The 67,864-nt window shown below is 34.9% G+C and overlaps 10 protein-coding genes, 1 long non-coding RNA gene and 1 other non-coding gene across 19 annotated transcripts in view; 7 read left to right on the top strand and 5 right to left on the bottom strand.

Annotated features, from left to right (window-relative positions):
• The window catches only part of LOC112101065, a 671-nt gene extending 50 nt beyond the window's left edge, over window positions 1-621 (bottom strand). Inside the window, exons 1-3 of the long non-coding RNA XR_002907124.1 lie at window positions 603-621; window positions 447-523; window positions 1-344 (exon numbers count right to left, since the gene is read on the bottom strand). The exon at window positions 1-344 is cut by the window's left edge and continues 50 nt beyond it. This is a non-coding gene — a long non-coding RNA (uncharacterized LOC112101065). The remainder of the gene's footprint in view (window positions 345-446; window positions 524-602) is intronic.
• Window positions 622-3,111: 2,490 nt separating this feature from the next.
• Window positions 3,112-5,694, bottom strand: LOC112100739 (uncharacterized protein At2g34160-like). The gene is made up of 5 exons (XM_024190077.1): window positions 5,319-5,694; window positions 4,359-4,407; window positions 3,765-3,827; window positions 3,615-3,679; window positions 3,112-3,503 (listed from the first exon to the last, which is right to left on the bottom strand). Exons 1-5 carry the CDS (start codon window positions 5,589-5,591, stop codon window positions 3,408-3,410), a joined length of 546 nt encoding a protein of 181 aa, XP_024045845.1. The 5' UTR covers window positions 5,592-5,694; the 3' UTR covers window positions 3,112-3,407.
• A 3,777-nt stretch (window positions 5,695-9,471) lies between these two features.
• On the top strand, window positions 9,472-13,693 carry LOC18032299 (protein WVD2-like 3). 2 transcript variants are annotated; one of them, XM_006420063.2, is made up of 7 exons: window positions 9,472-9,530; window positions 11,472-12,012; window positions 12,238-12,320; window positions 12,447-12,540; window positions 12,633-12,704; window positions 12,879-12,989; window positions 13,207-13,693. In XM_006420063.2, exons 2-7 carry the CDS (start codon window positions 11,476-11,478, stop codon window positions 13,504-13,506), a joined length of 1,197 nt encoding a protein of 398 aa, XP_006420126.1. In that variant the 5' UTR covers window positions 9,472-9,530; window positions 11,472-11,475; the 3' UTR covers window positions 13,507-13,693. The 2 variants fall into 2 exon arrangements, with proteins under 2 accessions (XP_006420126.1, XP_024037738.1); XM_024181970.1 differs by having other exon boundaries at window positions 11,472-12,060.
• Window positions 13,694-19,782: 6,089 nt separating this feature from the next.
• LOC18031872 (stAR-related lipid transfer protein 7, mitochondrial) lies at window positions 19,783-23,329 on the top strand. The gene is made up of 6 exons (XM_006420061.2): window positions 19,783-20,347; window positions 20,907-21,072; window positions 21,529-21,705; window positions 21,813-21,896; window positions 22,313-22,394; window positions 22,503-23,329. Exons 1-6 carry the CDS (start codon window positions 19,986-19,988, stop codon window positions 22,934-22,936), a joined length of 1,305 nt encoding a protein of 434 aa, XP_006420124.1. The 5' UTR covers window positions 19,783-19,985; the 3' UTR covers window positions 22,937-23,329.
• Window positions 23,330-25,290: 1,961 nt separating this feature from the next.
• LOC18032595 lies at window positions 25,291-32,087 on the top strand. 3 transcript variants are annotated; one of them, XM_024178897.1, is made up of 7 exons: window positions 25,291-25,530; window positions 26,969-27,459; window positions 27,583-27,750; window positions 28,106-30,407; window positions 31,031-31,146; window positions 31,280-31,395; window positions 31,734-32,087. In XM_024178897.1, exons 2-7 carry the CDS (start codon window positions 26,988-26,990, stop codon window positions 31,839-31,841), a joined length of 3,282 nt encoding a protein of 1,093 aa, XP_024034665.1. In that variant the 5' UTR covers window positions 25,291-25,530; window positions 26,969-26,987; the 3' UTR covers window positions 31,842-32,087. The 3 variants fall into 3 exon arrangements, with proteins under 3 accessions (XP_024034665.1, XP_024034662.1, XP_006420122.1); XM_024178894.1 differs by having other exon boundaries at window positions 25,291-25,705; XM_006420059.2 differs by lacking the exon at window positions 25,291-25,530 and adding an exon at window positions 26,750-26,892.
• A 1,995-nt stretch (window positions 32,088-34,082) lies between these two features.
• LOC112096792 (protein FAR1-RELATED SEQUENCE 5-like) lies at window positions 34,083-36,860 on the top strand. Its single transcript, XM_024180557.1, has 3 exons — window positions 34,083-34,116; window positions 35,050-36,269; window positions 36,384-36,860. Exons 1-3 carry the CDS (start codon window positions 34,083-34,085, stop codon window positions 36,858-36,860), a joined length of 1,731 nt encoding a protein of 576 aa, XP_024036325.1.
• A 5,113-nt stretch (window positions 36,861-41,973) lies between these two features.
• Window positions 41,974-46,789, top strand: LOC18032204. 3 transcript variants are annotated; one of them, XM_006420055.2, is made up of 9 exons: window positions 41,974-42,169; window positions 42,328-42,519; window positions 42,666-42,889; window positions 43,012-43,073; window positions 44,833-45,048; window positions 45,669-45,798; window positions 45,877-46,214; window positions 46,298-46,442; window positions 46,540-46,789. In XM_006420055.2, the coding sequence occupies exons 3-9, from the start codon at window positions 42,674-42,676 to the stop codon at window positions 46,771-46,773; spliced, it is 1,341 nt and encodes a 446-aa protein (XP_006420118.1). In that variant the 5' UTR covers window positions 41,974-42,169; window positions 42,328-42,519; window positions 42,666-42,673; the 3' UTR covers window positions 46,774-46,789. The 3 variants fall into 3 exon arrangements, with proteins under 3 accessions (XP_006420118.1, XP_006420119.1, XP_024037068.1); XM_006420056.2 differs by having other exon boundaries at window positions 41,974-42,239; XM_024181300.1 differs by lacking the exon at window positions 41,974-42,169 and having other exon boundaries at window positions 42,441-42,515.
• An 88-nt stretch (window positions 46,790-46,877) lies between these two features.
• Window positions 46,878-47,892, bottom strand: LOC18032532 (histone H1). The gene is made up of 2 exons (XM_006420057.2): window positions 47,615-47,892; window positions 46,878-47,525 (listed from the first exon to the last, which is right to left on the bottom strand). Exons 1-2 carry the CDS (start codon window positions 47,711-47,713, stop codon window positions 47,025-47,027), a joined length of 600 nt encoding a protein of 199 aa, XP_006420120.1. The 5' UTR covers window positions 47,714-47,892; the 3' UTR covers window positions 46,878-47,024.
• A 3,798-nt stretch (window positions 47,893-51,690) lies between these two features.
• Window positions 51,691-53,924, top strand: LOC18032701 (40S ribosomal protein S15-4). Its single transcript, XM_006420054.2, has 4 exons — window positions 51,691-51,802; window positions 51,895-52,052; window positions 52,150-52,207; window positions 53,452-53,924. The coding sequence occupies exons 1-4, from the start codon at window positions 51,800-51,802 to the stop codon at window positions 53,698-53,700; spliced, it is 468 nt and encodes a 155-aa protein (XP_006420117.1). The 5' UTR covers window positions 51,691-51,799; the 3' UTR covers window positions 53,701-53,924.
• Window positions 53,925-56,235: 2,311 nt separating this feature from the next.
• LOC18032647 (transcription factor bHLH92) lies at window positions 56,236-57,416 on the bottom strand. Of its 2 annotated transcripts, none has more exons than XM_006420053.2 (3): window positions 57,011-57,410; window positions 56,528-56,806; window positions 56,236-56,438 (listed from the first exon to the last, which is right to left on the bottom strand). In XM_006420053.2, exons 1-3 carry the CDS (start codon window positions 57,344-57,346, stop codon window positions 56,349-56,351), a joined length of 705 nt encoding a protein of 234 aa, XP_006420116.1. In that variant the 5' UTR covers window positions 57,347-57,410; the 3' UTR covers window positions 56,236-56,348. The 2 variants fall into 2 exon arrangements, with proteins under 2 accessions (XP_006420116.1, XP_024035062.1); XM_024179294.1 differs by having other exon boundaries at window positions 56,364-56,453; window positions 57,011-57,416.
• A 1,111-nt stretch (window positions 57,417-58,527) lies between these two features.
• LOC18031855 (CRM-domain containing factor CFM3A, chloroplastic/mitochondrial) lies at window positions 58,528-64,023 on the bottom strand. 2 transcript variants are annotated; one of them, XM_024179288.1, is made up of 10 exons: window positions 62,864-64,023; window positions 62,205-62,385; window positions 61,839-62,120; window positions 61,630-61,760; window positions 60,812-61,162; window positions 60,255-60,411; window positions 59,877-60,169; window positions 59,360-59,419; window positions 59,146-59,235; window positions 58,528-59,050 (listed from the first exon to the last, which is right to left on the bottom strand). In XM_024179288.1, exons 1-10 carry the CDS (start codon window positions 63,809-63,811, stop codon window positions 58,823-58,825), a joined length of 2,721 nt encoding a protein of 906 aa, XP_024035056.1. In that variant the 5' UTR covers window positions 63,812-64,023; the 3' UTR covers window positions 58,528-58,822. The 2 variants fall into 2 exon arrangements, with proteins under 2 accessions (XP_024035056.1, XP_006420115.1); XM_006420052.2 differs by having other exon boundaries at window positions 61,839-62,385; window positions 62,864-63,811.
• Window positions 64,024-66,042: 2,019 nt separating this feature from the next.
• LOC112095521 lies at window positions 66,043-66,180 on the top strand. The gene has a single exon (XR_002903897.1). It is a non-coding gene; the product is annotated as a small nucleolar RNA Z247 (small nucleolar RNA).
• Window positions 66,181-67,864: the final 1,684 nt, after the last annotated feature.

The raw sequence follows: 67,864 nt of genomic DNA, 5'->3' as shown, positions 1-67,864 counted from the left end.
CAGTACCATAAGTTTGATCAAAACGACATTCAGAATTTTAAAGTGAACAAAGGAAGACACATTGGTGCCAGACACAATCGGATCTGCTCCCACCAAACCGGCTCTCCTCCAACTCTGTTGCACGGTCACGCTAGCAGCAGCTTGAAAGTAGCACTCTGATAATCTTCATCGGATTATCTCTCTACCGAAACCTTCTTAAAGTCTGGAAAATAATTATTACATTTTGGGGCCATAGAAATGAAGCTCCTATGTCTTCAGGCCGCCTTATCAGCAGCCTTCTTTGGTGCTGTAGAAACAGCAGTGATCTTGTTGAGTTTCTCAGCCATTACCGTCGCAGTTCGAATCTAAGAAGCAGTGAAAGATGAAACTGTTAATAGTGAAATTGATCAGCTAAATCTGCAACAAGTAAAACGAACGAGAACTCAACAAAATGCAAGCAATCTAACCTCAGCTTTCTTAACAAAGTGAACTTCACTTTCCTCCTTTATTTGTACTATAAATATCTCTTTCTCTGTAGCATTTCCTAATCATGTAGTTAAAAGTAATTTAGGAATAATTGAGGATGTTTAATAAGCTTACAAAGGCTATGACCATTTGTTTACCTTTATTATTTACCAATCCATTTCCTTTCAGAATGATAGAAATTGTGTTAACAGCAGCAATAGCTGCATCAAGTAAAGCCAGTCGTCAGCAATAATTACACTAACAAGACGTGTCATTCTAACTAATACTTTCTCATTGATGACTTGAGATTCAAGTTAACAGAAAATAACTCTGAATTTTCTAGAATATTAGACCTCATTGATCTCAATTACCTATTTGAAAGTTCATTACTAAAATTCTATTGATCAAATTAACAGTATTTATGAATCAGCTCATCATCAAATACAGCGGGATGCAATATATATAACCATCAAACTCATGCCATTCGTATTTGCAAGGTTAGAATGTTTTTATTCTGGCAACGGTTGTATTTAGAATTATTTCGAAAGAAATGTTTAAGTATAAATGACCAGCAAGCAGGTGTAAAAGGTCTGCAATTTTCCAGATGAGCAGTCATTCGGAAAATCACCAGTTAGACACACTTTGAAACAAAAAGTGAAAAAAGGAATAAAGGTTGGGAAAATAGGAAGGAAATAAACGAAAGAATAATAACAATAAGGAAAATGATGAAGAAAATTCACCGAAGCCAAAGTCAGAGAGCTCAGCATCATTATAGTCCTTTAAATACATCTGCAATACGCTGACAAGATTAAAGAAACCCCATTAAGGAAAAATCCATAATCTGATTCTGATGCACAATGAAAGCATAATAAAATCAGTTTAAGGAATCCAGATTAATGAAAGGTGACAAGTCATGAATCAGTGCATAATATCCATTATGAAGTTGCTACAGGAATATCACCTCAGATTAGGCATAGATGAAGAATAGTACTAGAGATACAAAATCTATATACAAACAATTGTATACAAGTTAATGAAAGCTATTGAGTCAAAGAACCAATAAATCTCCCCCTTTTAATGAAACAATCATGAATAACTAAATCAAGATTACAACTAGAAGTCCAGAACCTACCAAGAAACAAAGACCATGAGATTTTAAGCAAATTCAAGTTTTATATAATTTGAAAACATAATTTATTGACACCCAAATTATCTAATAAAGCAAAACAAGATCGCATCATATATATCAGAAACAAGTTTAAACCCCATGAAAAAATAACACATTAAGCTTCATTTGCTCATTTTCCTTTCTTCAAAATCTTGGCAACCAAACAAACACATCAACTATATTTGACCTAAGAAAGTTTTTTGAACAGGAGATTTAAAGTGTATACCTTAGCAAGACTCCAGTAGAAAGTGAAAGTTTTCTTGAGGATGAAGGGTTGAATTAGATTGCTCATCGTTATCTCCTTCCTCTTCCTCCCCCTCTTCTTCTTCTTCGGAATTCGTTTCTTATTGTTCTATAAACATCTTTAATTACTCGACCAAGAAACAATGCAAATGCCACTAGCAAAATTAATTCTTGTATCATCTTCAGAAACCAACTTCTGCTTTCTTGCTGTTGCCCTCCTTGTTTCTGGATTCAACAATAATCTCTGGCCTCTGCAGCAACCTCAGTTGCCTTCACAATGCTTGGAAATGGCTGGAAATTTTTTTATGAGATTCTTGGAGGAGGAGTCAGTTGTGACCGGAGGTCGGTGCTATATAGAGGCGTTGATCCAATGAGAGATGGACGTGTGGCTGTGTTTCATTTGGATCAGTTTCTTGGTAGTTACTTTTAGCGGGAAGATTTTAATGGTCCGTTAGAGCAACTGGCCCCAGCGTACAAGTTCGTTATAAGATTTTAACTCTTTATTGTGTAACTAACAGGAAACTCAAATGATAATAATAAAAGAAAGCCCACTTTATTGTGCCACATTATTTGTATCTTTGAAATGTTAGATTTCATCCTTTAATCATATATATATTTCCATCCAATTTTCATTTTCGGGTACAGCCATAGGCAGAGAAACATGCCTCTAATCCCTGTACTGATCATTTGTTTGTAATTTTTGTAACCAGCTACTTATATATAGTGTACATTCTTCTTTTCTCGTGCCATTGCACTCGCTTTATGCATTTCATTTCGGATATGACTTGATAGAGAGATCCATTCATTAAATTGATGAGTGAATATCAAAATAAGTGATACTTAATTGAAATTATTCATCTTGGAAAATTCAAGCTTCTCTTGACATGGAATGATAAATATTAAACAGCATAGTGATAACTGTTGGCAAACAGATAAGAAATCTTCTCTCAACTTGCAATCTGTCACAAACTTCTTGAACATGTCTGCATAGGCAGAGCTAATATTGATATCACTGAAAAAAGCTTTTGCAAAACAAACAGCCTTTTTTCATTTTCCTTCTAGCATACTAACAAAACATATGTTTTTTTGATGCCATCACTTGCAGCTAAAGATGCAATTTGAATATTTATATTTACAAAATCAACTGACCTAAAGTGGAGGTGATTTTTGTGCTGAGACAGAGAGGAAGAGGGGAAAAATGAATTTGTATTTCTGTCAACCCAGCAGCAAATTGAAACGTTACAACATTTAACATGGACAGAAGCACGTTGCTAAAACATTTTATTCTCAGGTGCACTAGAAATGGAAAAACAAAAAAAAAGGAAGAAAGGACATATACGGGAAGATGCCCAGGTATCACTAGATCTGCCCTTACAAAACAAGTCTTTACTCCAACCTTATTACATGGTCATGTTAGCAGCAGCTCCAACATCAACTGGAAAAACAACTACTACCTCTAATCTCAAAAATATTTCCATTGACAAATGTAAGACTAAGGAGAAAACATATGCAACAGCAAACTGTGGAAATTAAGCTCTTATCTAACTGCCCTTCAGGCCTTCATATCAGTATCAGAAGTCTCCTTTGGGGCAGTGGTGGCAACAACGGCTTTCTCAAGTTTTTCAGCCTTTCCCAGCACAATTTGAATCTGAGAGACAGTGTAAAAGTTAGATAAGAAGAAACTGTTTCTGGTAAAAGGTAACTAAAAATTGTGAGTAGTAAAACGACAAAGGCCAGCTGCCAATGCAAATAATCCAACCTTAGCTTTCTGAAAGAAGCGGCCTTCATCGTCCTTCTTGGAGTTCACAGTAGAAATCTTTACCTCTGTTGCATTTTTCAGAAGATATGTCATTCTAATTAATTCGCTAGCAATAAAAGATGTTAACATAAAATGGCTTTAACCTCTTACCTATATTACTTGCCAGTCCATCACGTTTCAGAGCCTCGGCAATAGTGACAACAGTAGGAATAGCTGCATTAAGCAATTGTAGAAGTTAGCACATATTGTTATACAATATATTCCAAGGTGAGGGATATAATAGCAATGAACTGTCTTTTGGGTGTGCTCTAATAGCATGAGTCTGCATTTCAAGTTTAAGGAGGATACATTTATTATCTTGTACAGAAGTTGCTGACAGATAAGGCTTCTTGTGCTAACCTCACTGATCTTAATTTTTCATTCGAAAATCAGTCATAATCTCCAAAATGAAAAATGCAATCAATCGAACTAGTTTATTTCTAGTTATTACTTACACTCTAGTGAAATCAAATCATCATTGCATGGTGTAGGTCATAATCACCAAAATCATACTAGTATTTGAAAGAACAATTTCTTTTTCTGCCCACAAGCTATGGTTTGAAAATATAATTCAAAAGACCAATGAGATAAATTATCCACTAGATACAATTTGAAGTAGAAATTGAAAATCATGTGCACCAAAAGAAGAAGAATAACAGAAAAGGAAATAAGCAAAACTGAGCAGATGGATATAAGAAGTTGTACCCATTCCCAAGGCAGTGAGCTCAATGTCATTGTACTGCTTTATGTACCTCTGCAATGGCATTAAAAAGATTACGAAAAACCTCAGAAAGAAAATGCTACATCAGATGAATAGTATCATGAAATTTAAAGAATATGGATTAATGGGTTCACAAAAGATTCATGTAATCAATCAATGCCTCTAATATCCACCATTTTCATTTAGCTGAATCAGAAGCTATGCTAAATCAGGTTTTAAAATCCGACTCCAAACCATTAACGCACCAGATTATCTTTGCTAGTTCCGAATAAAACTCTTAACCATGAAATAAAATCCAGAGTTAAGAAACTGTTGATACCAAATACGATTTATCACGAGGATTTCGAACCATTGAGTAAGGCCATATATTTGAAGTAGAGTATCACAGCAAATTAAACAGCAATTAAGGAAAAGATTATGCACTAAACTTCCCTCTTATGAACCCAACCAACTCAAGATTTTAAGCCATTAATGAACAAGAACTTTTAATTGAACAGATTCGAAGTCCAATATCACTTGAATCGGCAACATACAAAGAAAAATATTCAAAAGAAACCATAAAGCAAGATTCAGTGAGAATAAATTCTAAGATCCAGCAAAGAAACAATGAAGGAAGTATAAGACCAATAAGGCTCCATAGAATCCAGGAAATCAAATGTATGATATAAGTTAAAAGGAAAATAAAATAAAATCAAAATCAAAATTGAACCAACAAATCTAGAGGGAGACAAAAATAACAGATCCAATAAGAAACCCCAATTCGTTTCCCTTCAATTATCTGGGCAACCAAACAGACCATTATCATTCTGTGAACCAAAATTGATAAGCAACAAAAAAGAATCAAACCCATTACAGAACACATGCAAGAAACCAACAAAACAAAGAAACTAATCCCTAATATTCAACAAGATAACCAAATAACTAGGACAAGTAAAAAGTTTTACCTTAGCAAGATCGAGGTAGAAAACAAAGGGTTTCTTTGTGTGAGACACAAGAATTCGGTTGCTGTCCTTCTTCTTCTTCGTCTTCTTAATCACAGACGAAGACTCGGCACCAGCAGCACCAGTAGTAGCATTCTTGCCATCGCCGGAATCAACAACCGCGACTGCAACAGTTGCCACTTTCTTGTTTTTGCTGCCGCTGTGTTTGTTTTCGTTCTTGGATTCCTCTGCCTTGATGAACTCAGAACTCTTTGCAACAGTCACGCTTGACTCCATTGTTACACGAATCAGAATTCTCTCTCTCTCTCTCTAGAATTGATGCCTGGTCTCTCTTTCTCCCTCTAAAGAATGTGTGCAAATGGCGGGAAAATTTTGTTGAGATCTTGCGTGCGAGTGTGGGCTGTGACTGGAGTCGCGGTTTTATATAGAAGTGTTGATTCCGTAACGGATTGACACGTGGTGGGTTTTTGTTGGATGCGAAATCCTGTTAGTTATTTTTGGCGGGAACCCAGTGGATTGTTAGCGAAACTGTAAATAGCTTTTTTTTTTAATTACGACTTTGCCATCGCTTTACACAAATTTTGGCTTGGGTAGCACCTTTGGCACCCTTCAAAATTTCCCGTAAAACTATTTTTTAATTATAATTACTTAAATAGTCCAATATAAACTAATTTTTTATTTTGAATAAAAATTCAATTAAGCACTTATATAAATTTTTCTACCCCCACCTCATTTCATAATTTATATTTGTACTTATATTTTAAATTTTAATTTAAACATTAGAAAATTTTAAGATTTTTGAGTTATAAAAATAGAAATTATATAATAAAAAAATTAATATAAATTTAATATTTTAAGAACTATATGCAGTTTAAATGAAATTTTTTTGGCAAAATTTTATGAGAATATTGTTAATTTTAATATATGATTTATATTTTATTAATTTTACTGAGGGTGTTTTAGAAAATGAATTCAAAAAGGGTGATATAAAGATTTTAGAGGGGTGTTGCAAGCTCTACTCATTTGGATTTCATTGAGCGATATTGTTAAAGAAGCCCAAAGGTTTTTTGGGCTTAAAGATGTGGATCAAGAATTTTCTTTAATTGGGAAATAATTATTGTTGTTGTTTGTAGGAAGCATGGGTAGAAATGATTGATTAGGTGAACAAGAATAAATCTTGATCCAGTATTAAATTCACCATCATCTAGTATAAGGAATTTTCCACATTTTTTTTCTTGACCAAACGGAGAAAAAAATAATAATTTTATTGTATTATTTTTTCATAGTTCGCTCTGGTCGCTATAGATTCTCTTTTACAAAGCGGGGCCCATTTCGTCACCAAAAAAGGGCATACACCGACCGTTGATTCTTCTCAAAATTTTTAATGCACGGATGAGTTAGCATTCCACTTCCACCCAATCCAATGATTGGTGGGAGATAAAGACAAAGGTACACGTGTGAGGTTGATGTGCTTGCTTGCTACCATATTAACAGTGTTAGTCACGCTTCGTTTAAATTATTAATTTGTGCGTCTAATGAAGCAAAGAAGAAAGAGATAATGATTATGATGGTGGTGACTAATCATGTCCGTTGCCCGTTGGCAGGTACCAATTTGGATAAGGGACCCATTGGATGATCAAATCACTAAAATCATGCGCTTGAAATTGAAGATTAAAAGGCTGTGATTCAGGTGGCTATAGAGAGAGATGCAGGTTCAATATATCATTCTCATATCTCAAGTGTGCCTGGTGGTCCTTTTTCTTTTTATACGAATATATTGCTAAATCATGTCGTTTAGTAAAATTAATTTTTAATGTATTATAAAATCTTATGATTTAATAATATTAAAAATTAATTTTGTTAAGTTGTATGGCTTAAAAACTTATTTGCATGAATAAAAATATATATACGAAAGTGACTGCATTAGAAAATGACTCTCTCTATATATATAATATTTATGAATATTGAAATTCATTTTAATTTATGCCCTAAATGGTACCCTTCCTTTTACTCCACTCACGACTCGCCACCTTACAACTCTTAGCTCATATTCATTTTTATATAACCTAATTGTTCATGACAGAATAATAAACCTACGGACTTACTTTGTCTTTGTCAATCTTTGTCTATTAATTCATCTCTATCTGAATTTGCCCTTAAATTGGTTTACAAGAAACTTCTACTTATTCACCATAGTAATGAAGATGCTTTAAATTGGTGGCTATTTTATGACAATTTGCAGTGGTTTGAGTATACATGAGGAGTATTCAAATCATGTTAATTGATCATTTAGCAATCGGTGAGAACGAAATAATATCATTGTGACAAAGAGATTGGTTAGCAATGGAAACTTTATAGAAAAAATGAACACATAAAAGAGTTTTGATAGAAGTCGATAAAATAAGAAAAGAGAGATTGTTCCTCGCAATGGGAATCTCCACCAATTTGGTCACTTTGATCATGGATTAGTTGCATTGAATAATGGATAAAAATTGCAACAACTAAACCATGCAAATGAAAACAAGGAGATGTAGTTGTTATAACAAGAACTAGTTCAAATGGGACAAGACAACTTTTGGTTGTCAAATTCTAGCTAGCTAGAACTCAACTCACCAAACTTTATTTAGGTGAGGGCACATGATGTCAATTAAGAAAATAGGCTTGGGTATAATTGGGTATTAAAATATATATTGGGAAAAAGGGGGCAGTATGTTTTAAATTTCAAATGAGAGGGTGTTAGGGCTTTATCAAAAGGGTTAAGCCGGAATAATCAAAGATGGGACATCTTCTCTCTTTATTTACTTTTTTGCTTTTTGGTTACGACATGAATATTTAATCTTCTAAAATAAATTGACACTTTCCTATTATAATGCTTTAACATCACAACTAATCTCCAAATTATGTTCATAATTCTTTTTTAAAGAAAAAAATAAAGTTGATTAAAATAATTTGATGGAGCAATTGTTTACTTCTAGGGACAAAGTGAGATTAGGACATGACATATGATAAAACCTTATCAATCACATTTTGTTTGCCTATTTCAAGCCGAACATGAGTTTGTAGCCGTAGCAAAAATTTTGTATATGTTAGAGCAAAATTTTCAAGAACAATGATGATGTAAGATTACACGGGCTTATCCAAAACTCAAGGGTCTCCTAAAAAATTAATTATCTAATTATTCATGTTTAATTACAAGTTTCTTAAAACAAATTACAGTTAATTCGAATACTCAATAACATGTCCCAATTGTGGGTTTTTTTTCTTTTAAATAAAATTTATGTAAGTCAATTAATGTGTATACGTCTTCAAGAATTAATTGAAGTTTATGCTTCATGATGGAAGATTGTTATGTAGGATAGGTACATTTTAGGAGTCGTATGTTGAGTTATAGGTTGAGTTATGCGCTCTTTTAAGACATATAATATACAATTTCCAAACTTGCAATAAAATGAATCTAATCTTATACAGTATAGCTATACTAACTATGTGGTTCAAACGTTAAGTAGAAAACTCTATTTCTTTGGTAGCCATTTTGTAAGTTTAAATTATTTCTTATTTTTTGTACTGTTTCCATGATTTTTATTTTTTAAACATTTGTCTAAGTGTTGGCTGCTGTTTTTTTTTTTTTTACTTTATTTCAATGAGTAGAATTTTATTATGTAATAATAATTTGGATCTATTTATTTTAGTAAATTGTCATCATCTAGGATTCGTATAAAAGAACTTTAAAACTCAAGTTTTAATAAATTTCCTTTGAATTAGTCTAATTATAACATGATTTAAACAATCGGTGCATTTCATATGTATTTATTTCTAAATTTGAGTGAAATGGTCTGAATATTCAAATCCGTATACAGATGAGTGGTAAGGGCATTTATGATGATAGCAATTTTTAAAAATAAAGTATGGTTCTTAATTTCTTGCCAAATATTGAAAATAAAAGGTGTATCACATTGGCCACCTTAATTGAGCAGAAAACCAAATTTGGTGGGTTTAAGGAAAAAAGCAAAGAAAATCTTATGGTAAGATTCAAAAATTTTCCAATTTTCAAAATCTCAAATAATTGCGTTAGTTAACGCCGTTATCACCGACGACACACACACACTTGTATAAAATTATAGAGCAAGCAACAGAAGAAACAGCAAACTAAAACAAACGCTCGAACACAAACACATAAAAACCCACTTCCGGTTCTTCACAGATCGGACCATAACTGTGAGTAATTTTCTATTTTTGCCACTCTCTTTGTTCTTGCTTTGCCTCTCGATCTGTTTATCACTTTTGCATGCATGCACATGTAATGTAGCTTTGAATTTTGATACTGCATTCGTTATTAGTTTGTCATCCGATCTGTAAATGTTGTTTTTTGCTTCTTTTTTAGTGCTTGCTGGCTTCTTGGATTTGTTTTGTGATTCATTTTTCACTTTATAATGTGTGTTTGTCTTTTTTTTTTTTTTTAAGAAATGTGAAGAAATTGAAAAAAAAAAGTTAAAACTTTTTAAGTGTTTTAGCTTAGTTGAGGTCAAGTTTAAGTTTGACAATAGATTTTTGTTTGTATTGAAATGAAAACAAAATGGTAAGGTTCAAGTTTTGGTTTTTCAATTGTTTTCTTCATTTCTGTGAGTAAATATTTCCTGGGTCTCAGCTGGATTGACTATTTCGTTAGCTGACATTAATGTCCTTCCTTTTTTAAATTTAATCTTATGTATGAATAATTTAATGAGGTTTGAACAGACAATGCATTTATGATTCCTCAGTAATTGACTAGAGATATTTGGTTTTAATTAGAATCCATTCTGTAATTGATAGAAATATCTGCAGGAATGTTGTTTTCATTTCTTATGCCAAATTACCCATGTTTGGAAATTGGAAAGTTGTTTTTCTTATACTTTCATTTTAGTTGTGTTTTTTATTTTCTTAGCTGAACTTAAAATTGTGCTCTTATTATTTTGACTTAGTCTCTCTATGTCCCCACGTAGTTTGGTTAATGCTTTATTGAGTATAATTGTGTTGTTTAGGTGGACTTTTGTCATAATTTTCATACTAAGCACACCCACTTCTCTTAGCATTCTTTAGTTCTAATTCTCCTTTTAGGTGTCTTGACCATCCAGTGGTTGGAAGGCAAATGATTCTGTTTGGTGCTACTTTTTCTTACACAATAAACAAACTGTTTGACAAAGCCAAGGCGGTTGCTTCTTTTAAATATTTTCTCTTCTCCTGATTTCTTTATCCCACTCAATCTTTAATATTTCATCAGTGCAACTGGTCTCTATTTATTCAGAAAAATCATACATATGTCTAGTTGTCCTGCAAAAAAGAGTTTTATTTGCTTATTGGTCATGTAAATGTTGTTATCGAGTGTTGTCCTGGAAAAGAGAAAGTATTTAGCGGATGACATAGGATATTAGTTGCTGACAGACCCACTCATAAAACTTGGTTGAGAACACATGCTGCTTCAGGCTTCATTTTAGTAATCACGGTGCTAAGAAAACCTCATTGGTTCTCCCTTAGTTTTAGGTTTTGTAATTTGTTGATTTATTGAGTTTTTGAACCCTTACATGAATACAAAATTTAAGCAAGCATATTAAACTCATAATCTTGATTATTTTCCATTCTTAACGGATGTACTATTTATTGATTGTGCTGAATCTTACCTTACTATCTTATAACAAGCATGCTCTGTCTGTATGTTTAGTAATTGGATTTCTGAAATGAGCGATGTGGATTCCTGGTTCTTGTTCATTTTAGGCGAGTGCAGGTTGTAAAAGGGCTTAATTGAGCCCTTAGGATAGACTCCGTTATTAAGGGTTCTTCTTCTTTTGCATAAACTGAAATGTAATGAAGTGTACTCCAATTATTTGCTTATCTTCCGGTATAGCATCTGGTTCACTCTTGCTTTGTGCATTTGATTCTACAATCTAAAGTAGTTTAGGATTTTATCAAAGGCTGCATTGTTGTAATAATGATTGAGAGAAAATTTCAGTTTCGCTATTTTGCCTTCAAAGAAGAGTTTGTCTTGTGTTTGCATGATTTTGGCCACCGAACAATGCCATGACTAGAGAGAATGTTACTATACATTTGTGCATAGATTATTTGTCGCACCTGATGAATATCAAAAGATAGTGTGATTTTGATATTCATATTTCTCTGTTGCAGTGAAATGGGGATAGAAGTTACTGATGTTTGTATGGATAAAGAAGCCGATTGTGTCATAGTTTATTCAAATGGTGTCTCCCATGATTCTGATCATGAAACAATTCCCAATCATCATGATGTTGCGGGGCCATTTGAACATGTTGATGGGGATCCTCAACTCCAAAGTTTGGTAGAAAGCACTGAAGTAAAAGAATATGAAGTGAAGGAGTGTACCTCAGAGACCTCAATTGAGGTCGAGAAGGGTAAGGAAGAACAGAATGTAGTAAGTTCAATGCCTGAGGCTGGCTTGCCTGCAGAGAAGACCAAACCAGAAGATGTAAAAACAAAGGAAAATAATAAGTCACATTTAGTTGTGAAGCATGCGTCAAAAGCCACTGCTGGAAATGTTCGAACAAAACACACCATTCCACAGCCATTTTCCCTAGCAACTGAAAAGCGTGCTTCAAATGGAACCCGACCTACTGCAGCTGAGCTGAAGAGTGTGAATAAATCATCTAATACAAATAGTCTGCGACATCTGAACAGTAAAAAGCAGAATCAGGTAGCTTCAGCAACTGAATCTAGATTCCCAATATTTTTCCCAGTTAAGGTAAATTTAGAATGTTGCAAAAAGGTGAATGTCATAGTAGCATAGTGAGTAGCTTGAATTATAAAAAAAGTTATCTTTAGGTTGGAATGTGATACTCTATTTGGAAATCATAATATTGAAATTCAGGATGAGGAATTTTCTTAGCTGACCTATGAACTTCTGTCTGATTGGTTGCAGCCACCTCTGGTTCCAAGGAAGCCATTGCAACCCAATAACAAGAAGCTTCCTGATGAGGAAGACTCTTGTTCTGTTGCTTCCTCGTATCCTCTTGCCCCCAGCAACTTTAGCTTGATTTGTCATTTCCCTATGCTTTCTTATTTATTTATTTATTGTTGCCACCTCACTCTCTCTGTTCAAAATTGATGTTATCTCTTGACCATCCCTAGCACTGCCGCATCAGTGCGGACTGTGAAGTCCAGGATCATTGTTGCAGCAGCTCCTACATTTAGATGCACTGAACGTGCAGAGAAACGGAAGGAGGTACTCATCAATCTATTTCATGTGAATTATTTTTTGATTTTTCATATGTAATTTGGTCTGAATCTCTGTACCTATTATGTTACCACTTTTAGTTTTATTCAAAACTAGAGGAGAAACACCAAGCTCTGGAAGCTGAGAAGAACCAAAGTGAAGCCAGGACTAAGGTATAGCTCTCAATGTAGACACCCAAGGATAATTACAAATATCTCTTTGTCATGATTGTCGATGGAAATTAATCATGTTTTAGATTAGTCTTATTCAGTTCATATTTGTCTGTTGTGTCAGATAATTCTCTAACCCATGTTGTTGTTTTGTCCTCGTAAATCTTAATATTCTAGGAAGAGACAGAAGCAGCTATCAAGCAATTGAGAAAGAGTTTAACATTTAAGGCGAGCCCAATGCCAAGCTTCTACCATGACGGACCACCACCAAAAGTTGAACTCAAAAAGGTACGGCATAGATTTGATTTATTCCTTTTCCAATTTCCATCATGTTTGAACTTCACAATATTGAGGTGCTATGAAACTGCTGTGTCCTCAAAATTGCCAAAAAATTGTGTTTAATTTTGTAGTGAAGGAAATAGAAAAAGAGTAGTGTATGGTTCGCCTGTTAGAAATTTCTTTCAAATTTATCTGCTTAGATTTTGTTGCTTTTAATGGATACCAGATGCCACCAACTCGTGCAAAATCACCAAAGCTGGGCCGAAGGAAGAGCTGTAGTGATGCAGCCAGTTTGAATCAAGGAGACCAAGTGAAGGGAACTTCTCGCACGGGAAATCGTCAAAGTCTAGGTAATTACAGAGAAGACACCACCCTTTTTTCCACTGACAAAAAGGATCCAAGCAACATCCCAAATGGTCATGTCATTTGCAAACTCCAAGACAATCCTAAACTAGCAGAAGATATAATGGCCCCCAAGGTAAATGTTCATAGTAATTCAGAAATTGGTGTTGTCTTCCAACCCTGATTTCTGGTGAGCAGCACTCTAATTTATTAATTTAAAGAGGAAAAGGTGTTCATTTCTCTTGTTTTCCTGTGACTGTTCTGAAGAATGTGCATTTTGTTGTTTTAAATTTGCAAGGACTTGTTGCAATGTTTGTGTAATTATGAAGTGTAAATTTTCTGTAACTTATATAAATGTCCCCATTTTGTAATAACCTTTGTTCATTTGTTTAATTCAGATGGAAGTTTGTTTATCTTTTGCTCATCTTCAAATGATCTACTGAACTACATTTGCAGCATTTTGTACAAAAAAGAACTTGTAATGTTAGTACTGAAATGTTTGAATTCAATGAAGATTGTGTTCTTAATAGTTTGCCTTTATGGTAGTGTGTGAGAAGTGATGGTTGCTTCCTTTATCCACAAAGAGAGATTAAAGTTAGAGGCAAAATGGACCCAGTAATTGTTGATGATTTTGGTGGAGATTGTGCTTTATAGGACTTTTTACAGGACTGGAAATCACTGTTTTGAGGAGTTATGTTTAGCTTCATAATGAAAAGCTCTTAAAGCAAAAGAAAAAAGTAAGTAGAGGGTAAAGAACTTAATGGCTGAATTGTTTGTGGTTAAACAAAAGATGACTTTTTTAGCAGGATATGCCCCATTTGTGGAAACAAGATTGCTTAGTCAAAAGCACTCTGGCTTTGTATTGGTTCCAATTTAAGCTCTTGAATTTTCAGTGCGTGTCGAATCCTGATTTTCTATTTTCACACAGTTCTTTCCATACTTGGATAAATTAATGCTATGTTTGATATTGTTGTCTAGCAATTGTATTCTGAAAATTTAGGTGATATTAACTCTATTGTATTGTTATTTCGGAAGTGTTGTGGTCTAAAAATTACATTACCATAATACCTAATGAAGCTAAAGCGTCCGTTTATTAAAAGTCTTTTTATTAAAAGCACTTTTACATAGCTAACTGTCTCTGGCAGAAGTCTTGAGTAAATTGCTTTAGCAGTAAGTCAAAATTTTCAAATACCACATATAATCTTGGCTGTGCCAAATTGCCATTGCTTTAACTCAATCTTGATCTTGAAAAAGCAGTAACAGGCCAAGCTGTATATCTTTCCATTTAAGCCAAGAATCAGAGCATTTGTGGTATGGCCTCATTGATGAGCTTTGTCTAACCTCTAATCTAACCTTTTTCCTCAAGTGGGAAACAAAAAGAGACATCCTTTAAACAATATCATCATGGAATAGAGGTATTCCATTTCTTTAAATCACTGTTTACTGATAATCAAGTAAACAAATAATTTTATAAATCTTCATAAAGATTGCTTCATCAGACGGGCAATATCAATGCCACGTGTCCTCCTTTGATTGCTAAATGAAGCTCTTGCTTTTTCCTCCCAGAATTGCACCCAAACTTCTCGTATCTAATTTCAACCCATTTGTTGTCTAGACTTCCTCCACCAAACTACAAGTTTTCACATCATTTTTTCTTTTAGCACTAAGGTTGTGATGGCATCGATCTGGATGCAACGAACAAAAGAAAATTAGATTCTTGTTGCATTATTATGACCCCCATCCCGTATTGGATTATGGCAAGTATATATGCACACATACAGTCATGCAAATCCAAGGCTAAATTGGTTTGAAGTCTTGCTTGTGTAAAGCAAGATGTAGAAAGTGGGGCAATATGTCATGTGACCCACAAAATGATACTCTTAACTCATCCTCTCACATTCACACATATAAAGGGCCATTCAAAAACAATGCATTGGCAAATCAATGATACCAAAGCAGTTGTATAAATCTTTCTTTCTCTCATAGTTGAGGGGAATGCTGTCTGGTTCGAGACCATTCATTTGAAGAATAGAAAATCATCTGAATGATCTCGGACCAGGCTTCATTCCCCCCAACAAGGTGTGTTTTACCATTCAATTGCATGAACACAACAATCAGTCATCTTCTTTCTCAGGTCAACTTAGCTAACTGTGTTTTCTTTTATATGCAGCTGCGTGAGAGCACTCATGGAAGATCGCATATGGATACGTATATGCCAAATAGAGCAAATGGAATTTCTTGGGAGACGCCGATGACAATCCAAGCAGGTACAATGTATGATATATGTTATATTTGATCTCTACTTCGAGTAGATTCATAGCAAAATGACTTTTTCTTGTTGTCCATAATCTGCATTTTGGTTCTCTGATCACATCAAACATGTTGCAAATAAGGCGATATCGCCTTCATATGAACAGAATCCTAATATATATGTATATGAATATTAAGCAAGTCATAATGGAAGTAAAATTACATGCTAAGTTTCCAAGAAATTAAATCGCCTGCAAAAGATTCTTCAATCTACCTAATTATCCTGAGAAGTACGGATTGGCATTGCTACAAGTATAATATTTCTACTCGTAGGATTTAAGAAGAAATATTGAAACTTAGAAATAACCCATTGCAGAACATTTTGATCTTGGAGTATGGCACTACCTGGGTTTATTTGTGCTTGGTTTTTTTTTTTTTTTTGGGTGGTTAAACCAAATTCGGTGATGACGAGAAATGAGGTTTTCGCGTGAAAATCTGACCCAAAGGAGAAAAAAATGACAAAAAATAAAGTTTTGTCAATCTTTTTGCAGTTGAAATTTTAGCCAAATTAGCTTTGCTTGTGGGGAGTTGCAAAGAATATAAGCTGAGAACTTTCACTTTAGTTGTTACATGAGATGAGAGAAGCAGTAGCAGTAGTACCCCATCAAATTAAATTGAGCTTTGAATTCACTCCTTTTATTTGTCTCCATAAGAATGCCATCATGACCAGAGCCCCTTATTCTTTGCCAATTCTTCACTTTTTAAGAAACATGTAGGTCGCAAATGTGGGTCATATTCTACCTAACGTGGGTCACAAATTAATATGTGCATGAAATTAAAAGCCGACACTACTTCGAACAACAAACATTTCAACTAAAATTTTTTAAAATATAAATAACAAATAATAAAAAGCAAATAGCAAAATCAAGAAAATTTGATCATCTAACAATATTCAAGTATCACATGCTTATTTTGAACACCATCAAATGGACATAAAATCTATTTTTCTATTATTAGAATTCAGAAATTAGAAGCGCAAAGTTTGAAATAAGTAAAAATACATTGTTAGGAGTCAACAACCATTGAAAAATGAGCATATATAGCTAGTTGCAACCACAAAACCAAATCAAATACTAATGGAAAGATGGAGAATTAAAGCAATGGAAATTTACAAAGAGAGGCAGCCAATTTCAATGCCTCCAGCTGGAGTCTTGCTTGATATGTATTGTTCATGCATGTTCTTGGAACTTCTTGCATTGATGAAAGGATCATTTTTGTTTCTATGCATGTGCCGGTATAGTGCATATACACACACAAACACATAGATATATAATCATTTTTATTTATTTTTCTTTCTTTTGCTTTGAGACTTTAGTTAGTTTTTGCATGTGACATTGTTTGACCAAAAGCATAAAATATTTGTAATTTGCTTATTCTAATTTATGACATCACAACAATCAAAGTTAGGATCCTACATCATCACAATTCAAGGGAATCTGGGTGCTACAAATTTTGTTGCAAATAACAACGAGGCAACTTAGACGAATCTACCTTTAGCCTTTTAGTGACCATGATTTATCCGTACGTTAATCATAGGCAATGAGATCATAATTTACGTAAATTATTGCATCAATATAAATTCGTGTGTCATGTACTTGCCATGCCTAGATCGCCGGATGGGTCAAAAGAGAAGAGAGACATCTTGAGTACGTATGACAAAAAAGTAATTCCTATGCTCGATAAAGAGTCGTCTTGAAATTTTCTCCAAAATAGTTAGTCGAGAGAATGTGCATTGGCTCTCCAATGCTTTTTCAAGGTGCTTTTTTGAGACTTGACCATTTGAAAATTCTAAAAAGCATTCAACACTGCAGATTTAAAAATTTGCCTGGAAAAAAAAGAACACTTTTAAAAGAGAGAAAGGGGTCATGTGTAACACCCCAAAACATTTCTTTCATTTCTTGATTTTGTATGTGTAAAAACAAAAAACTAGTAAAGGGGAAAATTTTGTTTTCCATAGCAAAACGCGTTACTTTTTGACAATGCCAAAGAAGGAAGGAACCTTCTTGAAATAATAATGATGATAATAATAATAATAATAATAATAATAATAATAATAATAATAATAGCAATAATGTCTTCTCAAAATAACAACAACAACAACAATAACAATATTTTTTATTGTATGATAGTAATGTTAATATGGACGTGTAGGGTATATCTAATTTAAAAATAAATAAATGGACACTTATTTTCATTGACTAAATTCTTGTTATGTGTGCATTTACTTCACATGATTGGTTGATAATTACCTATTATTGTTGTGTTTACTTTTTGGAGTGAGAGTGAGGAGTGCGGATTCCTCTCACTCCATAGTTTACTTCAACAAATTGACTCCGGAGTGGGAATCTCGCTCCGTGAGTCCCATCCATTTTTGGAGTTGGGAGTGGGAGTCCCACTCCCACCTCTCCATTTTCTATCCTTTTTAATTTAATTTAATTTAACTTAATTTAATATTTAATAAAATAAAATAATATTATATTTATTTAATATTAATAATTAATAATAATAGTTTATTCTAAGAAAATATTAATTTTGTACTAAATAATATTATATTATTATTTTATATAATAATAAATTTAATATAATTATATTAAATAAAATAAAATAATGTTTCATTTTATATTTACCCTTCTTTTTTACCCTCTTTTTATTAAATTTACTATAATTATATTTAATAAATATTTAAATAATATTATATTTATTTAAATAACATTATTATATTTAACTAATAATAATTTGGTTTGATTCTAAGTCTAAATTACTTTAAAATAATATTATTATATTAATAGAGAATTAATAATATTACTATAAACCATCTTTATTTGAAAATATAATATTTTTATATTTATTTTAAAATATTAGTATTATATTTATTTAATATTAATAATTAATACTAATAAATAGTTTATTCTAAGAAAATATTAATTTCATACTATGTTCATAGTAAAAATATTTCATTTATATTACCCTTATCAATAATTTTTAATTTATATAATTAATAAAAAAAACTATAATTCTTTAAATAAGAATAAAATTATAATTTAAAACTATTTACTCCCAATTCAAAATAAAGTAAACACATAAATTAAATTTTGATCTCCATTACATGCTTCCATTTCAGTGTAAATAAACAACCTATTTACACTTCCACTCCACACTCTCAATCCTAGGATTTCCACTCCTCAGGATTCCCATTCCAATTCAAAAAGTAAACGCTACCTATAAGAATCTGTTGAATGAATGAATGTGTATATTCTGAGAGTATTTGAGAGAAACTTGAACCATGACTTCATTTTTCAACTATTTTACAATCTAATCACAAACTGGTTAAATGATTGATAGTACAATATGGATTAGATTACAAATACTTTCAAGTTTCAAATATTTGAATGAAGATCAACATATACGATATATATAGAGGACCCCATATTTCTACCTCAAATCCTTAAGAATATAAAAGAAGAAAAAGAATCTGCCACTGAACTGAAAAATGGTGTGTGTGGGTTTTCAGCTTAAATAAACTTTTCATATCACGTAAACCTTCAAACTACGATAAATTGATTGTGGTATAAACATAAAAAGGAAAACAAAATTCATGATAAATTGATTATAATACTGGGTAGGGATCAAATAATAATTTTCTTTTTGAAGATAGGCCAGATAATATTTAGACATCTTTATATTTAATTTGTAGTCTCGTTAAATAATTAGATATTATATCATGACAATTCCTCACTAGCGTTTAGCTACACTTTTAAATTTTGGTTGAAATTAAAAAAAATTAAAAAAACCCATGGGCTTAAGCCCAATCTAAGAAAGATTGTTACAAAATCATTGTCGACTTGAACCATTAGTATCAAAAGTGTACGTGGCAGAATATGATTGGAAATTCAATTACTAAACCAACTCCAGCTGCAGCGTGTCTGGTCCCATCCGACCAGGAGCCGAATGTCTGTTACAGTACTCAGCATCATACTCAAGTTCTTTTCTTGACAAATCATTAAAAACCGTATCTTCACGCTCCCTTCTCGCGTGCAATACACCTCCTAGCCAAACGACACAGTTTTTCCTCTCCTTAGTCTATTCCCCACGTTGCCTAAACTCCGCACGCCGAACCCAACCACCATCAGTGGTCTCGACACTGCCACGTCATAATTTGTTATGTCAAGATCAACAGCTAGCAACTTTCTCTCTCTACAGACCTCCCACTTTGATCTCTCTCTCTCTGTAGATCTGCCGAGGCGAAAAGTCAATGTGAGCACCTTGTGTCGGAAAATCTAACACTTTCTCGGAAAATTTGAAATTTTCTGGAGAAGGAAAATTTGAAATTTTCTGGAGAAAGAAAATTTCAAAATGGACGAGGTTTTATTCGAGATGATGGAGTTTTTGAAGAGACCTTCGATTACCGAAACATTAGTCGACATTTTGCTATGTGCAGTTCCGATTTGGCTGGCCGTGATGATCGGTCTCGTGATCGGCTGGTCGTGGCGGCCGAGATGGACCGGATTGGTCTTCCTTGGCCTCCGGAGCAAGTTCAGATTTATATGGACCGCCGCGCCGCCTGGCTTCGGCGCTCGGCGGCTCTGGCTCGCTTTCACGGCTCTGTCGGCTTTCTCGGCTTGCCGCGTGCTTTGGAACAATTTCAAAGGAAAAGGCGCGAAATCGGATGCCGCTTCAGCGGCCGCTGCTGGTGAAGGAGTCGATGGTGATGCTAGGTGAGTGTTGAGTTTATAGTTTTTATATTTTTGGATTTAGTTGAGGTTTGATTAGTTAATGAAAATTTAATTATTATTATTGTTGTTGTTATTATTTTGTGGGGTTAAAATTTGTGACCTAATAATGTTCATGAAAATCATATGAATGTTAATGCTGGCAGCTGTTATTTTTGTGTAATTTTAGATATAGGAAACTAGTAGGGATGAAACATGTGCTGGGTACTCTTGATTACGATAACAGAGTTCCCATTTCTCAAAATGTAAGTAGGATTGCAGACTAGTTACACGTGCGCCCACCAGCAGGTTACATGTTTATTATTATGGGGACTATGGGATTTTGGGATAAATATTCATGCAATTTGAATGGAGGAATGAGAATAATGTTGCTCATGTCTTGTGTACAAGATATGTTCGGGTTGCAGCTACTTGTGTTTCAGACATTTTATCATCCTTGTTATAATCATGTTGCTGTAAACATGACTACATTGTTTCATTACTGCTAGATTATGTCATCTCTGTTCATGGATGAATTAAGTTATGAGAGTTCTCTTTTTTGCAGCCCTGGTGCCAGAACTGCAGAGAAAGAGCAGCATGTTGTCACTGAGAATGATTTAGAGCACCTATTGCAGCTGCTTGAAAGGAAGGATGGAGAGATGGAATGGCAAACTTTGATGGAGAAGTCCACCCCAAACATGACATACCAGGCTTGGCGCTGTGAGCCCGAGGTAGGTTGTCATTTGCTTAATACTTTCTGCCGTTCATCTGCTGAAAAAATGCTTTTTAGAATTACTGCTAAACAGTGTATCTTCTGGACAAATTAGTGTCATTGTTTATCCATAAATGAGCATATTTGGTGAGGTGTGATTAATGCTAGATTAGATATCCTAAATACTTGGAATAATTACATAACCATTTTCCCAATTGGGTTTGTGATCACGTTTTGGAACTTAGTTCACGGGAGAAACAAATGTTATTGCTATTAGAATTAGTTTCAGCTATTTAATTGTTGGATTCAAAGCCATCGTATAATGGGCCTGCATTCCTTTCTCTTTCAGTGGAGATATATTTTGTGCACGTGATTGTGCATCTTATTCACTCAGTTTTTTAACAATCATGTATAACTACTTGATGGTGATCTCAAGTATTGTGCGCTAGTAGTTGATAATGATTTTGTCTATCAGACAGGGCCTGCAGTTTATCGAACTAGAACTGTGTTTGAGGGTGCAACTCCAGAATTGGTTAGAGATTTTTTCTGGGATGATGAGTTTCGACGAAAATGGGATCATATGCTTGCATATGTTAAAACGTTGGAGGAGTGTCCTCATACTGGCACAATGATTGTTCAGTGGATAAAAAAGGTTTGTGGAAAAAAAATTTCTTGTTTGTCTGATGTCTGAGTTTTGTAATGCTGCTTTCTTGTTCAACTACCAGATTGATTGATGCCTTTATTTCTTCGTATTTGCAGTTTCCTTTCTTCTGCAGCGATCGAGAGTATATTATTGGTCGAAGAATATGGGAGGCAGGAAAGAATTATTATTGTGTGACAAAGGTACAGGTTTAGAGCTTAGAAATCCAACTTCTTGTCTTTGAGACCCAGTACATAAGTGCAGTTGATTGTTATTATTTTTGGATTCCTTGTTTGATAAATTATTATCAGAATCTTAATTGTTCATGTGCTGTTCTTTCTGAAACTGATTGTGAAAATTAAATTTGCATTCTGGTAATTGGTTTTGCTTAAAATGTTTGCAAGACCCCCTATGCTCCTGTCTGCATTCATTATTTCACTGGAATTTACATTATTCTATGGTTAACAACAAGGTGTTGTTGCACATTTTGTTTGCATCAATCCATGTTCTGTAGTATGGAAGACTCAATAGGATCTTTATATTGTTAGTAATCAGTATTTCATTGCATTTCATCACGTTGACAATGAATATTGATGTTTTGAGTTATATAATACTGCAGGGTGTGCCATATCCGGCTTTGCCTAAGCGTGACAAGCCAAGACGTGTGGAGCACTATTTTTCAAGTTGGGTTATCAGGGCTGGTGAGTATTCGGTCATCCAATTGAGTTTCACTAAATTGCAGCAGAAAAATATTTAAATTTTGATTTGCTGATGCCCCTTCGTTGCCTTTGTATGAAACATGAATGCAGTGGAATCCCTTAAAGGAGATGGGCAGCTGTCTGCATGTGAGGTTAATCTTATCCATTACGAAGAAATGGGGATCCCAAAAGATGTTGCAAAGTTGGCCATCCGGCATGGTATGTGGGGCGGTGTCAAGAAATTAAACTCCGGCATGAAAGCATATCAGAATGCTAGGAAATCAGATTCATCATCACCTGGAAGGGCACTGATGGCAAGCATCACAACAAAAATTTCTGTCAATGAAAGCATGGAATCTCTGGATCCAGTTTCTAGTGAAGAAGAAAAAGGGCAAGTGGCCAACCCTAAATATCAGAAAGATCATGGCATAGACTGGAAATGGATAGTTATTGGTGGAACTGTTGCTGTAGTTTGTGCACTTCATTCAGGTGCAATTGGGAAGGCATTGTTGCTTGGAGCTGGGCGGAGAATTGCCAGGCGGTGAGATTTTTCAGATAAAATGTGACTTTATTTGTCTTTTTCACTTTCGGGAATCTTTAAAATTTTCACAAAACAGCGCACATCAATCAATTACTCGATCGATGATTTGATATATATCAATATTTTTTAAATGGAGGTGTCAAGTGTCAAACTTAGGCCTTTCTTTTCCTCCTTCAAAACTTTCTGTATTCTTCGTTGCATAGTAAATGTGGAGAGCTATATAATTTTACTTCTGAAAACAAGATATATTTTTGTTTTAGCTCACACCGGTTAACTTTTATGATCACCAGTCAAGGATTAGGTTATTTGGTGGTTCATGTGTGCTTTGTAGTTAAACTACTCAGAGGCTGGTTGGTTGCCTCCAGAGTTTTTAATTAAAATATTTGATAAACATTTATTGATGTAGTTTCGAAAGGTAAGTTGATTTGTTGTTACACTTGTATTTGTATAATGAGAAACTTATTTTCTTCAATATTTTTGTAAAAATTATCATTTAAAAGTTATATTTATTACACATTCTTAATTTCTATTTTTGTTTTATAGTTAATATTTTTTTAACAACAGAAATGACTTAAAAATTACAATATCTCAATCTCAATACTAAACAGGGCAAAATTTATTTCAAATATTCCAAAGATAATTCCCCCGCATTAACCTGCCTCAGGTGATGTGCATGCGTTGGAGGATCGTGCGAGCGTAAAATTTGTCAACCATGTTTGTTGCTTCTGTGGCAAGCAAAGGGAACATGTAGAGCCGCATTTATCTCAAGCTTTGACATTTATTGTCCAGGAGTAACAATTTTCACTAGATCAAGATGAAGACCCGTCTGGAGAATATAACGTTGTCTCCTAGAATGTCTCTTTTTCCCTTGTGGTTTTATGCTATGATATCGCTGTAGAGATAGTCCTTCATTGGCCTCCCTACAACCTCAGAAGGCAATCATGTGATGCTGTTGGTACAAATATCAATTTTCACTCTACTTCGTGTCTGTTAAATATGCTGATTGTGACCACCCATCAACCCTCACTAATTTTTATTCGGTGACATACATGTAATCTCTGAATTTCCACCTTCAAAATACTTCCTTTTATCTAAGTTCACATATCGCCGCCAAAGACAATTGTCACTATTTTTCATAAGTTTTTCTAGACTCACGAATTACGTACTCCTAATTTGAGCTCTTGAGTAAAATTATTAACATGAGAACTCATATCAAGATAAGATCTTAATTCATTTTGTAAATCGCCTACTTTTGAAGACTCCAATATTTGTAGAATAATTTCGTGAAACATGAAATATATATCCCAATTGTTAGTCCCGCCTGAAATATTTTCTTGACAACTTTCACGAATTGAAAAATTCCAATCTTAATTAACAAAACCTTTATGATGAAGTTGAGGTGAATATCTTGTTTTCAACGTCTTTATTAAAATTGGATGATGTTACAAGACAATGCATGGATGGTTTATAATTACCTCATCTGTTAGTTTCTCTATCATCCTTGAGAGTGATAGAGATCTAACCCACTTTGTTAGATAGTGCATGATAATTGATAAGGAGCTCCAGTGGTGCAACTTGGCCCAAACCTTAAGATGGTGGTTGATACTTGATACAACACAGCCAAAACCCTAATCCTAACATTAATAAGCAAGTGGATTTATTGTGAAAATGAGGTCCCCAACTTGGCACATATCTGAGTATCAACATCATCATTTCATCCTAACATTAATGGTGTGTTTGCAAATTGATTATGATCAAGAGAATTTTGAAGAAGTGATCTCCCTTCTTAATTGATGGACGAAAGGAGCTCAAGAGAATTTTAATGACCTTTGTCCATTGTTATCAAATCTATTGAAGTTCAATTCAATCTAATTAAAATATTTAGTAATAAATGTAATATCCCATTTTAAAATTAAACGTACGTTTATTTCAGATTGAATCTTTCACCTCGGCACTTTCATTACTATACAAAGCCAAACTTTTGGGAACGTCCAAGGAGTTCACCATGTCAAATCCCCTTTGGTAAAATATTAAAATGATTCCAAAAACAAATTTCAACCAAGAACGTTAAGTTACAGATGCGCGGGACCCAATGAATCCAGAACCCAAAATTTCTAAAGTACCACGTGAAAAAAGAATAACCTTTTTCTAAGAATAACCGCTTCACAACGACCTATTATAAAATTTGGTTATGTTTATAATTTTCTTAATTAAGTGAACTGGACAAATAATCATTAGATTTAGACAAAAGCTTAATCTCTCTTTTTTGGGTGTACTTACAAGTCTAAGTTGAAAAGTACCTGCACATTTGGGGCTTCCATTTTCAGAGACCGACAATTGTTTTTCGGCTGAGACATAATAATAAAACAAAGATTTGAGTTTTGAGGCAGCAGCTGCTGTGCTGTAACTTGTACAATATTTACGTTGTAGTATGTAAATAAATTTGCCATAAACAGATATAATGCAAAACGGAACCCACCGTCTTTAATATTATTGGCGTGGGATGTGTCCACGTTGCATGTTCTAAACCTCATAACTTTAGAATCTCCGGAAAAGCTACTGGGACTTGGAGAGAGAAGGAGAAGCTTCAGCCCTCGCGTAAGAGCTGACAAGGCCCTTGCCTCTTGTCATCAATTTTGGCCTTTAACTTGAAACCCTCTCTGTTTCTTAAATTGTAATGCTTTCTTGTTTCAGTTTTTACTTTGGTTCTTTTGAAGTGCTTTGGATTGAAAGGTGAAGGGGAAGTTTGTATGAGGATTTTGTGAAGAATGAGTATGCTTAGATCATGCTTTACTGAAATGGGCATCTCTTACCTTCGATGTTTTTGCTCTACCTTTATTGCTTTCAACATTAGGCTGCCGCTACAGTGGTTCGCATGTGTTTATAGATAATATTATTGCTTTCCAATTCCTATCCTATTTATTATTAGTCATAGCTTTTAGTACTGGATTATCCTTTGGAGATAATTTTTGATAATTGTGTACTTCTTTTATATGGTGCATGAAATATGGTCAATTCCGAAGAAAGTTTGATTGTTTTGTTTTCTAAGGTGGTTTATCTGAATGTTTTGACGATTATCATATTCTTTGTTAGCCATGCAAGGATAGGTACCTCCAAGAATTCAGATCTGTATTTGCCATATCTGGGTTCCTTCATTTGTCTTTTCATATCTTATGTTATGTTAAAGATATATATTCTGATTCTATGCTCAATACGTCTGCAAAATGTGTTTCCTGTTTCGAGAAAATCTTCTGCACCTCGGATGTACTTTGTCCAATGCATAACAAGTCAATAGCATCCTCTCATGTGTGCATTTATTTGAAACCATTACCAATCAAATGGGTGATTACCTTGAACAGAATTACGCCTGTTTATTACTAACTGGTTTTAATACCTCCGAAGTACAGAATAATTTCTTGTTTAGTAGAGGTTTAGTGTTGAAATTGTGAGCATAGTCATTAGCTAGTGCTGCTCAAATGCAACTGATCAACATTAATTGGGTTTTCACACAACACAGCATGCTTCAATATACTTGATATTGCCTTGTAATTCTACATGCAATTTTCTTATTCTTACATCAAACTTATTCCTTAACTGTAAGCCAAATATGATCTTGATGGTTGTGACCATTTGCAAAGTGTCTTTATATACATCTGCCTAATGTTTGTAAAACATATAATGTCGGTAGCTTTGTCGTTGTTCGAGCTTAATACTATTTTCTGGGATCTTGTGTACTATTTTCAGCTTTTGTCTATATTTCTCTATTCTCTCTTTGTTTTGGAATAATTTCTGTCTTTTCTGGTTTGCACATGACCAGCCCTTTGGTGCCAGTCTTGAACGTTAGGGGGGCTGGTATTTTTGTTCAGGCCCTTTTCTACTAGCTGAAGTTTTTGGGACACAGTGTTCGTAGAACTTTTAGTCCTTTGAGGAAAACTGTATCTTCTATTATGATACCTAGAAGTATGATATATTATCACATCTCTGTTTCAAATTTTGCAAATTTCTCTTCTGTTGCTTTACCATATTGTCTTTTCAGGATTGACTAGGAGTGCCTCATGCTGAAGATGAATGTAGAGAATGAGAACATAGAGCCAGTGACTGATTTGGGACTTGCACTAGGTTATTCTAGCCAATGCGTTCAGAGGAGATTGAACAGTGATTCAGGTGCAGGTGCAAATGCAGGCTCAAGGATAGACATGAAATTTGTGGCCGCCAACCCCCTGTCTGAACTAGTTTGGTCTTCACGGAATGGTCTGAGTCTAAAATGTGCTGATTCTAGCTTTGTCGACAAAAAATCATATCTTATTTTGGGTGCAGGACCGAGCAATGTGGTTCTTTCACCATCTCAAGAGGTTTGCGCTGGGAGGTCTAGCAATGACAAACCTGTAAATGAAGAAAACTTCATAATGTCACAAGATGCATTTTATCTGATCAATGAAACTGCTGGTAGGAATATTTCGGGCTGGAATCCTGGAATTGATGTTGCCGTCATGCCTCACAGTGGAGCAGGTCATGAAGATAAGACAGGTGAGGATAAATTATCTTAGTTACACATTGTCTGCATATGTGATAAATGTCAATCAAATAAATTTCATTCATCTTTCATCCCAAAAATATATTTTCAATTGTCAATAACCTCTTGTTTGGCAGGAATTGGACTTTACTTGGAAGAAACAAAAGGTGAGATGGGAGTAGCTGGACAAATTAATGTGAACGAAAATTTTAAGAATTTGAAAGAGGATTGTATAGCTGGTCCTAGCAATATACAAGTGGCTGAGATATCCGAAACCAAGGATAAGTTATCTTCAAAATTTTCAGGTGCTTGATATGTTACATTTTCATTTTCCATTTTGGTGCCCCTGGCATGGTAAATTTGGAAGATGATTCTAGAAAGTCACCATAGGGTTGCAGCTGGGGAAAAAAAAATTCATTATTTAGATATGAATGAAAAATTGCATCCTATAATTTCAGCTAGTGATGTGAACACTTTTTGGGTAGTTTCTGTTTTGCCATAGAGGCAAGAGTGATTCAAGTTCCTGAAGCATTTTCCTCAAAGGACATTCGCCTTTACATGAAACAAAGGCTTTTTATATGTTATGTACATTAACCATTATGCGGTCGTTTTACTTTTAAATCTGGTTAACACCAACGTGTCTTTTATCGATCCTTACAGCTGATCTCAGACCTGATTTAGCACTAAATGAACCTCTATCTGGGGATCCTACTGGTGGCGGCAAAGATATTGCTAGTGGGAATCAGACATCCAGAATGGAAATTGTTTTGGCCTCCAAAGTCCACCACACAAAAGAATCTGAAGCAAATGACACTTTAGTGCGGACCTTGACATCCCCAGGGAAAAGACACGAGAAATCTGCTTCCTTCCTGGAAAAAGAGAGAAAGAATAAGATTGCAAGGACAAATTCTGTTAGTGTTCATCCTTTAGAGAAATTGGAATCAACATCTGAGAATGACTTACAAAATCTTCGTAGTAAAAATGTTAGTGGTGCTGCTAGTAAGGCTGTACTGTCAGAATCGGCCCAAGAAGTTAAAAATAGCTCTCAGCCTGAAGAGGAGACTTTTCCCAGAGACGAGGCTGTTTCAGGTGAGCATTCTCCGACTACCAGCAGAATACGGAGGTATCGAAGAAAAGGCAAGGAAAAGGCTTTATCCGATGGAGATGTGAATGAAAGAATGTCAAAAGACGACGATGACAGCCATGAGAGTGTTGAAAGTTGTAACAGCACTGGATTATTTTCAACATGCAAAAAGAGATGGAGCTTTGAGCAGCAGTTGATCGTTGGAAGTAAAAAAGTTAAAAAGCAAATCCGGGAGACTACTGGTTCTACATCATGTGTCAAACAAGATAGCTCCTTCATGAATTGGATATTGAACATGATGAAGGGGTTTCCAAAATCAAATCTAGACAATTCACCTTCAGTTGATCTCACCCTTGCGTGTACAAATTATGGACATAAATGTTCTGATCAGAAATTTATCACATATAAAAAAAACCAAGATTCTGAGTGCAGAAATGTCGGGTTTCAATCTATTTTCCAGTCCTTATATCGTCCGAAGACGAAGGGTCAGGAAAGAATATCTGATGATAATTATCAATCAGAACTTGAGGTGTTTAATGGACTATGTGACATTAGTGCTACTCCACTGGCTTGTCATGCTGACAGTGCTAACTTTCACAAACAATTTCTTCTATCAAATGAGAAATTCAACGAGTCGACATCAGGAGATGGAGCAGGTACAGCAACCCAGCCTAAGATTTCATCTGCCAATTTTGGTTCCAGTCAGGAAAACTGCAAGGCTAACTCTTCAGAGAACAAAAATTCATGCAATGTGGCGCTGGCAGCTGATCAGGGGGAAGGAGGAACAGACTCTAATTCCTCTCTGGATAAACATAAGGTGAGCAGTACCGAGAACATTGATTCAGAACTGCCTTCCAAAGTGAAGAAAACACATGATTTTGTTCGTGGAAGTGATCCTCTGGGAAGCTTGTGGATAACTAGGTTTGCTCCAAAAACTTCACTCCCCTTATCCAACCTTGATAGTCAAAACCAAAGTAAAGGTGGAGGTGGAGCCCTTGAATGCTCCACTAGTTGCCACAGACTCACTCCTTGCTCCCAGAATCCATATTGTTCTTCCAATGACCATAATATTGTGGAGGCTAGGCAACACTTCACTGATGATGCACCTGCTGCTGTGGGTAAAGAGATAGAGAATTGTGCTGCGGAAGCTGAGACTTCTAGTGGGTTTAATAGAATAAAAGGTCATGATGATCAAAAGTCCAAGTGTAAACTGAATCCTATTATCCCTTCTCCAAGATTTCAAAACTCGGCAATGGCTTCTGTGTTTGCAAGGAGGCTGGATGCACTGCGACACATCACACCATCTGCTGTTACAGATAATGCAGCTTGTACAGCCATCACCTGTTTCTATTGTGGCAGGAAAGGTCACCCTTTACGAGATTGTTCGGAGATTTCAGATGGTGAGCTCAAAGATCTTACGAGGAATATCAATTCATATAATGGAGCAGAAGAGTTGCATTGCTTATGCATTCGATGTTTTGAGCTTGATCATTGGGCTGTTTCATGTCCCAATGCAACCTCAAGAAGTCAAAGTCTATTGGAGGGTTGTAACTGTGGTCCAAATGAATTTCAGCTGAATAAAAGAAATGATGAAAGTAAAAATCTGTTGTATGGTAACAACTGCCTTTATCAAGCTACTGGTTCACATACTATTTATGATCGAGATGATCCTCAAAGAGAGGCAGATCCCAAATTTATCCGGAAACTGCCTGAAGTAGTGACTTCTGACCGAATGATACCTAATGCATACTTAATAAAAGATTGCAATGCTTCAGGTTCTGGAGAAAAGAACGTTGTTAATAGGCATATATCAGAGGTACCAAAGGGGATCTTTGATTTTATAAAAAGAATCCGTTTATCTCGAACAGATATCCTCAAGTAAGTGAATTAATTGTCTGTCATTAGTTAAGCCTTTTAATTACTGCATTTACTTGCTTGCATTGACAGCTAGTTCAAATTGCACTCTATAGAAGGCTTATAGCTGGGAAAATAATCTGTACTTGCTTGCATTGACAACTAGTTCAAATTGCACTCTATAGAAGGCTTATAGCTGGGAAAATAATCTGTTCGTGGATCATCGCAGGAAATGAGATGAATACCTTTATGGCTTTGTCTTTATATCAGGTCAATGTCCAAATGAGAAGAAAAACCCTTATAATGTGATTATAGATATACTGTATTTGCATTGGATGTATTAGCATAACCATGGATCCATATTGTCCACTTTTTATAGATAAAGCAGCCAAAAGGTTTTAATGAGATGGATATCTTCATCTTTATATCAGGTCAATGTTGATCTGACCACAAGCCTCTAGTGATCTGACTCTATATTGATAGTTCATGGTTATAAATTTTCAAAAGATTGTAAAAATACTTTGGTTTCATCCTAAAGGTTTTTGGTAAGATCGTAAATCTGTTTTTGTCTGTCTTATTGAATCTGTTATCTCTATTTTTAACTGTTCTGGTCAGATACTGATTTTTCTATTTTACATTAACAACAGATGTATGAACTCCCATATGTCACTTGCCCATCTTAAAGGATTCTTCCTGCGCTTGCGGCTTGGGAAATGGGATGAAGGACTTGGGGGAACTGGATACTATGTGGCTTGCATAACTGGTATAAATAAAGTCTTATCCTGCCTGTTTATTCTTTATAAATTTGTTGATAGAAGAAAAGAACCGTCTGTTTCATTGCTTTCATTGATTTCTAACTTTTGCCTGTTTCTTTCTCTTTTCTGTTGAGTGCTCAGGGGCACAAAGAGAGATAAGCTCACCAGCGGGCTCCAAAAATTCGATTTCTGTGAATGTGGGAGGCATCAACTGCTTGGTTGAGAGTCAATATATCTCCAACCACGATTTCCTTGAGGTAAAATGCAGTTTGATTTATTATTTTCTTGTTTTGACTGCTTGCCATTCTTTTCAAAGAGAATCAAGCATGTGACAACTGGCTTATTCATTCATTTTTTGCTTATTCAAACATGAGGGACATATCTATTTATACAGAGTCGCCATGTAATATAAGCACAATGGGCCTAATGGCTGTGGACAAGGTGACACACAGGAGCAGTTAATTTATAAAAATGCAGAAACAAACCTATATTTTTGGATCATTTGGCAGTCGTATTGCAAGAGAAACTCGTCAGTATTCTGGATATTGGCTTGTTATCCACATTTAAACTTCTACCTTTGCTCTGCATTTTGCAGGACGAGCTTATGGCATGGTGGTCTGCGACCGTAAAGAGCGGCAGCAAGATTCCATCTGAAGAAGATTTGATACCGAAAATAAAAGAAAGGAAAATGTTAGGTTTGTAGATATAACCTACCCCAGGTACTGTAAACTAGCCAGTAGAGTAGTTTCTTTTTTTCGGGTATGCATTTAGATTTTAAAAGGAAGCTGTATCCTCGTGTGTATAAAAAATTTTGATTTACTTTTTTTGGTTTGTATACTTGCAATGGTATCATATTTCAGCTTACAGGCTACGGCTGATTTTGTATTTCGTGAAAGTTTCTGTTCAACTTCCATCGTGATTGAATGAAGATGAGTATACATTGATTCAATATCCTATCTTTATATTTATTTGAAAAGTTATAAAGTCAGTTCGAATGAAGTGATGCCACCATTACCAAGTTGGGACGTAGAGTTTCTGTCCACAAAATTCTGAAATTGTTAATTTTTACATCATTGCAGATGATGAAGATAGAATTTCCACTTTCATTGAAATTATTATTATTATTAGTATTATTAGTATTATTTAATATGAAAAGTACCCGAATGGTTTGCGCACATGGCCCCATCCACTTGATAAAGATGGAATTTAAAATTACAAGTCGAACAACCACAACCAACCTACTGTACTATCTTCCTTTTAACACTTGTCCGGACTGAGAACAGGATAAGGATCAGTTTGTGCTTTTCTATTAATCTTGATTGGATTTACTTTGTAAATGTTTTCTTTTATTTTGTTAGAATTTCTTGACAGAGTTTTGATTTGTTTCGTTAAAAATTTTCCATCTAATAATAATTAAGAAATGTGGGTATAAATTGGCTATTGGTTAAGTTCCAGTTTGATATTGTACTGGCTGCTTCGAAAAAAAAATCTTTATTGTGGAATAAATATTGATGTTAGTGATAAATATTTAAAAATTCATGATTTTGACAGAATAATAAGGGTCATTAAAACATTTTCATTAAACGACTACATTTACATTTGTAATTGGAAAGTTACAATTGCTACAACAATCTTAAGCATAGCTTAAGTTTAATGCCAATATTTAGCGTTTGATAGACATGTATATTTCCACAGTAAATCCGGATTATTGACTTGAGCGTCGGGAGAGTTTACGTCGGGAAAACCCCTAGCATGGTCTGATTGGTTTTGTGTGTGTAGGAGCTAAAAGAGGAGAAGCGGCAAGCTTTCTCGTCTAGTACATCTAGAAGGAGCAGCGCAAAATCATCTCTAATCAACCACAAATTCAATCGTTGAAGAGGAATCTTGGTCGTGCACAAGCAGACTCGAAATCCCGTATCAACAATAGACATATAAAATTAAAATTATATTTTGTACAAATTAATTTAACATAACAATAGTCTTAAATAATTATCTTATTCCAACTTTAAAATTATTTTTTTAATATGATTACCAATTTTTTTGGACATTAATACAAAAATTAATAGATATCATGCATTGATGATAAAACTAAACCCGTTAAAATATAAATATTTAAAAATTCATAATTTTGACAAAATAATAAGGACGGTTAAAACATAATAAGATCATCTGACTACGTTTACAAGTAGGGGTGGGCATTTTACCCGACCCGACCCGACCTGATAAATTTCGGGTTCGGGTCGGATCGGGTCGGGATCGAAACCCGATCGGTTTGAAATTTACAAACCCGATCGGGTTGTGATCGGTTCGGGTCAAACCCGACCCGATCCGAATACCCGATCGGGTTCTTAAAAAAAAAAAAAAATGTACTGACCCGAATTGACCTGATTTCAACTGACCCGAATTGACCCGAACTAACCCTATTTCAACCGACCCGAATTGACCCGAACTAACCCAAATTGACCCGAACTCAATTCTACCCATTTTAAATCCAACCCGATCCAACCCGAATTAATGACCCGACTCGAATATAGTTCGGGTCGGGTCATTAATTCGGGTTATGTTCGGATTGTTCCTTGTCTAACCCGAACAACCTGAAACCCGATCGGGTTGACCCGAACCCGATTTTGCCCACCCCTATTTACAAGTGCTTTCTAAATATTTTCATTTGTGATTGAAAAGTTACAATTGCTACAACAATTTTAAGCATAGCTTAAGTTTAATGCAATATTTAGCGTTTGATAGACATATAAAATTAAAATTATGCGCAAGTTATAACTTTTTTAAATTTGTGTAAATCTATAATTAATATAACTTTGTAAGTAGAGCGTTTAACAACAAAAATCTATAATTAATATGATTAGTACTTTTTTTTTTTAGAGTTCTGCTATTTGAACGAAATGAAGACAAAAGGACGACAGAAAAAAATTGCCATGTGGGATTAATGGAAACGAAAACTGGGCACGTGAATGGAGCAGGTTTTGTGGCTTTTGTCCCTTACTTTTTTAATTTAATGAATAAAATAATCAAAAGAATAAAGAAAAAGTAACGAAAATAAATGAGCACGTGAATGGAGTTCTGTAGTCTCTCCATTTCTCTCATTTCAGTTAGTGAATTTCTCTCATTTGAGTACGAGAGTTCTTTGTGTTTAGGAAGGAAGGCAAAATTCAAACGAGTTTCAGTTTCTGCATCTCACAAATTCTGCCTCAGCACCTCACAAATTTTGTCTCTGCATCTCAGTTATCACAAGGAATAAATTAGATTTAGATCTACAAACAGAGGTGAGAGATGTTTAAATGGTTAGAATATTTAATTTAAATTGCAAAAATTCGTAGATTTTTATTTTTTATATATTTAAATTGTTATGCATTGTTATGATTTTTTAAATTTAAATGGCTGGAAATAATGGAATAGATTATAATAGTTTTTTAATGTGTTTTATATATGTTAGGATTTTTTAAATTTAAATGGTTGGAAATAATGAAATAAATTATAACAATATTTGAATGTGTTTTATATATGTTAGGATTTTTCTTAATTTAAATGACTGGAAATAATACAATAAATTATAACAATTTCTAAATGTGTTTTATATATGTTAGGATTTTTTTTAATTTAAATTGCTGAAAATAATGAAATAAATTATAACAATTTCCGGATATGTTTTATATATTTAAGTTGTTAGGATTTTATAATTTAAATTGTTGGAGATAATGGAATAAATTATAACAATTTCCGGATGTGTTTTATATATTTAAGTTGTTAGGATTTTATAATTTAAATTGTTGGAGATAATGGAATAAATTATAAAAATTTGTGGATGTGTTTTATTTATTTAAATTGTTAGGAATTTTCGTTACTAGACAAATTGTTATATAAGTTTGTTAATACAAATGTTAATTATTTTGTAGAAATTGAGTATTTGGAAAATGAGCATGCATTTGAAGAGTTGCAAGAAACAAGAGCTAACGATGTAAATGAAATTGTGGAACCGAACAAATGTGAGCCAACTCTTGGAATGTTATTTGATAATCATGAAGAAATGTTTGCATTTTACAAAGCTTATGGTAAACAAGAGGGGTTTCCTGTGAAGGTTCGAAGTACTAAGAAGGGGACCGATGGAATTGTAAAATATGCGACATTTGCATGTGGGCGTAGCGGCAAGCCAGAAAGTAAATCTGCTAATGCATTGAAGCCGAAACCGAATGTGAAAAATGGTTGTGATGCAAAAATTGGAGGTTGTTTAAATGAAGATGGAAAATGGGTTCTTCGAACTTTAAATCTTCAACACAACCACGGATTGAGTCCAGACAAAGCTAGGTATTTCCCATGCAACCGCAGAATTAGTGCAAGCGCTAAAAAGCGAATTGAAATGAATGATTGTGCAGGAATTAGAATAGCCCAAAATTTCAATTCTATTGTTGTTGGAGCTGGTGGGTATGAAAATGTGCCATTTTTAGAAAAAGATTGTAGAAATTTTGTTGACAAAACAAGGCGATTACAACTTGAGGAAGGAGATGCTATGGCACTTTTAAACTACTTCCAGAAAAAACAAGCAGAATGTAATGGATTTTTTTTTAGCATTGATTTGGATGAAGAGGATCGATTAAAGAATGTGTTTTGGGCAGATTCGCGGAGTAGGGCAGCTTACAAATATTTTGGAGATGTCATCACATTTGACACTACATATCTGACCAACAAGTATGACATGCCATTTGCGCCCTTTGTTGGAGTTAATCACCATGGACAGTCTATTTTGTTGGGATGCGGATTGATTTCACGCGAGGATACAGAGACATTTACGTGGTTGTTTGAGGCGTGGCTATCATGCATGTCTGATTCTCCTCCCCTTGGTATTATTACAGATCAAGATAGGGCAATGCAAAAGGCAATTGAAAACGTTTTTCCTACTACTAGGCACCGATGGTGTTTATGGCACATAATGAAGAAGGTGCCTGAGAAGTTAGGGGCTTTCAAAGAACGTGAAGGTATTATATCTTCCCTGCTCTCTGCTGTATATGATTCATTGAGTTCTGATACGTTTGAGGAAGCTTGGCATTGCATGATTACAGAATATGATTTGTGGGATAATGATTGGCTAAATGGTTTGTACGAGGAGAAGCATCGTTGGGTCCCATGCTATTTAAAAGGCTATTTTTGGGCAGGAATGTCAACAACTTAGCGAAGTGAAAGTATGAATGCATTTTTCGATGGATTTGTTAACTCAAAAACAAATCTGAAACAGTTTGTAAAGCAATATGAAAATGCATTGAGGAGGAAAGCTGAATTAGAATGGCAAGCAGATGCCAAGTGTTTTAGTAAAAGGACACCATGCGTGTCAAGATATGAGATGGAGAGGCAAGTTGAAGAAGTGTACACCATTTCCAAGTTTAAAGAATTTCAAGAAGAATTGACTGCTCTGATGTACTGTGATATCTCGGATTCTGTGGGATCAATATATCAAATAATTGAATCATTTGGGCAAGGTCGGAGAGGCTTCTTTGAGGTTGTTTTTGAAGAAGCTGAGTGTGAAGTTACTTGTATATGTTCAAAATTCCAGTTTAGGGGGATTCTTTGCAGACATGCCCTTGCAGTGCTGATACGTAACTCAGTTGAATTACTTCCAGAAAGATATATTTTATCAAGGTGGAGAAAAGATGTGAGGAGATGTTATAGTAAGCTGAAAGTTTGTTATGGTGTGCAGAATTTGACCATCCAGTAAGAAAGATATGAAAAAATGTGTAACGCTTTTAGCGAGGTTGCAGACGTAGCCTCTGATGATGAAAATAGCTATAAAATGGTGTTAGATTGGATTGAGAAAGCAATGAAGGATCTGCCCAAGCAAATTCGTTGTGAAAGTGTGGGAAAAACTAATACTGGTGGAGCAAGTTGTAGCAGCAACAAACAAATTAACAGTGAGAGTGTGGAAAGAATTGTTATTGGCGAAGTAAGTTGTGGCAGCAACAATGTTCAACTTGCACTAAATGATCCAGTAGTGACACGTCGTAAAGGCCGTCCACCTTGCCTGAGGAAAGAATCTTCGATTCGAAAGAAATCCGTTCAAAAGAACAAGTCCGCACAAAAAAATAAGGTATGATTAAAAACAAATATCTATTTTCTAATTAATCTGGTCTTAGTTTAATTGTCTTTAATAATCTTGTAGGATTTACAACAAACTGCCCCATCATCTTATCATATGCCTAATGAAATCTCTACACAAGGGAGCAACATAGCCACGGTAAATTTTGTGAATTGATGCGTTTAAAATTTTCATTTATTTCGAGGATATGTAATTAAGTATAAGATTGCGCATATGTAGACGCTACAAGAAGGAAGTACTATTTACGGAAATCTCAACCAATGCGGAACTATGGGCTATTATAATGTAAGAATTAAATTATTTAAATTTTAGTTTTAAGATTTTTATATGAATTTTACATATATTTTATTATTTGATTAGGTACCTATGTACCAATCCCAATTCGGTGGAAGCAACATTTATCAGTCATTTCCTTATAATTGGCATACAGTAAGTTGTTGTTTACAAATCGTTAATGAATACATATATTTTAATATTTCTGTAATGTAATATGATGTTTATTTTTATGTATTATAGCAACCTGTCCCACCGTATACTTCGCAGTTGCATTATTCTTCTCCTTTGATGACTTATCAAGGATCTCAAAGTGAGAATTTCCAACAGTTACTACAGCAGCAGCAGCGTAATGAAGATAATAATGATGATACTTGATTTGTATTTTGGCTCTAAATTGTAGTGATGAAATAATGTTGTGTTAAATTAAACTTTAAATTTTTAAATTTATGTTAGATTTGACATTAAATCTTTGAAATTGTAGTGATGGAATAATGTTGTGTTAAATTGAACTTTTAATTTTTGAAATTAAGTTAGAATTGTTTAAGGTAATAATATTCCCTTTTCATTCTTCCGGAAAATTATTTCTCCTTATTGATCCCTCTCGGGACAAATTCCGGAAAACCGGATTAGCTTTAGTTGGTCTCTGGACAACATTCGGATGACCGGATTTTCAATCCGGAAAACCGAATTTGGAAGGATATTTACTGCCTCATAACCGGTCAACCGGTTATCAATAACCGGAAAACCGAATTCGCATGCATGCTTTGCTGGAGCAAAACCGGATTTCCGGTTCAAGACATCCGGAAAACCGATTATTTTTGGAGGCTCTTGAAACCGGCCAGCCGGTTAAGGAAACCGGCAAGCCGAATTGCCTCTTGCATCTCTCGGCCCATATCCGGTTTACAGGATTTCAATTTCGGAAAGCCGGTTTCGGCTTTCTCCTTTTCTGCATGCTAACCGGCTTACCGGTTAGGAAATCCGGCAAGCCGGATTCGCGCCTTTTAAATTTGCTGAAGAAGGCTGTTCTCGGGTTCACAACCGGCCTACTGGTTATCCACAACCGGCAAGCCGAATTTAAAGAGATTAAAAGATTTGCTAGCCTAGATAGGTTTCATCCGCGCGCTTTCCTTTAAGCCAGGGTAATTAATTTGATTAAGTCAATTATTTAAATTTATACGTAACATGAGATACAATTTCATTTATGCAAAATACATATAGCAACAATTATCCCTAAAATACAACATACAATGGATAATATAGGCAGAATAATACAATCATTTCTGCCTTTATCAGTTTGCACAGTTTTGTCACATGTAAGCACTTCAGTTTGCACCCCCTTTTCGAGTGTTTCCACAATAAATTTTGTAGTTTCTAACATATTGGATGTCTCTGGCAATTTTTCATGCCTTTTTATGTAATCAGTGTAGGCTATTTCGGCATCCAACAAAGATGTGTAAGATTTATAAGAATTCCCTCTGAATCCATTTACTTGCATCTGACATTCAGGCCAAGAATTGTATATGCCCGGCTTTCGTCCTTTGAAAACAACATAACAGCTTTGAGTAGGCATTTGAATTCTACATTGGAAAAATTTAGATCAATATTCTAGACTTTTATGCTAAGAATTTCAACTGCTAACAATAAGAGAAAATTTCAAAACCAGGAGGGAAAAAAAGAGAAACATTTTAACCTTCTGAAAAAGAATGGGAGCCTCACACCAAAGCACAAACGCCAGCATCAACCAAGAAACTAATTTCTGCAACTGTAAGTGAGATAGATCACAGCAACTTGCACCAAAAGAAAACGAGAAAATGAATATCCAGCAAACATATCCAGCAAACAAACTTGCACCAAAAGAAAATGAGAAAATGAATATCCAGCAAACATATCCAGCAAACAAATTCAGACCAAAAGAAAACGAGAAAATGAATATCCAGCAAACATATCTAGCAAACAAATTCAGACAAAAAAAATGAGAAAATGAATATCCAGCAAACATATCCAGCAAACAAAATCAGACCAAAAGAAAACGAGAAAATGAATATCCAGCAAACATATCCAGCAAACAAATTTAGACAAAAAAAAATGAGAAAATGAATATCCAGCAAACATATCCAGCAAACAAATTCAGACCAAAAGAAAACGAGAAAATGAATATCTAGCAAACATATCTAGCAAACAAATTCAGACAAAAAAAAATGAGAAAATGAATATCCAGCAAACATATCCAGCAAACAAATTCAGACCAAAAGAAAACGAGAAAATGAATATCCAGCAAACATATCCAGCAAACAAATTCAGAAAAAAAAAACGAGAAAATGAATATCCAGCAAACAAATCCTCTTAATCCACTGGCAACTACAGCATCTTGGTTGTCAAACTAAACCATCAATATCCAGCAAACAAATTCCGATCTGAGTTAAAAACAAAAAAATGAAATAACTGAAAAGCAAATCTGGTTACCCTTTTGAAAACCCAAGTGCATAGATCCAAAGTCGGAACTCAACGATCAATAATAACCAAATAAATGAATTTTCACATAGTCAAGACTAAAAAACAGAGCAGTGAGCAGTAATAAATGCCCTGTTACTATCTATGAAGACGAGTGAGAAAATGAAAACCAGAGGCTGAGGCTATGACGTTCAGTGTCTCTGAAGAAGAAGAAGAAGCATTGAAGCAACGAATTAAATGAACACGAGGCCGTACCATGTGAGCTACGGTACACATTCACACACGCAAACAAAATCAAATCCAACACCACCAACAACAACTCACCCATGTTTCCAATTTTTTTAATACAATATTTTCAATTATTTAACTTTTCTTATCATCTTTGTCCGATTGTGCAAGAAAAAAAGTTATAATTAAAAAATTAAAAAATAAAAGCTTACGGAAGAAATGCTAACACTGTCAATCTCAAAATTTCATCATCCATGACATGAAAAAAAAGAAAGAAAAAGAAATGCTTACAGATCTGGGTCTCCAAAACAGCGACGTTGCCAATAACAGTCAGATCTGGGCTGTCCACCGTCAAGCAAACACGACAACCAAAACAGCAAGCAACAACTACACGTCTCCAAAACAGCGACGTCGTAGTAGATCTGGGGCTGGGCGAGAAAATAAAAAAATGGGCTGGTAACGAACGAGATGAACCCTGCTCAATGGAGGGGACTCTGGGGAGTGTGTGTGAACGAGATGAAGACAGTAACGAGATGAAGACAAAAACAAAGCAAGCAAACTCATTTTTTATATTTCTTGTGGGCCCATACAATATTAAAAGAACAAAAATCAACGCTTGACTCGAAACGAGTGAAACGGCAATTTAAACGTGCGTTTCTGTCGTCCCTTTGTCTTCATTGAGTTTGTATATCATTTCTCTTTTTTTTAACATTCACTGGCCCATTGACACCAACTTTTCCAGCTTTTGTGCTTCTCGCTTGCAATTTCCACTTCATTTTCCTCGAGGCTCCCCTTTAGCTTTGTTGGACCTCTTCATCTGATTTGGCCTCTTCATTATCATTCTTTTTTGTGTTCTCTACACTCCTCAACAATTCACCGTTCCCTAAGGATTGCATTTTCCCTCCAATTCTCATTTCCCGGCGTGCTCTGACTGGTTTGGATATGACCCGCTTTGAGTAATCGGGTTTTGTTGGATTTGGTGTGTATCAGGATTTTTGGCTGCTGCATTATTGGTTTTTGATTGGAATTGTTCACGATTGGCTTTCTCTCTCTCGTTCGGTTTTGCTTCACCCTTTCAGCTCGTGTAACTGCCCTCATCCATCCATGGTTTGCATAATAAATCTTAATTATAGAATAAATATTGATGTTAGTGATAAATATTTACAAATTCATCATTTTGACAAAATAATAAGGGCGGTTAAAACATAATAAGATCATCTGACTACATTTACAAGCGCCTTCCAAATATTTTCGTTTGTGATTGGAAAGTTACAATTGCTACAACAATCTTAAGCATAGCTTAAGTTTAATGCAAATATTTAGCGTTTGATAGACATATAAAATTAAAATTATGCTCAAGTTATGTTGAAACTACAAATTTTTTGTACAAATTAATCTAACATAACAATAGTTCTTAAGTAATTATCTTATTCCAACTTTGAAATAATTGATTTATTTTTTAATATGATCCATAATAGAATCTAAATTTAGGTGTTTCTGACCATAATAATTAAAATTATAATATATTTTTTTATTATTTATCACTTTATATATACGTTGTTTTTAATTTATTTTCTACCTTACAAAACCTACGTGGCAGCAATTGCCTTAACTTTAACACGTGATGACTGTACGATACCTGTATATCAAAAAGGGTGTCCGAGGACTTAATGAAATTATTGAAGCAACGCGATTTACAAGTCACATCGTTGGCGAGGTTCATCCGGCCATGCCCCACGTATGTACATATGTAACCAAAATTGGCTTTGCATTTAAATGACAAATCGATTAAAATAAGTTTATATTCATCATTTATCCTGCGGAAAGTTGACTCATTTGTTTATTATTAGTTCCTTTCCAGAAGTATTCTTTAAATAACCAGCGACCCGCAAAGTCACCTTCAACCGTGGGAGCATCGACACAGAGAAATCAATCAACGCGGCCACCAACTGGGCTACCAAATCATCACTCGACAGGTAAAGCCTCAATAAACTTCAATTCCATTTCCGCAAAAGCTCTCAGAAATTTTCAAGAACATGCATCTGGGTAAGTAAAAAATCAACCCATTTTCTCTTTATGACTCAAAAAGAAGCTCCCCACTCCACTCATTGTTGATAAACTTGTGTTTCTTCAGACAGCGGACATGGCAAAGCCATCATCTCACACATCGCCGCTGCTTCTTTCGTCGGAGCCTTTGCCGCCGCCGCCAGCCATTACCGCCGGCAAAAGTACAAATACCACGTGGGAAATCAAGATATCATTCCGCTGCTAGACAGAACGGAATCTGGCCGAGTCGGAAATCTTGAGAGATTCTCCCATTATGTTGGTAGTTAATTAAAATTATTTATTTATTTACGATTTTTTTAAAAAAAGACGCTTGTCCTTTTGATCTTTTGATGTTTTCGGTACTTTTTTTTTTTTGTTTCCTTTTTGTTTATTTGTTTATTTATTTGGGGTGATGCTGAGATGCAGCAAGGCAAATGGGATTTGACGATACAAATGAGTGTCCCCAGTTGTGCAAGTTAGCATATGAATATTTGAAGAAATCAAAAGGGTGTGAAGATAATATTTATGAATATTTTTCTAAAGAAGCTGAGCCTGAATCTCTGTATGTGAAGCTGGTAGAAGAGTTTGATAGATGCATCCTCAGTTACTTTACTTTTCACTGGAGCCATGCTTCTCTTATGATCAGTCAGGTAATCAAATTTCTGAAAAAATAAAAAATAAAGAAAGAAATTAGATATCTTCTTGTTATTTATTAATTTATTGCTTAAATATATTTACTGACCTTTTCATTTCTTTCTGGGTTGTATGGCAGGTTCTGAGCGTTGAATCGGAGAAGAAAACAAAGCTGAAGGACTTCATCATGGCGGCGACAAGGTGACTTTTACTTTTTCCATTTTATTAGTAAAACTAATATAAATAGAACTTTTGTCACAAAAACATTAGTTATTTGGTTCTTGATTAGAGATTTTATTAAAAATTATAAAACTATTTATACAGATAAGTATTTTAAAGTTAAATAATGAAACGAGGTAGTGACACATATGAAAAAAAATATTTTAAATAATTTTAATTTTTTAAAAAGAATTCTACCATTTTTATTCTTAAAAATCTAAATTTTGAACTGGAAAAATAAAGATAAAATAATTTATTTCACCTTTAAAACCATTACTAAAATACAATCGGACAAAATAGAAATTACAACAAAAAAAACTTTTATATTAAATAAGCATTTTTGTACATTATATACCTCAATTATATTTTTGCAAAAATATTACCTGTATATTTTAGGTCGATTTTTCAAACCAAGACGTGGCCATGTATTTATAGGCCGCCGGCACCGACGCTATCGTACAATTTTTTTTTTAACCATAATTTTTACCAACCTCCTTTTTCTACCACACAGGTTAATCCACTTTCAACGCTGCCTTGAATAATTAGGTAACGGACACCATTTTTTACCACTCCATTATCTATCTTGTTCACAATTTGGAACAAGATATAATACTATTGATACAATACATGGTTTAGTGAGTCTATATATATATAATAAATTATAGTGAATGGTCCATTCTATCGGCTTTGATTTTGACCTTTGGATCGGAAGTCAAATTATTGCAAGTGGCTATTAAATAAGTAGAATTATTTAGGGTTTATTTAGTTAAATTAATATATTATGTATTCTATATTCAAAATTTCGCATTCACAAACAGCTTGATGGTTGAATTCTTATACTTGCAAGTTAGGCAATACATGTTCATAAATTAAAATGCATGCAACACCTTTTTGTTAGGAATTTTTAATTTCATCCAAGATCTATAAATAAAAATATCAAATAAATAATAAAATATATAAATAAAGAATAAAATTAATCGCACAACATAAGAGTTTACCTATAAAACTCCTATACTAGAGAAAATCAAGATTGCTTCGGGTTACAAGTGAAAATTATTACAATCATTCTAGTATTCAACAGAATTCCTTGTTAACAAGTGAATCCAACATCATTATATATAATTATTATTTTTTATAAGAGAAGTATTCATTTTTTTATATAAATTATTATTAATAGGAATCCTCCTTAATAAGAAAATTTTCTTATACAAATTATTCCTAATATTTTAAAATGAAATAAATGATAATTAGCTTGGTATCCTGTCCCTTTACATACATACTAAATTCAGTGATGATTCTTATTATATTCGTGATGTGCATTTACAATAACATATTGTTAAGATTTTATTACATATATATTTTTATTTAATAATCACTAATTACAACATTAAAAAAAAGCACAAGATAAGAAATCAATTCCAGTTTTGTTGGTTTTAGGTAATTTAGAAACTTTCAATTTTTTTATAAATAAATTTTAACATTTTACTATAAAATTAAAATCAGAGTGGTTAAATTTGTGAATACTAAACCCCAGATGAATTCTGATTTTCTGATACAATTATGGAATTTTTAGTTTTGCACAGCAACATGTTTAATTTGTGTAGCAAGGGCAAGCTCAGTAATGACCATCCACATTTAATTTGGGGTTATGGATAATGATGGCTGGAGTTAACTTGTTCTTGCTTCTATATCTCGATTCATTTTTAGTAATATCTATTTTGAATTTGTACTGGTTTGATAGGAAACAGAGATTTGAGAAGGTGACTAAAGATTTGAAGATGAAAAGGGTTTTCTCTACACTAGTGGAGGAGATGAAAGCGATACGACGTGAAGGCGAATCGTATTGTACGGACGTGATGGTGCCGGCAGCCCATAGTGAAAGAAGTCCAGTGCTGCTACTCATGGGTGGTGGTATGGGAGCTGGAAAGAGCACTGTCCTCAAAAACATTATGAAAGAGTAACAATACCATCTCTCTCTCTCTCTCTCTCTACATATACTATCACGAATTTCTCTGAACCAAAATAATAAAGAGGAAAACCAAAAGCTGGAAACTCTTAGATTGGATTCAAGATCAAATCATAAATTATGAATTTAAGATAGAATTTGAAATTTGTACTTTATTGAATGATAATATGCCAATTGTTGGAATAGTTAATTGTAACTTGCAAAAAAGCAAAGAGAAATTCTCCCTATCCATGATTTTTAAACTTTTAAGTAGGCCATTGTGTCTAAAGGCACAAATATTTATTCCCACATTCTTTGTCACTTCAAGCATTAGTGGTGGCTAGAGAATTTTGAAGAGGTGGTGGGGTAGATTCTGTTGACATGAATTAATCAAAAGTTAGAAAGTAGCATGCATGATTTAGACTTGTTTCAGTCTATCTAGTTTGATGGAAAACTCAGAATACTTAAAATTTTTATCAAAATTATTATTTAAATGTCATTTTTATTAAATACAATAATTTTTTTTTTCTTGACATACAAAAATTTTATGTACATTACCCTTATTATTTACAAGGAAAGCGAAAACTACAAAGGTGAATATTGAATGGGAGAGGTGTGTGGAAATTTGACAGGTCCTTCTGGTCAGGAGCAGCAACAAATGCAGTGGTAGTGGAGGCAGATGCATTCAAAGAAACAGATGTTATTTACAGGGCCCTTAGCTCTAAAGGCCATCATGAAGACATGCTCCAAACAGCAGAACTGGTACATACTTAAAACCTGGGTTTTGTTCTAGTCTTCACATTTATCAATTGATTTGATAACAATTGGCCCTTGATTCAGGTGCATCAATCTTCTACCGATGCAGCATCATCACTCCTAGTGACAGCACTCAACGAAGGAAGAGATGTGATTATGGACGGCACCTTATCATGGGTGCCTTTCGTTGAGCAAACAATAGCCATGGCACGAAACGTTCATAAATCTCGCTACAGAATGGGGGTCGGCTACAAAGTAAACGAAGACGGCACCGTCACTGAGAATTACTGGGAACAGGTTAAAGAAGGCGAAGAAGATTATCAACAGAAGGAAAATGGACAAGTTTTTTCTAGAAAACCATACAGGATAGAGCTAGTTGGCGTTGTTTGTGACGCCTATCTGGCTGTTGTAAGAGGCATCAGGTATGCATATCAGTATCATAAGCAACGTTAATAACTTGACAAATCAAAACAAAGCTTACAGGGAAAAATGCTTTTTTGAACAGGAGAGCAATAATGGTGAAAAGGGCAGTGAGGGTGAATTCACAGTTGAAATCTCACAAGAGATTTGCCAATGCGTTTCGGAATTACTGTGAACTCGTCGACAATGCCAGGCTCTATTGCACCAACGCTGTAGGCGGGCCACCGAGGGTAAACAATTCAAGAATTGCACAAGTCATTTGATTTGTTAATTACTTATTTACAAATGGAATCGTTTTAATTGAATTCAACTGAATTGAAAATACAGCTGATAGCGTGGAAAGATGGAGACAGCAATTTGCTCGTTGATTCGGATGAAATCAAGTGTTTGACGAGAGTGGGAAGTTTAAACGCAGACGCAGATTCTGTATACGAACTTCACTCGGAGCCGAACCCGATATTCGAGCCCGGCTCAGTCTGGAACGATATCGTTTTGTGTCCTTCGAGGGCCGGCCTTCAACTGGAGTTAAGAACTTCAATCAAGAAAATCGAGAATTATTGAGATTGTGGTTTTTTTTTTTTTTTCTCTGATTTGAATCGAGATAACTTTTCGGAGTGATTCACTTCTAGTTGGTAACTGTAAATTTCAAAAGAATTATTTTAACATGATCAGAATCAGACTTTTGATTAAACTAAAATTTTCTGTCCACAACTGTTCAAACAGAATCACAAATCCAAATCAAAGACAAACCTAAAATTATCCCCAAATTTACAAACTCTAAACCCTAAATCAAACAGAGCCATGCATTCGATTCATTTCTTTCCCTTCTTGGCCGAAGCCTTCTTAACCGGCGACCTTATGCTCTTCAGCTTCTTCACTTTGGCCGCAGCCACCGCCTTCTTCGCAGGAGACTTGATCGACTTCACCGCCGCTTCTTTTGCTTTTGGCTTGGACTTCGTCTTCGTCTGCTTAGCCGCAGCGTCAGTGGAGCTAGCTTTAGGCCTCTTCGCGGCGGTGGCGGCAGAGGAAGGTTTCGGCTTCTTGGCGGCAGTGGCGGCTGTAGAGGAAGGCTTCGGCTTCTTAGCGGCAGCGGCAGCGGCAGCAGTAGAAGAGGACGATTTAGGAGGGAGCTTGAAGGAGTTCTTGACTTTGACCAGCTTTCCGTTGGCAACAAGCTTCTTCAATTGAACGAGCAACAGTTTCTTGAAATTGTTAGGGAGATTAGCCTTCTGTTTCTCCTCGATAAACTTCGCGATCGCAAATTGACTCGAGCCGGTCCTCTCCTTCAACGCAGTTATCGCTTCGTTTATCATCTACGATTCCAAAATCACACACGTCAGAAACAGATCAGACGGCGGACAAACCAACAATCAATCAAACTGAAAACGAAATGAAAAATTACCTCAGAGTAAGGAGGGTGGGCCCTCGGTTTCTTCGTTGCCGCTGAGGCTGCATTCTTTGATTTTCCTTCCTTAGGAGTCTTCGCGGCCACGGGAGCCATTGCAGGATGAGCAGAGATCAAAGAATTTTTTTATTAATATTTTGAATGGCGATGGGAGGGAAGCAATGTCTGTTGACGGTTAGTTATAGGTTGAAAGAAGCGATTTGATTAGTGGAAATGGGAGTCACGCGGATCGTAATCGTGGTAGCATTTGGTTGAATGTGGGCCGTCTGAATGGGTGTTATGGACGGTGGAGATGAATTGAGAATAAATGTTGCCGTTTGTTGAATTTGTGTTTTGGAACTTTCTTTTTGGTCAAATAAATTGTGTTTTTAAACTTGAGTTCGAATGATTGAAATTTTTTAAGCGGTCAACAGATTTTGACGAGATTTCGTTGGTGCTGAAGGTTGTGAGTTGATGTTTCTAACGAGTATAATATTTGCTTGATGGGTAAATGTCTCAGAATTTTATTCTTAGAGAGTATAATATAAGATTTGAAATTAGTTTCATTTTGTCTGCTTATTAAATTATAGTTTAAGAATAAAAGAATAAAAGAATCTACAAAAATAAAAGAAATAAAAGTATAATATAAGATTTGGATAGAGTAAAAGCCTCCGAATCGACAAAAATAAAAGAATCTACCTTCAGACATAGAGTAAGAAGAGATCGACCTTCACATATGAAGTGGAAGGAAATAAAATGATAAAAAATAAAAACAAAAAATCTTAAAGTACAGTGTTGCCATAAAAAAGAGCTCTGAAGAGCTCCCTTCCAGCACCGTTAAAAGGGGACAGTTGATCTTTGTTTGAAGGGAGGGATAGAGGGGTAGAGAGAGAAAGGAAACAAAATGTTAACAAGCTTTAAGAACGCATAATTTTTTTTTTTTTGATGACATGAGACTATTGTTCAAATTATAACTCATATTATATGAGAGTATAACTGATATGTACAACCATATATATATATATATATACTGAGACCTGTTGACATCAATGTTGATATGACACCGCCAGATTTTTCACCCTCTCAAGTATTCGATGGACGTCAACTCCCAGCATATGAGAAAAACTGTCTTCACTCAAGCTATGGGGCTCCAAGAAAGAACATTTAAATTAAACCCCTACAATGCGTCTGCGAAGGCTCGAACCACTTCCCTCACATTTGTGAGGGAGTGGTTCTAGCCACTTGAGCTAAGCCCAAGTGGTTTTAAGAACGCATAACTTGACAAAGCAGATTTGCGCTTTTTTTTTTCTTCAATTTGTTATTATTTATTTACATATTATAATATGAGTACTATTGAATATACACACACACATTTATAACATGGGGATCTCCCAACTATTAGCTTGAAAATCTATGACTAATAAGAGTGAAATTTCTATCATCATATTGGCGTTATGTCTACTCTTCTTTGGTTGTATGGTTCTTACTTTATCCAACTTTAAGAGCGAAGGATCAATTTTCTATTGGCAGTAAAATGTGGGTGTATTTCTCCACTATTTGCAGTAGTTCCCTCTAATTTTGACATTGATTTTTTTAATTATACTAGTCGATCAAGACTAATCCTCACAGTTTTTTAATTGAATATTAATAGGTTTGTATGGAATATTTAAAAAAAAAAATTGAAGTTGCACCAATGAAACGCTACCCTTGAGGCAATGGCGGTTTTGGGCTAAAAGTTAAAGCTGTATTTGGTAATATATTTTAAATCAGGCTTTTGCATTTGTTTGATAATATCGATATGATTAGTACTTATAGTGAATTTGAAAATGAGTTTAAAAAGTATTTAAAATTGTTAAATAAAAATATGTTTGTTTCTTTATTTAAAAATTAACGAGTATTAAACGATAGTGAAAAAATAATATTATGTAATTCTAATGGACCCACCAGCAGTTATATTTATACATAAAATTGAAGAAATAAATGAAAGACAAAGGTAAAAGAACATTAATAATACTGATAGATCCACAAGAATGGGATTAAAATCCTCTTTTGATATGAACTTCTCTTGAACATAACTTCACATATTGATTAGTAATTAATAAATTAAAAAAATAATGAGGTTAAATTTTATCTATACAGTAGTATTAAATTGCACATGGTAATAAAATTATTAAATTATCAGATCAGAAAAAAATTTTAATATAAATATATATTTGATTATATCATGGAAGTAGTAGTGGGTTTCTTAAAAAAAAAGTGAAGAACAAATATTTTATGTTTTCACATTTTTTCCCTTTTTTTTTTTGGTTAACATTCTAAAATGAGTATGATTTGTTTCACTAAAAATGAAAAATGTCATAGTTATTAAAGTCCTTCCAAACATTTTTTTTTTCATTTGCTATTCTTATAAAATGAAAAATGAGTGATAAAAAAAAGTCAAATATCAAGCGGCTCCAAGTTGTTGACGATGTGGATAGAATGACTTGGATGGCATCTCCGTTCTGATTACAATTCATTTCTAAATAAATGGACTGGTTTTTGGGTGTTTTGAGAAATTTGTCGGGTGCATTGCAGCTGGCTTCACTCTTGTGACTATACTTGGCTTGGGCTAAAATTTCTTCCTTTACAACCTGGAGTTGCATTTGAATGCATCTTACTTACACCTATTCTCGTGCAATAAAATGATTGTACCTAGGGTTGGCAATGGGACGGGATGGGACGGGATTTACTAATCCCAGTCCCATCCCGTATATACAAATGGGATGAAAAAATATCCTAATTTCGTCCCTATATTTTTTTTGGGACAAAAATATGTCCCAATCCCGTCCCAAAAGAGATGGGATCCTGCGGGATCCCATCCCAATTGAAAAAATTTTCATTTTTAATCGGTAATGAGACGGGATGAGACGGAATTTGTCAATCCCACTCCCGTCCCGCATATGTAATTGGGATAAAAAAATATCTCAATCCCGTCCCTAAATTTTTGTATGGGACAAAAATATGTCCCAATCTCGTCCCAAATGGGATGGGATCCTATCCCATCGGGAAAAATTGACATCCCTAATTGTACCTTATTCAAAAAAAGAGTGTATTCAGAATAGAAGTGCAACTCTGTTTGGCACCAGTTGTGCGCAAGTGAAACTGATATGCTAATCAAATCCTCCTTAGCTCGGTGGTCACCCAATTTTTTCTTTTCTTTTTTTACACATATAAGTACGGGTTTAAATCCACGTGTGCATATGTGGGAAAGGGTTTCTTTTAAGTTAGCCTCATTCAAAGTATATATAAGAAAATTATGAATTTTCTCATTAGAAATGCTTGTAATTCCCAATTAGAGATTATCTAATTCTAGCCCATTTAATTTTTAAAATAAGACAAAAAGATACTTAATCGCTATTCAATAATAATCTCTAAGTTATATGTATCTAATGTGCTTTTTAAAAGATTTTTATTGCTTTGGATGATATTGGACAAAGGAAGTGTGAATGTGCTTGCAATACCAAGGTGACCGTTCATCATATAAAAGAACGTCAAATAAAGTAAACTATACATGAACTCTTTAAATTACATAAGATTTTATGAAACTTAATAGATCCGTTATTGATATTGATATTTATATTTATATCCTCTTTTCAGTTAATCTCCTTTATGTATATGTACACCTTTGATTATATGAGATTAAATCTGTTCAATATCTTATCATATTGACATCACTAAATTACCATTAACTATTTTGTTAATGTTGTCTGTCTTTACTAAATAAGCAGTAATTTTAAAAATCGTGCCTACTATCTATTTTTCCTTTAATTTGTTACATAATGTAGGTTCTGAATGTTTTATTTCTATTTTCTAGATTATTTTTTATCCGATCATAGAATTTTAGGAGGCAAGTGGACTGGTGTGAGCCATCTAGAAACGAGGCACCTACAGGACACAATAACACAATACTTCTAATATCACTACCGTGTGCAAGGTTTCTTCCACATGCGGGATCGATTTATAATAAAAGAATATTACAGGTCCTTATTTGCAAACAGCTTACAATTCCAATCTAGGGCTGCAACTTAAAGCAACTATATAAAATCGCATCTTATAAACCCCTTCTCTTCTTCACCTTGGAAAAAAAACCCTAGCGGCATCAGATCCAGCGGGAGCCTCTCTTCACACTCGCAGTTGTTTATCTCACCAGTCCCAGCTCTAACCATGGTAACTCTCCCTCCCGCACTCTTTAACTCTTCCGTTTTTCTTATAGAAATTGACGTCGTCTTAACGGCGTGTTTTTTTGTGGATGTTAACAGGCGGATGGCGATGCTGATGTTGCGGTGGCGGCGGCGGCAGGACTGCCGAAGAAGAGAACGTTCAAGAAGTTCAGTTTCAGAGGCGTGGATTTGGACGCTCTTCTTGATATGTCCAATGATGAGCTCGTCAAGCTCTTCAGTGCACGTGCGCGCAGAAGGTATAATGTCCTTATGACTCATTTCTGTTTGCGTGTACATGTATTCTCGATCAAATGAGTCTTAATATTTTTATTATTATTTTATGTTGTTGGTTAGGTTTCAGAGGGGTTTAAAGAGGAAGCCCATGGCTTTGATCAAGAAGCTTCGCAAGGCGGTAATAATTTCTTGAATCTCTGATAATTGTTGTTTTTCTATTGTGTTTGGATCTGGTTGCTAATTTCGATTAATGCGAAGATGCAAATAGTGACTATTTGAAATTGGTATATTACCATTATTTGCTTGCGAATTTTTATTCTATGTTTAATTCAATTGAATGCTCATTCTACTGTAGTAGATTGGGGTCAATTGGGAACTGGTAGCTGCATGCTGAGAGTGATGGTAATTGTTCAAGATATCACTTAGCTGTCTTCAGTTAATTGTTTTGTGGCGCCAGTGAATAAAACTTACAATGCTAGATTATAATTTGTATTCAGTTAATTGATGTATACTAGTTTTTAGTTTGAACTGTGTGGGTGATTTACATTTTATCTAATTGATGAGTCCATTTGTGATTTTCAATTTCAATGAGAGTGTGTTCACCGTGGAGTGAACTTTAATTGTTCCGCATGTGAACAGTAGGGTGTTAGTCTCAGTATTTGGAGTTCTGGACTGTGTGGGTGATTTACATTTTATCTAATTGATGAGTCCATTTGTGATTTTCAATTTCAATGAGAGTGTGGTCACTGTGGAGTGAACATTAATTGTTCCACATGTGAACAGTAGGGTGTTAGTCTCAGTATTTGGAGTTCTGGACATGGCAGAATGGTTGGAGGGCAAAGATTTTTCTAATTCTATGCTTGTCTTAGGTGATAAGAGGTTTCACTGTGTAAAGGATATTTAAGATGAGTGCTGAAACTTCTTATTATTTTGTTTATGGAAAGGTAGTTCTGGATGTAAAGAAAATTTTCATTAAATAATAGGATATCAGACTGAGGTTTTGCACATTTACATGGATAACATATAATGTCACTGCTTGAATACAAACTGCAATCTGATGTCTATTGAATTAAACTTGTATCTGCACAGAATGATTGAGTCAATGTAGGCAAAGAATCAGTAGTTTTACATTGTCAATTTAGACTATTTTAATTATATAGACTTGTGTTCGGTTTTGTAGAAGCAATATGTTCCGTAATCTTCCTCCATGTGCTTTGGTATCTAGTGTAGTTTTTTTTTCTTGGGTTTTTATTTCCTTGGGGAACAATTTTTGTTTTTCAAATTTGTTTAGACTTTTTTCCTCTAGATTTTCTAATGTTTCTAAGCAGGACCAATATAGAGATTCTAGGTCTCTAGAATGTTTATTTCCGATTGGCTTGTTTCGGTTCTGACAAATAATTTATTTTAAATGTTTTGTATCAGAAAAGGGAGGCTCCACCTGGTGAGAAGCCTGAACCAGTTCGCACCCATTTGCGAAACATGATCATTGTTCCTGAAATGATTGGAAGCATTATTGGAGTGTACAATGGCAAGACCTTTAATCAGGTTGAAATCAAGCCGGAAATGATTGGGCATTACCTGGCTGAGTTCTCTATCTCATACAAGCCTGTGAAGCATGGTAGACCTGGTATTGGTGCTACCCATTCCTCAAGATTCATTCCTCTTAAGTGAGATGTATGCTGGATATCTGGATATTTAGCTTATTGTTATTTTCAGAAAACATCAAAGTTGATCAAATTTTTTGTGGTTACTTTTTTTTTGTTGTTGGACTAAATACTAGCGTTTCAGTTGTTAATCTAGATAATGGAACTAATGTGTAGTTTAAAGAGGTGTTATGTGGCTTGGATATGAGTTTATTTTTATGTCAGCCAAAAGCTGTTGTGTTTGTTTCCTTACCGCACTGCCGATTATTTCAAATTTTGATTAGCTTAGAATGTCATATCTGCTTTTTGTCTATTGGCGTGTAATATTGCATCCTGAGTGGAGAGTTGATAACGCAGTTATTAATATCAGTTTCATTAATGACATAGCTAGTTAGTTCTGGCAAAATCAGGCGAAATCATGGGAACCAGTAGCTGGTTATTTTCTTGTGTTGGACCCACCCACCTGACTGGGATTTGAATGTGGTGAATCCAACCCCAATTCTTACAACCTGGGTGGACCACATAGTTGGTCTGTGTGTTCAATCTTTTACCACAGCCATGTTAACTGAAAGGTATGATGATAACAAGAAATATATGGTTTTGGAGAAGAAATGAAGGAATTTGGAAATGTGAGTTGCTTGAATTAACCCAGAGTGACGATTCCCATTATGAGGTAAGAAGCTCTCTGGGAGGATGGTTATTTGTTTCACATGTTTGTAGTAATATTGTCATCGTACAAATTAGTTTGAAATGTTATACGTCCGTGGGTTCACTCTTGGTTTAGTGACTACACTTTGGCAAACTATACTTTGACTGCGCAATTGCTAAGCTATAGATCATCATTCGACTGACTACTTTCACTTGGCGACTTTTGTTTAAACTTTGGAAGCCCCAAAAAGCACAGTTCCTCTTTAGCGCTCTCTCATCTTATTTTCTTTGCAATTCCTTAATAAAAGAAGATTAAATGATAAGAATTGCGCTGTGTTTTTTGGACCCTCTTCATTAATCACTTTTTGGCTTTGCGCTGTGTTTTTTGGACCCTCTTCATTAATCACTTTTTGGCTTTGCCAAAGACCACCCACCGTAAGTTGCCACTCTTTATTTATTATTATTGTTGTTGTTGCTGTTGTTGTTGTTATTATGATGAAACTAATTGCCACGGGTGTAATGGCCTTAAGGTTGTGTATGGTTGGAAAGAGACGGTGGAGGAGAGGAAATTAATTTGATTTTTTTTTTTATTGTTTGATTTGACATAACATATAAATTTAATTTATATTAGAATTTAATATTCATTATAATATAGAGTTTGAATTTTTGCACAAAAGTGTGAAGAATTCAAAATTCCCTTGTATTGGAAACTATCTAACTTGTTCCTTGAAAATTCTAACTTGTTTAATGTAATCAAATGACTATCATTGAAAATTCTATTTTATCAATTTACCATCATAGATAATTTTTATTAATTAAATTTAAATAATGATTAAACAAGTTTATAAAATATTAATTAATTAATTTGAAAACATAGAAATATTAATTTGACAATTGCCGGACGTTGGAACGTTGCTGTCGCTACCTTTGTCACTAGCTTGTGCCATCTCACCGCCAATACCATTCAACTCGCCGGCTAACAATCAACGTTACTATGTTGTCATTAAGATTAAAAAAAAAAAATGGTTGTATGTTGTTCAAATCTGGTTCAAAATGTTTATAAACTTTTTTAACTTCCCACAGATCCAGATAAAAAATCAATTTTTTTGACTAAATAGGTTGATCCATTATAGAGATCGTGAATCTCTGATCATTTTCATACCATTCACGAGCTTTTATAAGATGATGCTGCGGCGGCGAGGGCGGCGGCTTCGTTTTTTTTTTTTTTCTTTTTTCTATTTTTGGTTTTTCAACAAAAATTTAAAATTATAATATGTTGATTAAGAAATTATTTTTATCATATTATAATTTATTTAGAAATAAATTAAATTAATAATAAAATAAAATCATGTTAATAAAATTTCAAATAAAATTTAATTATAAATAAAAGTACGTTCTTTAAAATATTTTTTGTTAGTTATTTATGTAAATATATTAAATAAATTTACAATTTTCAAATTTATATTTATGATAAATATTAAAAGTTTAACACTTAATGCTAAAATTATCTAAATTATTTAAATTAAAAATTTGCTTTCTTTATTTAATTTTATAACGAACCAAACATTAAAAAAGTGTTTCACTCTCTTCTCCTTTCACCTTTCTTCAAACCAAATATATCATCCAAGAGAATAGATGACTAATATTCACTACATTAATATACGATATTCGTCGAAGGTTCTTTAAATTTTATTTTATGTGCTTAGCTAATACTCGGTGCAAGCAGGCTGCTCACGTAAAAAGGAAACTTCCTCGTATACTGAATAATCACCACATGCTTGCTAGTCCTTTTAATTAATATTTTATCAGAGTCAATTTGAAGGGTAATTGTTGTGAGCACGTTTTGAATTCACTTCAACGATGGCGTTCCATTTTAAATCAAAATTTGTAGTCTCAAAATTTTATCCAATCCTAATAATTAATCCATGCCCCCAAACACAGCCACATGCACTGCAAAGTATACATATAATACGGTCAAAATTGTAACCTACGTGACGTCCAATTGCCACGTGCTCAGCCGCAAATATTCTAGCCTTCCTGGTAGTGACGAAAAAGAAGCTTGTCTTCCACCTTTTGCAGTGCTCTCTGCACATCTTTTTCCACCGCGCCAGCTCCCATCTGTCGGCGTTACAACTTCAAAATCACATTTACGGGAATAAAAATTAAACAGGCCGCGGCGGCTAGCTATTAATTAATGATTATGTTACCTGAGTTTCAATATCCAGTACTGCTGCCAGCTTCTGATCAGAAAACTCTGCTTGGATACTTCTCGTGCTCGAGCCCAAATCCTTCAAGCATTTGAGAACCTCCAGCATTGAATCAACCCCAGATGTTGGATTATCTACATTTACTCTAATCTTTGTTCCCCCATTCTTCAGACCCAAATTCGATTCCAGCTCATAATTCTTCCTCTCCAATTCTTGCTTACAGCATCGCAGCTCATGAATCATGTTCGCAGCTGTTTTAACAATCGAATTCTTATCATTCTGCAGGGAAAAGAAAAAGAAGAAAAAAAGAAAGTGCCCATCAAATCATGGGCGTGTTTGAAATTGAGATGCTGCGAGCTTTAGTTCACAATTATTATAAAATGAAATTATTGGAGGTGATCAAGTAAAGAAAGTGCCGTGCTTTAAAAATTAAGGAGAAGTAAAATAATAACAAACTAGTTAACTGCATGTCAGCTAACAAACCTTGGTGCCAGGAGGCAACATGGAATGCAGAGCTAAGTAATTTTGCCTCTCCCTTTCTCTCCTCATTCGCTCGTTAATCACGTGCCTGTGACCGCGCTCGCTGTCAAGTTCTGGGTGTTCCATTTTTGCAGGCTGAATCTTCCTCAAGAATTGAATCATTCTCTTGTTCGCGCTTAAAGAATTAGACCCGTTACCAGCATTCTGCGACACGAATTCAGTTCTGGGTCTGTTTGCATATGCCACAAAAGCGCTTTGATTCACAGGAAGTGCTTCGTTGTCAAGCCAGAAGAAGATATCGCCCTCGCCATGAAATTGATCTCCCAAGAACTCATCCATCTATTGTCTTTGTGTTCGCCTGTTCGGGGGAGTTTCAAATTTTGGTTACGACGGTTATATAACGGTCCTCTTTCAGAGCGTGTGATTTTTTTTTCTTTCCTTTTCTTTTTTTAAATTGTTTAATTAAGGCATTTCTAGCACGTGGTCAACTTTTTATTTACTCGGCTCTAGGGTCAAAGCTTACTTTTGAGTTATGTCAAGGGCTTTGGTATGGACAGGGCCCGGCCGTGTAAGAATAGTCCTGAGAAAATTCAATCAGTCCTATCAAAAAGGGGCCTCTATTCTGTCCGTTTGATACAATTTCGACGGTTGATGTCACTCTTTCATTATGAAGACTAGACGCATTATGTGTTAGAACTTTCCTATACAAGCTGACAATGCCTCCGGGGTCTGGCTGAATAATTGAAATAATTTTATTTACCTAATCATTTGAATTCAAATTTAAAAGAAAATAAGAACTAAAAAAATTAATCATAACTTAAGGAAAAAAAAATCGTCCTACCACCCACATAAGGTGGAGCGATTCGAAATTTCAAACCCCAACATATTAATAAAATAAAAACTAAAAAATAGTTGTCAAGCTGAATTTCTTTCTTGTATTGTTGTTTTGGTTCCAGCTATATTGCAACTATGGTAAGGTACCACAGTTGCTTTCAGCCATTGAATCCAGTCAATGCAACTGTGCAATTGTGGATCCAATGGCTGATTGTAACTGTGGTACCATACCACAGTTGCAATATAGTTTTATCCTGTTATTTTTATAAAATTTTCGTATATAATGACAGAGAAAATTATGGTGCAACGGTAGTACCGTGCCACCATACACCCAGCCATTGGATCCCAATGGATCCACTTATTTAAGTGGATCCACTTATTTAAGTGGATCCAACGGCTGAATGCAACGGTAGCACGGTACCACCGTTTCACCGTAGCCGGACCCTATAATGACAAGCCAATAAAATAAAGACAGTTCGTATGACAAATTAATTAAACAATTGAATTTTCTTTCTTTCTTTTTTCCACATTTTCTGTTGGCACTTCGCCCACAGTTTTTTCCACTTGATTCCATGTATCATCATTGCTCTTATCAGAATCAAGAGGTATTATGTTATAATAATATTATTTCATTCTAATATTACTTTCATAACGTAGAGACTTTAGAATTATGCAGCAGAGGGCTTGTGAAAAAGGTTGAGGTAAAAGGCATGCATGCGCATTGAGTTAATGACTTACATTTGCAAAACATTGAACCATTTTGAGCTTAGAAAACCTCACTTTCCTGAATTAACATAATTTAATCTGCCAGAATGAGAAATGGCAGCAGATTCTTTTCTAAACAATGGCAAGAGATGCAAATTTATCTATACAATGTACATTCTTTATGTGGTGTGACAACTTTTAAACGTAGGCCGCTTGATGATTTGCCAGTCTAATCCAGCCAATGACAGACGTGCTGTTACTTTTCACCATCTCAGATTAATAGAAATTGTTATCTTCTTCTACAATGTCTGTACTTGCGCAATAGGTACTGTGAACCGTGTATGCTTCTGATTCAGAATCCATAAGTTCTGTTTCAGACTCCTGATCTTGGGCATGGTAAGGAAAATCTGATTCCATTTCGAGATTGTGAGTTGAGTTATCAATTTCATCTTCATTGTCATTTCCACCTGCATACATCTCAAGATATGCCTCATCTCCTTCATCCTGTAAATGCAGAAGACAGGAGTCAAATGAGAAGTTGGTACACAGATGATTTAACTCCCAGAAAGAGCTGATCCAGACGGTTAACCATATCAGACCTCAGAGTCATCATCTTCTGTGGCATAAGCAGAATCTAGTTTGTCGTACAACTGCTCATCTCCAGTGCCCTTCACGCTGTTCATTTGTTCCTGTCAATGTCAAGCAAGAACCAGAAACTAGCTTGAGAAGCGAGAATAATATTATTTTTCTCATTCATATCCACAACAGCTAGGCTATGCATAGCGAAAGCTAAAATTCAAAAGAAGGCCTTACAATTTCAGATCTTAGTCTCCCCGCGTTACTCTCCAGAGTTGCAACGTGCTTTAGGAGAGCCTGTCGAAAAAATTAATTAGACAACCAGACAAGATTAGAGGTGCTTAAAGTAGAGGTAGCAGTGAAAATAAAATCCCGTGTTCTGGTGAGGACTGATTATTGTGGGCAACACATGCTGAATTCACTGCCACCGCCTCCACCATACATAGGAATGGTTAGTTGGTAGGGCCAGTCCAGTTCAGCAGTTCCTATGAAAGTTTAGCTAGGGTGCCCCGAAATCAAAGTAGAAAGTGGTGGCAAAATTTGCCCCCTTTCATAGCATAAATCTGATCCTACCGGGCAGCTCAACATTTTTTTTCACTGGTATACTTTGTGGAGCTTCTACTAATGAAGTGTATTCTTAGATGCAAATGGGACAGTTTATCTAATTATAGATTTACAAATCAGTAGCTTCAGATACGAAAGCCCGCTATCCCATACAAATACAATAGCTTTCTATAACAATTTTGAGCAATACCTCTTGTCTTTGAAGTTCAATAGAACGCGCCAAAGCCTTCCTCTTAGTCAAAAGATTCTTTGGCCTCAATGTGGAAGGTCGCTGGTAGTCCTTTCCCCTGTATACAACCATAGCATAGCCTTTGGAGATTTTGTCTACTGAAACCAACACACCTCCACTTTCAGCTTCAAGTGCTAATGCTATTTTTTTGGCCTGGTCAAAAGTTTTAACTTTCACAATTATCTTAACCAATTCCCGGTACTTCCAGTGCAAGTGCATGTTCTCCACAGTACCATCAAAAACTCCACGCCTACCTGAAAAAGGAATTACACTCCCATAAGATCTCATATCCAGAAATGAAAGCCATTACAACTTTGGTAGTTAATCAGATTTATTTACCCAGAAGTAAGAAAGCCTTCATCCTCAGACCAAGCTTGCGAAACATAAATCTCTCCTCGTTGGTTATGCTCTCTGGGTCTGCTTGCCTTTCTGCTGGTTTCAAAGATTCCTCTACTTTTGATAAGGCTCGTTCAGCTCTCAACAACTTCCTTTCAGCCTGACAGGAAAAAATCCCAAGTTCAAACCATGCACAGCTTCCTTTTTCCTTTTAAGTTTCCTTTTAAGATGGGTAAGATTTTAAACTAAAACATATCCCAACCTCGGCCACCTTTTTGCCACTAGAGCTAAAGTCAAAAGGCTGAAATTATGGAGACTTCACTTCACTTATGATACTCATGCCTTTGTGATGCATCATGCTAATTACCAACAATTGAATATAATCTTTTGATATGAGATAGAGCACTTATATCAGAAGAACAGGCATAACTTGAGCAACAAAGTAGGCCTTACACATCCTAGAATTGTTTCTGGTTAAAATGAGCAATAGTGAAGTAGTAACTGAAAAATACAGCATGAAATCATCAGAGCAGGAAGATCCCAAGTTTAGATGAACTCACACGAGCAAGTTTCTTTTCCAGTTTTTGAACAAGGTAGGCATGCCTCCGTACTTCAGCTTCTCTCACCAGATTTTCCTTATGACTGTCGTCCAGCCTCTTTCCCCACCTAGAATTTGCATCCAAAGTTTCCTTTAGGGTCCCAGCAGTTCCAGATTTCTCAATCGTTTCAATGCTTGGTAAGACAAAGGCTGAGGCTCTCAACCGAGCCTGCTCCTCTTCATCTTGAAGGGACTTTGCCAATCTCTCCCTTTCCTGTAATGCTTCAGTGACATCTGGTGATAAAAAGTTCTTTCCCCTATAGAATACCAAAAAATCCTTGTTTCTTGAAAGCAGCGTGCCTCCTGTCAATTTCTGCATCCAAATGTCCAAGGTTAATTCCAGCATCTTTGAATTGCTGAATGAGACTTCCATGCATTGATGAAAAGTAAACTAATAAACTGACCGGTGACATCTACATGATCAAGCCATCAAATTTTATTTGCTCCAAAAAGATATGACTCGTGTACAATACCTATTACATTGCTATTAGATATAATTATTGTTGAAAAAGTAAAAATATTCTATAGAGATATCTTGTCTACAGAGATCACTCAGAGTAAAGACTTATTGCCTAAATATTCTAAAGTCTGCATGCAGCGAAACATCATAATCTGCATATTGATTTATTATTTTTTGCATCACGAAAAATAATTTTTAATAAGCACATATAAAGGTTGAAGAACATAAATGACAGCCTTAAGATAAGGGATAATTGGATGCATGTTGATATGATTACAACTCTAGTGAGTCAGAACAGATTAGCTGATTAGTTCTATTACCTTGATATCTTCAACCATTCTCTCACTAGTAGTCAGCTGTACACCTCGTTTAAGTGCAATTTTAGCAATTGAACTCTTTTCCCATAATTTAATCATGGCCACAGCCAAACCTTGGAGCTGCCTACTTCGACCTGGAGACAGAATATTTACAGTTATTTGGAAGACCATTTTCGATAACATATGGATTTACCCTGGATAATGTGCCATACCTAAGGCAAAGTGTGGAGGAAGAACACGAGCAAGCCTTTGTAAATTTGTTGCCTCCTTTCGTGCAAGAGTAGATCTGACTCCATAAGGAAGTACTCTGAAAGGAGGTTGGTAACCAGGAACTATCCCAGGAAGCATATCTGCATCTACAGGTAAAGGATCACATCCTGGCCAATCAGTATACCTAGGACCCAGACCATCTAAAAGCTTCTCCACTTCATCTTCGTACTTTACTTCTCGCACAAAATCTGTTTCTTGCTCCTCGGAGGCAGTTTCCAAGTTTACTTGAGTGACATGCACATTATTATAAGAATCAAAATTGGAAGGATCCTGAGCAGTTTTATCTGCAGCTGCTGATAAGGAATTACCAGACATGCTAATTTGCTTGTGTATCTGCTTATCAGTAGCTTGAGATACCGAGCTTGCAGGTAGCTCATTTCTCTTATATATCCGTTTGTTCAGTTGCACTGACGGAACCTCATAACTCACACCTCTATACAAAGAAACAGCAGTGCCAGATCTCCAAATCACCAATCCACCAGTTTTTCTCTAAAGAATGAAGACAAACAAAGGAGGAAGTTCAATCAATTGATTGATTACAATGAAAAATGTCAGAAATTATTTAACTTGAAGCACATGTGTTAGTGTTTTTCTCTGTATGGATGACAATTGAAAGATGGATGCAATATTATTGCATGAACTGCAGCGTAGCACTGAGAATCATGCATATATGAATACCGCTTGTGCTAAACATGAATATGGATTAAAAATTTACTCCCAAAAGAAGAGGTTAATTTTGAAGAAATCTTGACAAAGGCCTTCAACATCCTTCCATTACAAAGGTATGAAATCCAACTGACATGTTTCAGTTTACACTTTAGTGCATTGAAGTGGTTTCATTCATAGTCCATTACTTCTAATTAATTATGAAATTTAATCACCAATCATAAACAAAGAAATATAAATTTTTAGAGAAACCAAAACAACAACACAAAATCAAAGTAACAGAAGTTCACAAGAAGCAAACCTCCAATATCTCATGCATCCTCTTCATATTGAGCGCTGGGGCTCCTTCAATCTTCAACCTAACAATCTCCGACGTCTTCCACTTCTCATGAATTATGTCCACTACAGCTTGAGTAAGACCGGCACCCTTAATCCTTGTCTTGCTCTTAGTCTGAAATGTCAAATTCCTCAACCTCCTCAACTCGGACTCCGGTAGAGTCAACTCTGCCAGTGAAGTCCTACTACTCCTCCTCTTCACCAACCACCTCCCCTCCGCTACCTCCTCCTTCCGTTTCTCCCATGGAAACTTCACTTCTCCATCACTCCCTACCTCCTCTCCTAGCCCCAACGGCGATTCTTTTGAAAACCCTCCTCGTGCATTCGGCAACAATCCTTCTTCCACATAAAATATATCCTCTATAGACCCTTTTTCAATCACTCTCTCTTTTCCTTGCCCTCTCCTCTCATCATTATCACCATCACCATCACCGTCACCGACGTAACCAAATTTCTTCAGTTTCTCCACAATCTTCCCCATTGTACTACCACCATCATCAACACCACCAACGCCATTACCATCACTGTCAGTCCTAGCAAAACCTAGAGCTGACAAATCCACATTATTTTTTCTGTAATTCACGCTTGCCTGAGGCGGTTTCAGGCGGTTATATTTATTGGGTTTGTTCCATTTAACTAACCAACTGCTACTAGAACATAAGTTTGCATTATCATCTTTATCATGTTGAGAAAAAAAATTATTTGTGGAAAAAGAACAAATTTTTCTTGGAGTGTTTTTTTCATGGGCAGAATTTGAAGAGAAATTTTGATAAAAGAAGTGATTTTTAAGAGGAATTGAGTGACCGCACCTGAAGAAATGAAAATGGGTACCGTGGAACTTTGAAAAGGATGACTGAAACGAATCGAAAATGGCTGTTGCTGGGCAAAACTGGCGACTAGGGACTAGAGCCATATCATTAATTAGCTAAAGATTTTCAGCGCATAAACTAAATTTAGTGAAAAGCAAGCATCGATTGCAACTGTTTTGAGGCTACAAATTTGAGGTTTTGGGTTTTGGAAGCTCAGCAGCAATTAGACGCTGACATATTTCTCTTCTCTCGACTGTATTTTGCCATCACTATGTTATCTGCGGCGAGGAAAAATATCTAAGATAATAATATTTGGATTATAAAAAATAAAATTATAAAAAACAGGGAAATTACATATATAAATATTATCTGCTTCTTAACTGAAAAGAAAATAGAAATCAAAATAAATATCTACATTTTGAAGATATTAATATGCATTGGAAAATCTTTTAAAAGTAAAATATTAACACAGGACTTGTCCAACCCTATTACTTACTAATATTAATTACTCTAAACTAACAAAAATATTACATGTAAAAATCCTATATTACTTACTAATATTAATTTAAGTAAGAATTTTAAAAACTACTTGGAGCTGCGCCAAGTAAAAGCGTCCTCCTATTCTAATATAAAAATATAATATTCGTTCTATCGAATGGAAATTCTTTATTTATGTAATAAATGTCTTTTTTTTAAGAGAAATTTTATAATATCTCAGATGTATTATAATTAATTGATGCATGAATGATATGTGTAGTTGAATTTAATATAAACACCACATGCGTAATGATTTTTCAAAATAAATACACAGATATCATGACATTATTTGTTTGTTATATGGCTGACATGATATTTCAAATATATTCTAAAATTTCTCCATTTTTAAAAACAAGTTTTTAGTTTTATATTATAAAACATTGCAATTTGAAAATTACCTTGAGTAGAATCCTAAACTCCCCAAAGTTGTTCAGTTCTGAACAAGACAACAACAGTCATGAAGCTGCATATTACTTCATGTCAAATCACATTCTAATACTAATTATTCTTGAAAATATGGGTAAAACTCAATTAATTTAAAAATCCACTTTCCATGTGGGGCTCTAGATCTTAATATATTTTTGCAAGTGAATTAATACTAAGACATTAAAATGTTAACGTAAAAACTTTGCAGGACTTGAGTGATATGACAACATGAAAAATATAGATAGCATATCATTGCCTCCAAAACGGTAAACATCAGTGCGTTTGCAGAGTGTTTCCAACATATTAACTTTGTCCCGCTCAAAGTCAACGAAGAAGAAACACAGGTCAAGTTTTTCATCATTACAATTCGAATCCGGACTAACTAACACGCTATGTATAATGTGAAGATACCATTATTTCATCATCTTGTTGAAATATTGAATGAAGCTGAACTTGAATCTAGTCATGTGGGAGTATTGGCTGGAGCATACTTGATGAGCAAGGATGTTACACACACGAGAGGTGGATTGAAGATCACACGTGACAAGCTAGAAGATTCCAGCTGGCAAAATAGCTATACAGAGATTCCTCTGACCTTACATGATTTGTCATGTTAGTTAGAAATGTACGGTTATGATTAAATTCTTAACATGCATTTCGTGTGTTTGCAATTTGATGAATAAGCTGGATGCAGCTAAGTAGCTATATAAAAACCAGCTCTTTGTAATTTCATTTGCTGAGCTTAATAAAAACAGTAATATTCAACTTCTCTCAACTCTCTTCGATCTTAAGAATTCTTTCATGGTATCAGAGCTAGACGAGAAGCAATAATGGCGAACAATGAGAATCAAACTAGTAATGGAGCTTCAAGCTCAACTACAAACTCAAATCAAGTTTCGAATATCAGTACCTCTGTTCTCAGCTCGCTTGTGTTCAATACTCCTATTAAGCTCACTAATAACAACTACCTGCTATGGCGTTCTCAAGTTGTAGCCACTATCAACGCAAATGATCTAGAAGATCTGATTGACAGCTCAAAGACTCCACCAAATCGCATGATGATCAACATTGACAGTGATCAGACTGTGATTACTTCACCAAATCCACAGTTCCAGATCTGGAGGAGGAATGATCAACAGCTCATGAGCTGGTTACTTTCAACCTTGAGTGAAGAAGTTTTGAGTGCTGTTGTTGGAGCAAGATCCTCACTAGATGTATGGCAGATCCTTGCTACTCAGTTTGGAGCAAGATCCAGATCCAGAGTCCTGCACTTAAGAACTCAGATTCAGACCACAAGGAAGGGATCAATGACAGTGCATGAGTACTATACAAGAATGAAGACTACTTTAGATGCATTAAGAGCAGCTGGCAACAACATGAGTGATGAAGATTTTATACTCTGCTTGCTTGCTGGCTTAGGTCATGAGTATGACTCGATTGTTACTACAATCAATGCTAGGCCTGAGAGCACTATGCCTTCTGAAGTGTATGGAATGCTGCTGAGTCATGAAAATAGGATAGAGCATCAACATTCTGTTAGTAACATGGACTATCAAGCTAACCTAGCTTATCAGAGAGGAAATCAGAGAAGAAACTGGCAAGGAAGTTTCAACTTCAATGGAACTAACAACAGCTATGGTGGAAGACAGCCTGGAAACTCAAATGCAAGGCAGTTTGGTGGAGGAAATTTTAATCAAAGCTCAAATGGATCTGATAAGGCCAAAGGCAAAAGTCAGATTGATGAAGATGAACCTAAGGGACCTTGTCAGATCTGCTTCAGAAAGAATCACACTGCTGCTCACTGCTGGTACAGGTTCAAGAAGAATTATGTACCAAATCAAATGCCAAATCGAAGAAGTGCTTATGTAGCTGAAAATGGAGGAAACAGAGATGGTGCATGGTATCTTGACAGTGGAGCAACAAACCACATCTCAAATGATTTCAACAATCTCAACATCAGCTCAGAGTATAAAGGGAGTGATCAGCTTGCAGTAGGTAATGGAGCTAAACTTAAAATAGTTTCTATTGGTCATTCATTGCTCAGTACACTTGAACCACACACCTTACCTCATATTAAACTCAAGCACATACTTCATGTTCCTGAAATAACTAAGAATTTGATTAGTGTCTCAAAACTTTTGCATGATAATGAGGTTTATATTGAATTCAATGAATCATTTTGTGTTGTTAAGGACAAGAGAAGGGGGAGTGTTCTTATGAGAGGAATGGCTAAAGATGGATTATACAAGCTGCTGTGTTTGCCTTTTAATTCCAGTCAAGCCAAGTCTGTTCTATTATCATCTACTGTCAATTCAAGCCTATTCTTAGTAAATAAAGGTCATGAACCAGAATCTATGCTTTCTGTAAATTGTAGTGAAAAATGTACAAGTAGCAAAGTGCTGGATCTGTGGCACTTGAGATTAGGTCATCCTAATGTTGTTGCACTTAGGAAAACTTTGTCAGCTTGTAACATTTCTCTCGGAAATAAAAAGTTTGATCTGTCTTTCTGCAAAGCATGTCAATATGGAAAACAGCATAGACTGTCATTCAAAAGCAGTAAAACCAAAACAAAACAAGCTCTGGAAATTATTCACAGTGACCTCTGGGGCCCTGCTCCTACTATTTCAAATCAAGGGTTTAGATATTACATAGCTTTCATTGATGATAAAACAAGCTACACCTGGGTTTATGGTTTAACTCAAAAGTCTCAAGCACTTACAGCTTTCATCACCTTTAAGAACCAGATTGAAAAAAGCCTTGAGCTAAAAATAAAAGCCTTACAATGTGATATGGGGGGTGAATACAAATCTTTTGAAACCTATCTTAAACATGAAGGAATATCCTTAAGATATTCTTGTCCATACACTCATCACCAAAATGGAAAGGCAGAAAGGAAACATAGGCATCTTGTAGAATCTGGTTTGACTCTTCTTTCTCAAGCCAACTTACCTTTAAAGTTCTGGTGGGAAGCCTTCTCAAATGCAGCCTATCTTATAAACAGAACCAGTACACCTGTCCTCAATGACAAAACACCTTTTGAATCTCTCTATTCAAAGAAACCAAATTATTCCATTATAAAGATTTTTGGCTGTGAGTGTTATCCATTTCTGAGACCCTACAATAGTCATAAGTTCAGCTTTCACACTTCAAAGTGTGTAAATTTGGGGTTTAGTCATTCACATAAAGGTTACATG

Source organism: Citrus clementina, unplaced genomic scaffold (genome assembly GCF_000493195.1).
Source record: "Citrus clementina cultivar Clemenules unplaced genomic scaffold, Citrus_clementina_v1.0 scaffold_9, whole genome shotgun sequence".
Lineage (NCBI taxonomy): Eukaryota > Viridiplantae > Streptophyta > Magnoliopsida > Sapindales > Rutaceae > Citrus > Citrus x clementina.
This window is presented reverse-complemented; position numbering and strand designations above follow the sequence as displayed.

Coding starts and splice junctions, on each gene's coding strand:
- LOC112100739 (XM_024190077.1), bottom strand. CDS start 5,591: ATGGAGTCAAGCGTGACTGTTGCAAAGAGTTCTGAGTTCATCAAGGCA. Junction 3,828..4,358: donor GCTCACTGCCTTGGGAATGG/GTACAACTTCTT, acceptor TGCTTAATGCAG/CTATTCCTACTGTTGTCACT. Junction 3,680..3,764: donor TGGACTGGCAAGTAATATAG/GTAAGAGGTTAA, acceptor AAAATGCAACAG/AGGTAAAGATTTCTACTGTG.
- LOC18032299 (XM_024181970.1), top strand. CDS start 11,476: ATGGGGATAGAAGTTACTGATGTTTGTATGGATAAAGAAGCCGATTGT. Junction 12,541..12,632: donor GTGCAGAGAAACGGAAGGAG/GTACTCATCAAT, acceptor TACCACTTTTAG/TTTTATTCAAAACTAGAGGA. Junction 12,990..13,206: donor CAAAAGTTGAACTCAAAAAG/GTACGGCATAGA, acceptor AATGGATACCAG/ATGCCACCAACTCGTGCAAA.
- LOC18031872 (XM_006420061.2), top strand. CDS start 19,986: ATGGACGAGGTTTTATTCGAGATGATGGAGTTTTTGAAGAGACCTTCG. Junction 21,706..21,812: donor TTGTTCAGTGGATAAAAAAG/GTTTGTGGAAAA, acceptor TCGTATTTGCAG/TTTCCTTTCTTCTGCAGCGA. Junction 21,897..22,312: donor ATTATTATTGTGTGACAAAG/GTACAGGTTTAG, acceptor ATAATACTGCAG/GGTGTGCCATATCCGGCTTT.
- LOC18032595 (XM_024178897.1), top strand. CDS start 26,988: ATGCTGAAGATGAATGTAGAGAATGAGAACATAGAGCCAGTGACTGAT. Junction 27,751..28,105: donor GTTATCTTCAAAATTTTCAG/GTGCTTGATATG, acceptor CGATCCTTACAG/CTGATCTCAGACCTGATTTA. Junction 31,147..31,279: donor CTATGTGGCTTGCATAACTG/GTATAAATAAAG, acceptor TTGAGTGCTCAG/GGGCACAAAGAGAGATAAGC.
- LOC112096792 (XM_024180557.1), top strand. CDS start 34,083: ATGGAAACGAAAACTGGGCACGTGAATGGAGCAG. Junction 34,117..35,049: donor TGGGCACGTGAATGGAGCAG/GTTTTGTGGCTT, acceptor ATTATTTTGTAG/AAATTGAGTATTTGGAAAAT. Junction 36,270..36,383: donor ACGAGGAGAAGCATCGTTGG/GTCCCATGCTAT, acceptor AATCTGAAACAG/TTTGTAAAGCAATATGAAAA.
- LOC18032204 (XM_006420056.2), top strand. Junction 43,074..44,832: donor TTCATCATGGCGGCGACAAG/GTGACTTTTACT, acceptor CTGGTTTGATAG/GAAACAGAGATTTGAGAAGG. Junction 45,799..45,876: donor TGCTCCAAACAGCAGAACTG/GTACATACTTAA, acceptor CCCTTGATTCAG/GTGCATCAATCTTCTACCGA.
- LOC18032532 (XM_006420057.2), bottom strand. CDS start 47,713: ATGGCTCCCGTGGCCGCGAAGACTCCTAAGGAAGGAAAATCAAAGAAT. Junction 47,526..47,614: donor CCCACCCTCCTTACTCTGAG/GTAATTTTTCAT, acceptor TTGGAATCGTAG/ATGATAAACGAAGCGATAAC.
- LOC18032701 (XM_006420054.2), top strand. Junction 52,053..52,149: donor AGTGCACGTGCGCGCAGAAG/GTATAATGTCCT, acceptor GTTGTTGGTTAG/GTTTCAGAGGGGTTTAAAGA. Junction 52,208..53,451: donor TCAAGAAGCTTCGCAAGGCG/GTAATAATTTCT, acceptor GTTTTGTATCAG/AAAAGGGAGGCTCCACCTGG.
- LOC18032647 (XM_006420053.2), bottom strand. CDS start 57,346: ATGGATGAGTTCTTGGGAGATCAATTTCATGGCGAGGGCGATATCTTC. Junction 56,807..57,010: donor TGTTGCCTCCTGGCACCAAG/GTTTGTTAGCTG, acceptor TTTTCCCTGCAG/AATGATAAGAATTCGATTGT. Junction 56,439..56,527: donor TACTGGATATTGAAACTCAG/GTAACATAATCA, acceptor TAACGCCGACAG/ATGGGAGCTGGCGCGGTGGA.
- LOC18031855 (XM_006420052.2), bottom strand. CDS start 63,811: ATGGCTCTAGTCCCTAGTCGCCAGTTTTGCCCAGCAACAGCCATTTTC. Junction 62,386..62,863: donor GGATGCATGAGATATTGGAG/GTTTGCTTCTTG, acceptor TTCATTCTTTAG/AGAAAAACTGGTGGATTGGT. Junction 60,412..60,811: donor TGGAAAAGAAACTTGCTCGT/GTGAGTTCATCT, acceptor TTTTCCTGTCAG/GCTGAAAGGAAGTTGTTGAG.